This window comes from Mixophyes fleayi, chromosome 4, assembly GCF_038048845.1.
Source record: "Mixophyes fleayi isolate aMixFle1 chromosome 4, aMixFle1.hap1, whole genome shotgun sequence".
Taxonomy (NCBI): domain Eukaryota; kingdom Metazoa; phylum Chordata; class Amphibia; order Anura; family Limnodynastidae; genus Mixophyes; species Mixophyes fleayi.
This window is the reverse complement of record NC_134405.1, coordinates 290,024,986-290,097,074: the sequence shown is the minus strand read 5'-3', so window position 1 is coordinate 290,097,074 and position 72,089 is coordinate 290,024,986. Positions and strand designations below refer to the sequence as shown.

Here is a 72,089-nt window from a genome sequence, read left to right as displayed (position 1 = left end):
CAGGGTAGTTCCCCCCTCCCTATAGATATGCAGGGTAGTTCCCCCCCCTTCCTATAGATATGCAGGGCAGTTCCCCCTCCCTATAGATATGCAGGGCAGTTCTCCTCCTCCTTATAGATATGCAGGGCAGTTCCCCCCCCCTCCCTATAGATATGAAGGGCAGTTCCCCCCCTCCCTATAAATATGCAGGGCAGTTCCCCCCTTCACTTACCTGTAGTTGTGCCAGCGTCGCTCCTCTCCTCAGATCAGCAGATAGGAAGTAAAGACGTCCTGCTTCCTGCCTGCTGCACAGCAACAGGCAGCCTGGCGATTGGCTGTGTGTTGCTAACCACTGACCACCAATGCTTTTGATCGTCGAGCCTTCCACCCCCCCACGGCGACCCCCAGCGGCGACCCCCCCTCCCCCACCCCGAAAAAAAAAATGAATGAAGAAAAAAAAAAAAGTAAAAAAAAAAATACCCGCAGAACCGCGCCCCCCGGGACCCAGCGCCCCAGGCTGCAGCCTGGTCAGCCTAGTGGTTGATCAGGCCCTGTCTGCAAAACACATGCTACTCTTACAGTAACATGTCTGTGTCCAGGTGTAAAGGACCGCAAGTCTAAGATATGCTCAAATCTATATGCAGATGCATTTTGTTATACATGCACAGTACGGAAATACATGTATTTATAAAGGGACGTACCTTTAACTCTAAATGAGACTTTATGTTTGCCTATTTAAATTTTCATTTTATTTGATCTTTTTGGCTACTTTTGTTAAGAGTGATGAAACATTGTGTGTACAAAGTAAATAATATTTTAAAATTGTGTGTACGAAGTTAAATTTGCAGGAAATTTTTAACTTTCATGTCTGTTTGCATCTACAGATAAAAATTGTATATGTGATATAATATTTAATATATTTTGGCTTCCTGTCAGCAGCACATTTTATTTATGACTGAACAAAGTCCTGGTACTTGTCAAAATGTTGTTTCATTGTTGTACACTAAATATAGACAGATAGAGCCTGATCCATCAATGCATGCATTCTGAGCGCAGCCTGGGTTTTTGTAATTAAATGCACATATTTTGGCTTTGCACACTGCTAAATTCATCAACTGACGGATCTCAAGAAAAGTTGGTAGATGAATTCAGTTGCAACGACTTTTACGTGCCGTTAAATCTGGTGTGGCGTTCTACTATATCTGTAAGTGTAAGTATTTGATCTGCCTGGTGCTTCACGGACACACATACGTTTGAGACCGCTATGCATTTGTATTGCCAGCCTGTTATAAATAGGACCATTGATGCTTGAGTTCACTTTGCAGTGGAGCTCTTAGGAGCTGGTTTTACATTGTCTACCAGGGTCTTGTTTTTCATAGACTCCTGGAAGTTGAAAGACCCTTAATGTACATGAGAAATACAAATGGTAAATGTGGGTTGTGTAGGGGTGTATTTATTTGTATAAAAATAATGTTACCTTGAGTCTGTGTTATATTTATATTTTTCTTTAGTGCACATAATTAAAAACAAGCAACCCACCCTCCATCTTTGAGCAACAAAATCTATATTATTTGTGAATACAAATTCTGTTAGTATTGACTGTTTTTTTTTACTCTTCTCTTACAAGAAACAGCCAGGCCTAAATCACACCTTTGGCTAGATTCAGCCTCGAAGCATAGGCAGCCCAATTTTAAAGCAACAGAGGTGGAGGTGTTGGTGCAGCTAGAGGCGGAGAAGCTGCACTCCACCACACTGCAGCTCTCCGCTCCAGCCAGAGGCCGGATATGGGAGGAAATAACTACACAGGACAATACCGTGGCACCAATTTGTTTCACTGTGACTGAAGTTAAAAAATGGCAATGTATTCAGTGGGGATAGCTATTTTATGTATTGCACTCTCTATATCCCTAAGAACGGTCATGTTAGGTTTCAAATGACTGAATGACTGAACATCATTATAAACTCTAAACATAAGCTTTTTTCACTTAAAAAACTTGCATACTCTCATTATACAAGTTCCACTTTTCGGTGAAATTTGTTAACATAAGCTGGCTAGCTATCTGTGATTTTTCTTTCTGCCCTAGGGCAAATACATTGATATTTATATATAGATATAGAGTATATCTAGACATTTATCACTCCACAAGTATTCTCAAGTCCTTGGGGACTGTATACATTGTAACATCCTTATCTTTGAACATTTCACACACGTGGCAAGACTTTAAGCGGCTGCTAAAAGACCACCGCAATCATGCTCAGGTAACAGGCGTATTCACTCTGACAAATCAGACCTCAGTATTTTTAAAACCATAGCATTCGTCAGCATTGATGAACAGATGGTGCAAGTGATGTGCTAGATTGATACTGGATGCAACCCACTGCTATTAGAAATTCTGTCACCCAGAATTACATGGTAAAGACTAATGCATTGATTACAAATATAACATAATTTAGCTAGACCCAACTAACCCCACTCCTCACCCAACATTAGCTGTCTTATTGGTAAATTTTGAGTCTTCATTTACTTATCAACTGCCAATTATACAGATAACAAATCCTTGCCACTTATTCAGCAACATAGTCATCCTAGTGTACAAACAGACCATGGTGTTCAAGATGAAGGATTATTTCCTGGCAAAATCATAGTTCAAGTTACAAATGATGCATGGTTAACAGTTCACCCAACACACACTATAAATGCTGGTTGATACAGTGATGTTTAGTTTTGTTAAAAAAAATTGGAGGTAATATCTCACCATAGATACATGCCAAATTGGGTTGCAAAAAATGATCTAGCATTTTAGTGACATTGATAACGCAAATAGTTTTATGTTGGTGATTAACTTTAATTTTGTTTTTTTTTACACATTTTAAAGGTGAGAAGGCAGATCCAGAGGACATTCAGGAGGAACTGGTGAAGGAGGCCCGTCAAGTGGATGAACCTCAGATGGAAGAGGAAGCAGGGATCATTCCAGTGCAGAAGGCACTCCTTAAATTCCATCACAACCTTCACCAATCAAATTGAAGGCTTGAAATGCCTAACTTGAAGATGAGCAATACCCTCACCCGTATTGAGCACAAGTTGGACACTTCACTCACAACAATGGATAACACTTTAGCAGACATCCAAAATATCCTACCCCATCTCACAGACCTTGTTTCCCTTTATGCTTTCAACCCTCCTGCTCAGATGTCACATATTATCTCTCCTTACCCATTAGCACAATACCTCACTACTGTCAATCATCCAAGCTCACCCACACAAGACCCTCTGCCACATCATCAAGCTCCATTTTACCATATTATAATCCCCAGTTTTCAATCCTGCTCCCCTACCCTCTCCAACCTAAATTCAATCTTTTGCCCAAAACCAATTTTTGCAACGACATAATCTCCAACTACCAGCCTCTCTTTTTCAAATCACGTCTGCCCACTGCCATACAACCTTTTCCCCCAAGTCATCTCTTTCTCCCAAGCCCCCTCTGAAACTGAAGCCCATCCCCATGAAACTGCTTTCACCCAAATTCCCTATGCCCATTGCATGCAATCACTTTCTCCCAAGCACCTTCTGCCCACCACCCAGCCACTTCTACACACCCCCCAGCCACTTCAGCTATGTCTTCTGTTGCACCATCACTCTTTGCCCCCAATGTCCCTTGTTTCTTCTACACTGTTGCCTTCCACATCACAGGTATCCAGAAACCAGGTCCAAAAATCCAACCACATGACCAAAGGCAAAAGGAGCCGTAAATGATTTATGTTCTTTATTAGGTTCTTTTTTGATCATGTGTGGTTTTGATTGTTTGATTAATACACATATTTGAGATTTCTACTACTTAAGTCTGTTTATTTTTATCATGGTACACATTACTATGGTACAAATGTAGGAATACACATTATAAAGAAAAACATTTGTATTAGTATGCAGCACATGATAACACAATAAAAAAAGCATTTTTATTCCATAAAAAGAACATTAATTAGGATGTTGTTAATGTTCTCTGACCATAAAATACATTTTCAGAGTTGCTCCTGATTGCAGACATATGTTAGAGCATGCATATGATATGGAGTTAAACTAGCCCTATAGCTGGTGCAAGAGATATGGTGGGAAAACAAGTAAGTTTGAGATGCCCAAAGCTGATTTCCGACGTGGCTGTGTGCACTTGAGTTTGGCACGCCCTTACTGTACAGTGACTATGGCAAAATGCCCCTTCCCCATCCTGTTCACTCCTCAAAATCATAGCCTGCAGTAAGTGTCCTTTGTGCACCAAGGCGGCAGACAGGGCTGCACTTATTGGTGTATGGTCTGATCCCAGGCATGCGCTGTTTAATTTTCTATACAATGCATTCAAAATTGGCATATGCATGCCTTGATGAATCAGGCCCTTAAAAAATAAATATAAACTGATTCTTCTGCATTCCAGATTTGATGTGCTATTGCTCATTCCTGTTACTTACTATTGTTGTAATCATGATGTAGCAGCATGTATACCGCTGGCATACAAATATAGCAAGCATTAAAGGGAAATTTGGAGCATCGCAATTTTTTCACATTATGTAATTCACGTGCTGCAATAATGTAGCTGCCAAAATCAATAATATTCTGTTTGTAGTACCAGTACTCTTTCTGTACGTTGCGAAAGTCATGCATTTATAAGATTCAATGAACCACTATTCTCTGAAAACGTATAAATAAAATTAAAAAAATGGACAGCGTCCACCCTAAAATCCACGAACATAGGATACTTGCTCAGATTTCATAGAATAGGGATGGTTGTTAATTTGATTTGAAAGCATCTGAAATCTGAAGGGATTATCCCTTCATAATTATATATGAAAAAAATTTGATTCAGCGCTAATCCTTAATGGTATGTGACTATTTTTTGTAGTGTTACTACCTTATTGGCTATCCTCATCTAATGGGTTTGCTGAATCTTCTTTGTAGCCCCTCTCCTGGTATATGTGGAAATAAGAAATAAAAAATGACCTAGGATGGAAAAATACTAAGAAATATTATTTTTGTTACACATGATATTTAAATACATGGCATGTTAAACTTGGGTTGGATATATTATACCGGTGCTTGGAATGTCGACAACTGGTATAACGACCAAATAATTCCGATTGCAGGAATTCTGTTAGATAAAAAAAGCTACTTACTATAAAGAAGACAGAGTAGATTACCGCTAACACTCCTGCACAGCTGTTATACATCCCGATAGAAGAAAATGGTGGCGGTTCAAATTGACGTCACTTGTAATGCAGACAGTGGTTTTTTTTTGTTTTAAAGCGGCAATGGCAGAATTCTAACCCTAACCCTAATCCTAACCCTAACCCTATCTGTAACTCTAACCCTAATCCTAACCCTAATCCTAACCCTAACCTTAACCGTAACTCTAAACCTAACCCTAACCCCAACACTAATCCTAACCCTTGGATTAGTTTCTCGAGGCAGTAGTCTGTTTGATTCTTCAGTTCATTGAAAGTTCATAGAAACAAGGCCATCCCCACATTATGCATGTCAATGTTTTCACAATATAAGGCCATATTAGTTAGCATATTCAAACCTTCTTTCTGCAGATTGAATTGTGGAATCTAAAATAATAATTTTCAAGCACAAAACGTAGTAACTGTGTAAAAGATTGTCAAGTCTCATTGATACATTTTCACTTAGTAATGGTTTTATAGCACAGTCAGCTCCCTCTTCATGAGGTATTAATGTCTACAAACCTTGTATGTCATTACAACAAACAACTCATGTCCATCAAACTGCTCAGTGTTCATCAACTTTACCAGAAAATCGTGTGATCATTAAAACAAGTAGGGATTTTCAAAACAATGATCTCTAGATACCAGTCAATAAATTGAGCCAAAGGATGAAGGAGTAAATTAGCTCCTGACACAAAGGGTCACCCTGAGAATGATACATTTAATCATATTTTTATTACCCATTGTTAAGAGATAGGAATTAATAGAGGATCATTGATTAGAAAATCCCTTTGCAATTTTGTAATTATTCCCTCAACCAAAGCAAGCTCAATGTACTCACCAATTATTATTTTTTTTAAAAAAACTTGCAGTTGGATCTTATGGCAATGTATAATACTGTACAAACATCTGTTTGCCTCAGCTATATATTTACTCTTATCCAAGGCTATTGCAATGCTATCTTTAGCCACTGTTTTTAGTACTGATAAACTGTAATACTGTTTCTGCTTAATTTTTAAACATTTGAAATATATTTTTTTTACTTCATGCAACCTTTTCACATCTTTTAACACCATGTTTGACAAATTTTAAGTGAATGGTGTAAAATTGGATGTATAAAGTCACTATTAGTCCTCAACATATTTAAACCACTCACATCATCTTGTATATTTTGAACCATTCAGTGAAAAATTAAGTCAATTTAATAAAATAGGAATTATATATGAATAACTCGCAAGAACTTTTTGTGAAGCCAGATTTTAGAATATGCTACTTTTTTCTGTGTGCTGCATGACGTTTGGTGAATTCAATGTTGTTCCACCTGAATAGCTAAGCACCATGGGCGGACGTGACGCCAATGTGGTCCCAAATTCTGGGTGACAGCATTGTGGTTTGATTCTATATACACTTCATAGTGCTATTTGGCACCATCAGTTACTAGTTACTATGTCCTTTATAGACAAGAGAGGACAGACAATGATGAAAGCAGAGATTATGTCATTCACTGAGGCAGACTATGAAGGAATCCTCTCCAGGTAAAAGATTTTGGACTTTGTACTTTTAAAGAAAAGATAACAGAGAGTTGGGCAGAAGTACCTAATCGGCATTTAATGAAAGATCTTATAGAAAATGTGCAGAATGCATATATCACATACAAACAACCACAATAAATGTGGCATAACATATATACCTGTATATAAACTTGTCCTTTTAAAACAAGAGTAAAAAACTCCAGTATAATCTCAATAAAAAACAGACCACATAGCCTCAGCAACATACATATGCATGCATATAGATAAATATAACCCAATGAACCTATGTATCACCAGCTGGTAAAGGTAATTGGGATGTTCGTGGAATTTGGATCTTGCAAGATATGGGAGAAAAAACAACTCTCTCTTCAGATGATTGATAAACATGGATAGTTACATGTACATACAAAACTGTTGCTTCATAAGGTTGAATCCTCAAAAACATCCTAAATAGGATCAAATATTGGTGATAACCGAGATATAGGCATAAGGTCACCAAATAAAATAAATAGGAGTCATTTTCATCAAGATAAAATCTCTTACCGCAACCGCGGCTGAAGAAAGTAGAAATCCCGTATAGAGAACCACTGTCACGGTTCAAATACAAAGTGCAGCTCAGGAGCCAAGAATGAGTTGAAAACACACAAAGTTTATTGCTGGAATAACAATCTGATGGTGTAATACTGAATATACAGGAAAATGCAGGAATAAATACCGGGTAGATGGCTGATGTAGGTAAGTGGTAATATGGAGAGATCCCAGATAGCAGGTAAGCAGTGATATGGAGAGATCCAGGCAGCATGAAACCACAAGTACAGCAGAGGGAAGGAACAACAGAATGCAACAACAGGATGGGACAACAATAACCAGCAAAGACTGCTGTGAGAGACAGGTTTAAGAATAAACACACCCAGGTGCAAGAAATAATTACAGGGCAGGTTAACCCCTGATACAACCAAGTAAGGCACAATAGCAGCACCTCTGGTGATCAGAGGTACTGCTGCAACATATAAAATGGAATACAAATAATAAAGACCAAAAGTCCAGGAGGCAGGTCGTTACAACCACAATATATATGTTAAACATCCAACGGAGGCATAGCTTCTTACCGCTTCAGCGGCTGTCTGAAATAAAAAGAACACGTACCTCCGGGAGTTGAAGCGGATCTGTAATTAAAGTCAGCAGATGGCAAATGCCTGTCAGCAGTAACAAAGGTAAGAACTTCTTACCATATGAGCGGGTCCAGGTGAAAAACAATTTCTTCGGTGCGGGGGAAAGAAGAACTATGTTAATATAAATATATATATATATATATATATATATATATATATATAAAATATAAAAATAATAAAAATAAAAAAACATAATAAAAAATATAATAATTTTAAAATAAAACACAACATGTACACCCCGAAGAATAATAATTTTTGATATTATTTGCCACATACATTTGAGTTTAGGAATCCCAATCATTAAATTCCATGGTTTCATTCAAACCTTCTGGACATAAGGTTTGGAGTTTGAAGATCCATGACACTTCACTTTTACATAATTTTTTTACTTTTAAACAATTGCATACATTATCAAAGACAGAGCTGTAAAGGTCACTGTATAGCTTTGGTAGAATATTTAAAGTTTCAAAGGACACCAAAGGGATTCTGGTCACTGCTATACCCCATGTTATGTTGGGTATAATGAGTTTGCTATCAAGTGAAGAAAAATAAATGCAACATTAATGTAATGTTCTGCATTGTAGAATATCAGCAACAAGTTTTAAAGAAGGAATATATTATACAAATATTATTATTATTATTATTATTATTATTATTATTATTATTATACAGAGATATTTGTGGGGTCTAGGTTCATATGAAGTAAGGAAAATGATGGAAAACTTATCCTATTACTTAGGGCCTTAAGCTATAATCAGAAATGAAGGGCATTGAGCTAATCAGAAATAAAGCTTTGATCTATTATCAAATATAGTGCTTTGTATGCTTCAATACACATAATGTTTTTGTTAAATCAATTTAAGATGTTTTATTTCTTTAAATCTAATTCAGATATTTTGTGTTAATATCCTGTCTGGAATCAAGCAGCCAACTGCAAAGGAACAAAGGAAGTTATCAGAATCAAGAAGTTATGCCAGCCTCAAGGATCCTGATTCAAGAATTAATAAGGAACTTGATGATATTTAGCATTCTTTTGAAATTACTAAGCTTGACCACTACCGTGTTCCATACTTATTTTTATGTTATAGAAACTTTCCATGTTATCAACTACAGTGTTCCATACTTATTTTTATGTTATAGAAACTTTCCATGTTATCAACTACTGTGTTCCATACCTATTTTTAGGATATAGAAAATTTTAATTTCCTTATTAATATTTCCACTGACGTGATTGATATGACGTGATAAATGTTTATGAAATATGAGCTATTTCAATTAGTAAAGCCAGTTCAATTTGGACACCAGACATTCTGTGTGGTATCTTATTTCTGAGCTCTGATCGATCAATAGATCAACACTGCTGCTACTACATCTAATCGCATACCCATATTAACTGGGATATTACCTGAAGAAGCACACACTGGAATATACTGGGGATTAAATTGAAACCCCTGCGAAAATTTGACAATTATGGTGGAAACTCACGTTGTAGATTTTGATTATTTACACCATGTTCTAGGAATAACTTTAGAACATTTATTGGAAAATACACCAGAAACACAGAGGGGGAAGGAAACACTGTAAATCCTATTGTGTGTCCCCGCAGTAATTTAAGACAGACTCTGGGTCAGATTGTGGAAAGAAGATTTTTGGGGATTTTTTATGAATCAAGTTTCTGGTAAATTAGGCCCTTGAGACATTGTCAAGATACTAAAAGTACTGTGACTAGTAACCCAGCCTGTAATAAAAGGTATTGATGTCTAGCATTTGTCACCCATTCAGAGAAAATTGGGTCGTGAACAGTGTACAAGTGTTATCATATGACATTGCACATCATTTGCTCCTGATTGTATTACGGTTGCTTGGGTGAATTATTGTCAATTAAAGTTAGGTCTCACAAAAGGGATAAATCATAAGCCTCAAGAAGGAATTTGGCAGACAGTTTGTGCAACTGGATTTCACGGTACTACCTGTAAAGTAAGCACAGGACAAACATATTCTGAAGTAGTTAAGATCTTTCGTTCAGGACCAAAAGAAGAGAGTCCATGTTGCCCTAGTTCAGATCTTCATTGTATGTTACCCTCTATGGTATTGACTGGAGGATTCCAGTAAAAGACTATTAAGGTATTTGAAACAATACAGTTTTAACCCATTATCCACATATGGAGTCAGTGGAACAGAAGCTTCTAATGTAAGGGGACCCAGCACACCCCCATTGAAATAGTGAAGAAGCAAGAGGGTAACCACGCAATAAAAGGGATGGACAAAGTTTTTAAGAGGGCTGGATCCCTCCAGAAGGTCTGTTGGATTCACAAAAATGGAAAGACTTTAGAAAAAAGAATAAGATTGGATTGAAAGGAAAAAAATTGGAGATAAAGTATATATATGGTTAGCTGCTAGTGAAGTATTGGAAGAGCAAAGCAAAAGGGAGAGATGTCTGGAGGATGGTGATAAAAGGGGTTATGTTGCATCTGCTCCACCACATCCACATCCACCTCCTCCATACCATGGTGAAGATACAATACAGGACAATAACACACATGAAACCCTGACAGGGGCACAAGGGACAGTAGCAGCTGCTCCATACAGAGCAACCCATGAAGCATTACAGACTATGACAGAATACCCAGGAGAGAGAAGTGACAGCAAGCACATAATAACTCAGTCACCAATGGGGGCTATGTACCTTAAGCCCACATCCCAGATAAAGCCTGAATCATATGAAGAACCTGGAGGCAGTTTTCCCCCAGAGAGAGGTTGTACATATTGTCATAAATGTGTAACACGAGGATGTTGGTATTGTTGGGATTGTCAGAATTTGGTGGATGAGAATGAAATGGTTTGTGAGAAGATAGTATTGGAATCATATGAGCCGGGAACAATTCGATACAGAAATATGAAAAGAATGTTGAGAGAAATTCAGGATTATAACCCACCAGGTAAAAAGGAACAGCAAACTCCACCAACCAGAAGAAAAGGCATTTTATCTGACATTTCTGAGTTAAGCACATACCCTGCAATAATAGCACTAGTGAGAACACATCAATATCCAAACCCTACATTAAACCCAGCATATGCAGCATCAGAAGCCAACCCTCACATGCTGACAGCAACACAGTATGTGCCTTGGTCCAATTATGAAATACAGGGAATAATTAAGGATGCTCCTGGTCCATACAAGACTCCAATGGGATTTGCTGCATATATGAACACAGTATTGGTGGTATGGACCCCATCAAGGCTAGATATGGATTTGATTATTAAATCAAAGATGAGAGCTGGAGACAGAGCAGCAATAAATGCCTATAATGAAGAGAAGGAGATAGGACAAGGATGTTTGCCAGTTGAAGCAGTCCCAGTAGTGGATCAACAGAAAACTGCTGCAAGTGGAACTGCACATTGAGAAGAATCCAGAAATGGTGTTATGAACAGCAAAAGAAATCCCAGGATCCAGAAACAGTGGTACAGAGACAGGACCCATTCAGAGTGTATCTGGACAGAGTGACCAGTTCCCTTGAAAATTATGGCATAGACATCACCACGGATGCAGGGATAAAGCTTTTGATAAAATGTTTCCTTGAAGGATTGGACCCCAGAATCAGGACACTGTTATATGAATGTGAACCAGCATGCAGATCATTGCCAATGGTGCATATAATTGAAACGTGTGAAGGCATTGAAGACGGAGAAAGGGAAAAGAATGAAAGACAAAGAGGCAAACCAATCACTGTCCATCTGGTACAAGAACAAGGGCAATGGAATGTGAAAGGACAAGCTAACCAAGGGATGAAACCCAAATTTTTCCAATCCCCAAGCACAGGTAAATGCTTATTTTGTAATCAACCAGGACACATGAAGAGGGATTGCCTGAAATACAAGAGTTGGTTGAAGAAAAAGGAGGAGAACAAATCCCCTCCCTCTCCCGAGATGGCCTGAAGGTTTGGCACCCCCTTATACACACTCCAAGACACCCCTGGTGATTTGGATTCAAATTTGGTCTAAATAAAATTACCCAATGGCAACCAGGTGGAATGTCTTATAGATACGGGGGCTAGCCAAACAGTTTTGAGGGAACAAGATGTACCAGCAAACCTGATAACAAAAGAAGTACAAGCAAGTCGTCTAACAGGAACAAAGGTAAAATTGAAGAAAAGCAAGAAAATTATCCTACAAGTTAATGACATAACAACTCCTATACCAGTTGAATTATTGATATCACCCACCTGTCCAGTAAACTTATTGGGAGCAGACTTTCTACAGCTGCTACAGGCAGTAATAGAATACCGAGGAGATAAGGTAATATTTACAAGCCGGCTTCCAGAAAATAAAGAACAGAAAGTTGATGGTGCGGTGCAAGTTTTTCTATCAATGGACGAAATTGACGGACCTGATTACCTATATCCAGATGAAGACCCAACCAGCAATATTCCTTCCAAGCTATGGTCAAAAGGCAAAAATGATGTGGGATTATTTAGGGTAACTCCTGTAACTATTACCCTCAAACCTGGAAAAACCCCAGTATCAGTCAAGCAATAACCGCTCAGTAATGACCAAAGGACAGCATTGAAGGAACAGATTTCAGAATATGAGGACAATCAAATCATATGGAAGTGCAAGTCGCCATATAATACGCCCTTTTTCCCCGCTAAGAAGCGATTAATGATAGATGGAGTCGTTACGTACCGGATGATTCATGATCTCAGAGAAATTAACAAAAGAATTCCAACGCCTATAGTACCAAATCCACACACTCTACTGAACTCCATCAGACCAGAAGCAAATTGGTTTACAGTCATAGATTTGGCTAATGCTTTTTTCTCAGTTCCAATTGCACCAGAGTCACAACTGTATCTGGCATTTACACATGATGGACAACAGTACTGCTGGACAAGATTTTCACAAGGGGGAGCCACAAGTCCCTCTGAATTCACTGAGGCAATGGCAACAATTTTAAAGAAATGGACCCCATTTTACCCGGAAAAGACACAACTATTGCAATATGTGGATGACTTACTCCTTGCAGTAGAAGGCATGGAAGAATGCCAGCAGGAGACTGAACACCTGTTAATTTTCTTGGCAGAAGAAGATTGTAGGGTCTCTAAAAAGAAAATACATGAGGTTCGCGAGACAGTGACATTTTTGGAACATTGCATCTCTTAAGGGATAAAACTCCTCACACCAGAAAGATTAAAGGTGATAATGGAAGCAAAAGTACCTGAAACACAAAGACAAATCAGAGGGTTGTTGGGAATAGTGAGTTACGTCAGAGAGTGGCTACCAGGAGCCTCATTACTCATGCAACCCTTAGACGACTTGATTAAAAAAGGAGAAACCTGTAATGATGCCAATTATCAAGAAAGAAAAAAAGGACTCCAATCTATTAAATAGACTATATGCTCTGCACCAGCGTTAGGACTACCCAATTATGACAAACACTTCTTGTTATTTTGCCATGAACACAAAGGGCATGCTTTGGGAGTCCTTGCGCAAGAACACAGAAGAAAACAGAGACCTTTAGCCTACTATTCAACAATGCTTGACCTCATTGTATTGGCATTACCAAACTGCATCAAGTCAGTTGCGGCAGCCGCCATATTGAAGGACAAATGTGCGGATATTGTTTTGGATCACCCACTCACAATCCAAGTTCCACATGCAGTCATGGAAATACTACATCAAGCAGCCACAAGACATATCTCCAGTGCCAGATTGACAAAATATGAAGTAGCGCTTCTCAGCTCCTCAAACATCACCATAAAACGGTGTACAGTCTTAAATACGGCAACACTTCTACCATTATTGCATGAACCTTACGGTTCAAGAGAAGGGAGACTGGAGCAGGAAGACTGGGAACGAAGCGGACAGTGGACATATTTGAGTGCCATGAATGATGAGGACAACAGGGAACATCAAGAGCATGAGCATGTGTCACACGCTGCTCATTTTGCTTCCACAGACAAAGACTGAGACACTCACAGGTGTCTCATTAACAGACTTCAAACCTCCAAGTTCTGATCTGCACAGGTGCAGACTGATTACCTGTCTACTTCTAATTAGATTCCTATTGGTTCCTGCGTTGGCTCCAGACTTGAAAAGGCACTTCCTTTCTTTCCTCTGGGCCTGTTGATCATGTTACCAGTCTGATTAGGTTCCTACCTACTCTGTGAGCTCTCACCTGGATCGTCAGTGCCTTGCTGTGTTGCTGTTAAAGACCATACAGATCAAACTGCAACTGTCTCTGCTGTGTACTACTCCACAGACTATTCAGCTCATGCTGCAACTATCTCTGCTGTATGACACTCCACAGGTCGTATCATCAAGCTGATTGTGTTGCTGTTAAAGACCATACAGATCAAACTGCAACTGTCTCTGCTGTGTACTATTCCACAGACTATTCAGCTCATGCTGCAACTATCTCAGCTGTATGACACTCCACAGAACGTATCATCAAGCTGCTTGTTGTTCTTTTCTCTGGCTGAACTGTTCATGTATTATTGAAAGCATTAAGGCATTATTTGGTTCCTGATTACTGCCGCATCTATTGTGCATATACTGCTACCTGGACAGTTAATCTCTCCTCTGATGTGGGCTGCTCAACTGTGATACCATTTACCTGCTGCCTTATTCTTTCCACCTTATTGCTGGGCTGTGCATTCAAAACCATATCTAACTATATGCTGATTGTTCATATTGCATGTGATATTGCCGGTGGCTCCGCCCACCTTGTACTACGCTCCTAGTGTGTATATATATATACATATATCAAGACTTTCCTGTATATTCATCCAGTCATCATTAAACCTCTGATTGTACTTTTATCCTGCATCTGGCATCTATTTGAACCTCAGGCTATCATTACCACTTACCAGTGTATTACCATATTCTCACTCCCCGAGGATCTGTTCCCACAACATCTATGAACAGATCCAGAGTCCAAAATACCAAACCGTGACAGTATCAACAGGCCACAATGGACTCCCCTGGGGAACCGCCGGCTAAACAGACTCTGCGGCTGTTACTCCATAGGATAGAACAACAGGATGAAATTCAACACCAACTCCTTCAATGTTTCCAGACATTGGCCTCTAGAGTGGATTCTATTCAATCTGCTATATCCTCACTTCTTCCACTGGCTCCTCCATCGGAACCACCTGCACCAGAGCTACCCAGTAATTCTCATTCTACTCTCCGGATTCCGTCTCCTGCTAAGTTTGATGGCGACCCTAAAGCCTGTAGAGGTTTCCTCAATCAGTGTTCGATTCAATTCGAATTACAACCTCAGAACTTTCCTACTCAAAGAATAAGAGTTGCTTACATAATATCATTATTGTCTGGCCAGGCTTTGGCCTGGGCCTCCCCCCTCTGGGAGCGTGATGATCCTCTCCTGTCCGACAGCTCTGCCTTTATAGTCACATTCCGTAAAATTTTTGATGAACCTGGTCGTGTTACCTCTGCAGCTTCAAGTATTCTCAGGCTTCGTCAAGGGTCACGATCAGTGGCGCAATATGTGATCTCCTTCCACACTTTATCATCAGAACTACGTTGGAATAATGATGCTCTAGTGGCTACTTTCTGGCACGGCTTATCTGATAAGATCAAGGATGCTCTTGCCCCCCAGGAACTACCTGCTACTTTGGATGCTCTAATTTCTTTGTGTAACAGAGTGGATCTACATTTCAGAGAAAGAGCCGCTGAAAAGGATAACTCCCGTCGTTCTGTATCCAGAACATTAACTCGCTATCTCTCTCCAGCTTCTGGAGAGGAATCAATGCAATCGGAACGATCGCGCTTGACTCCGGAGGAGCGCGATCGAAGATTTAAAAATAAATTATGTATTTACTGTGCCGATCCAGGGCATATCTTTAATAAGTGTCCCAAGAAATCGGGAAACACCAAAGCCTAATTTGTTCCGGAGAAGTCAAATTAGGCAATGTCAAATCGTCTCCTCAATCATCGTTACCCACTGTGTGCTCGTTTCCAATTATATTATATGGCCCTTCTGGCCCTGTTCACTCCTATGCCTTGCTGGATTCAGGAGCTGCTGGGAACTTTATTTCTTCTTCTCTCGTGTCCCAAGGGTCCTTACCCGTATCCTTCCTAGAGCATCCTGTATCTATTTCTGCAATTGATGGATTTCGTATCTCCAATGGTCTCGTCAAAAAATGCACTCCGCCTATTCTTCTACAAATAGGAGCATTACATAAAGAGATGATATCCTTCCATGTTTTGCCATCTTCTACTAGTCCTGTCATTCTGGGATTACCCTGGCTCCAACAACACTCTCCTCAGATGGATTGGACCACTTCACAAGTGTTATCCTGGAGTTCTAATTGCTTTAAAAATTGTCTTTCACGTGTTCATCCACTGGCCTCTACTAGCTTCTCGTCTGAATCTCAATCCAACTGCCTTCCAAGTCAGTATCTGTCTTTTCGGGATGTGTTCGACAAGGCCAGATCTGAACAGCTTCCTCCTCACCGAACATGGGATTGTCCTATTGATCTGTTGCCTGATCAAATCCCTCCGCGAGGTCGTGTGTATCCTTTATCCTTGCCAGAGACTCAAGCCATGTCCGAATACGTCCAAGAAAATCTTCTTCGTGGATTCATTAGACCTTCATCTTCTCCTGCTGGGGCCGGTTTCTTTTTTGTTAAAAAGAAGGATGGGTCCCTTCGCCCATGTATTGACTACAGAGGTCTTAATGCCATCACCATTAAGAACCGGTACCCCATTCCTCTCGTCACCGAACTATTCGACCGTATAAAGGGGGCGAAGATTTTCACAAAACTAGATCTCAGGGGAGCTTATAACCTCATCCGAATTAAAGCCGGCGATGAATGGAAAACAGCGTTCAACACTCGCGATGGCCACTACGAATACCTAGTAATGCCTTTCGGTTTGTGCAATGCCCCTGCGGAGTTTCAAGGTTTTGTGAACGAAATCTTCAGAGACCTCCTCTATGATTGTGTCGTTGTATATTTGGATGACATTTTGATCTTCTCCCAGGACATTCATTCTCACCGCCTTCAAGTGGCAGAGGTTCTTTCACGTCTTCGTAAGAATCAACTTTTTTGCAAGCTAGAGAAATGCTTATTTGAAAAGTCCCAAATGTCATTCCTTGGCTACATTGTCTCAGGCTCAAGATTAGAGATGGACCCAGAGAAGGTTCGAGCTATACTCGAGTGGCCTCTTCCCTTAGGATTGAAGCCTGTGCAACGCTTCTTGGGGTTCTCTAATTATTATAGACGTTTTATCAAGGGATACTCAACTATAGTGGCACCCATTGTGTCTCTCACCCGGAAGGGTGCCAATCCCAAATCCTGGCCGCCAGAGGCCTTAAAGGCTTTCAAATTTCTAAAAGAAGCATTCTCCTCGGCACCTATACTTCAACAACCTAACATGTCTTTGCCATTCTTCCTCGAGATTGATGCTTCAAGTGTGGGAGTAGGGGCTGTGTTATCTCAGAAGTCTCATCTTAACCAGTTCCATCCCTGTGCATTCTTCTCCAGAAGATTTTTACCTGCAGAGAAGAATTACGCCATCGGCGATAAAGAATTACTGGCCATAAAAATAGCATTGGAGGAATGGCGTTATCTCCTAGAGGGAGCTAAATTCCCGGTTACCATCTTTACGGATCATAAAAACCTATTATATCTGCAATCCGCTCAATGCTTAAATCCTAGACAAGCTAGGTGGTCTCTCTTTTTCTCTCGCTTCAATATTCGAATTACATTCAAACCTGGTGAGAAGAATAAACGTGCAGATGCTCTTTCCCGAGCCTTTTCCTGTGATTCCAAGACCGAAGAGGTGAAACCTTATCCTATACTAGATCCCAAGTGTATATTTACTTCTACTTTGTCTCCTGCCTGTACACCACCACCTGGGAAGACTTTTGTACCACCGGATTTACGAAAGAAACTGTTGACTTGGTTCCACTCTACTCGTTTTGCTGGCCATACTGGTATACGTAAAACCATTGAGTTGGTCTCCCGTAATTATTGGTGGCCAAAATTTCATAGTGATGTTAAGGACTTTGTTGCTTCCTGTGAAATTTGCAGTCAACACAAGTCATCTCGCCAATCTCCTGCTGGACAATTAATCCCACTTCCTATTCCGGACAGACCATGGACCCATTTGAGCATGGACTTTATCACCGACCTACCCCCTAGCAAAAAATATAATACCATCTGGGTTGTGGTAGATCGGTTCTCAAAAATGGCTCATTTTATTCCACTTATTGGCCTACCATCCTCATCTGTTCTTGCCACATATTTCGTTAAAGAGATATTCCGGTTGCATGGCTGTCCCGCAGAAATTGTGTCAGATCGTGGAGTTCAGTTCGTGTCTAAGTTTTGGCGAGCCTTGTGTAAAATTCTTGGTATCCAATTAAACTTCTCATCATCCTACCATCCCCAGTCTAATGGACAGACTGAACGTGTAAACCAAGATTTAGAGACTTTTATTAGAATGTTCTCTGCTGCCAATCAGGACGATTGGGTGGATCTTCTACCTTGGGCAGAGTTTGTGCATAATAATGCCCTTCATGAGTCAACTTCTGCATCACCATTTTCCATTGTGTTTGGGATTCATCCATCCTTTCCCAGGTTTACTTCCCTCCCGCCCACCCAGGTTCCTGCTGTTAATCTCGTTCAACGGAGATTTGTTTCTATCTGGAATCAAGTGAGGAGCTGTCTTAAGAAATCTTCCAAACGTTACAAGTTTGCGGCGGATAGAAAACGTCGGGCCGCACCTGCCTTCAAGATAGGTGATAGAGTATGGCTCTCTACAAAGAATATCCGTCTCAAGACTCCTTGTATGAAGTTTGCTCCTCGCTTTATTGGTCCTTATACTATTTCAAAAATTATTAATCCAGCTTCTGTGAAATTATCTTTACCAGCTGCTCTTCGGATCTCCAATTCGTTTCATGTCTCCTTGTTGAAACCATTGATCATTAACCGTTTTTCGTCTACCCATACTTCTTCTACAGCACCTAAAGTTCACTTGGATCAAGAATTCGAGGTCAAACAAATATTGGATTCAAAAATCTCTAAAGGAAGTTTGAAGTATTTAGTAGACTGGAAAGGGTTTGGTCCTGAGGAACGTTCCTGGATCCGTGCTGCGGATGTTCATGCTCCAGTTTTGGTTAAGAACTTTCACAAGAACTTTCCTTCTAAGCCGAATCCTAGGTGTGCGGTGCCCACCTTTAAAAGGGGGGGTACTGTCACACGCTGCTCATTTGGCTTCCACAGACAAAGACTGAGACACTCACAGGTGTCTCATTAACAGACTTCAAACCTCCAAGTTCTGATCTGCACAGGTGCAGACTGATTACCTGTCTACTTCTAATTAGATTCCTATTGGTTCCTGCGTTGGCTCCAGACTTGAAAAGGCACTTCCTTTCTTTCCTCTGGGCCTGTTGATCATGTTACCAGTCTGATTAGGTTCCTACCTACTCTGTGAGCTCTCACCTGGATCGTCAGTGCCTTGCTGTGTTGCTGTTAAAGACCATACAGATCAAACTGCAACTGTCTCTGCTGTGTACTACTCCACAGACTATTCAGCTCATGCTGCAACTATCTCTGCTGTATGACACTCCACAGGTCGTATCATCAAGCTGATTGTGTTGCTGTTAAAGACCATACAGATCAAACTGCAACTGTCTCTGCTGTGTACTATTCCACAGACTATTCAGCTCATGCTGCAACTATCTCAGCTGTATGACACTCCACAGAACGTATCATCAAGCTGCTTGTTGTTCTTTTCTCTGGCTGAACTGTTCATGTATTATTGAAAGCATTAAGGCATTATTTGGTTCCTGATTACTGCCGCATCTATTGTGCATATACTGCTACCTGGACAGTTAATCTCTCCTCTGATGTGGGCTGCTCAACTGTGATACCATTTACCTGCTGCCTTATTCTTTCCACCTTATTGCTGGGCTGTGCATTCAAAACCATATCTAACTATATGCTGATTGTTCATATTGCATGTGATATTGCCGGTGGCTCCGCCCACCTTGTACTACGCTCCTAGTGTGTATATATATATACATATATCAAGACTTTCCTGTATATTCATCCAGTCATCATTAAACCTCTGATTGTACTTTTATCCTGCATCTGGCATCTATTTGAACCTCAGGCTATCATTACCACTTACCAGTGTATTACCATATTCTCACTCCCCGAGGATCTGTTCCCACAACATCTATGAACAGATCCAGAGTCCAAAATACCAAACCGTGACAGCATGATTGTGTGGCATTGATGGATCTGGAAAGGGCGTATCCAACGCACTTGACCGATCAACCAATAAGTAATCCAAATTTTTCTTTTTTCACTGATAGCTCTAGCTACTATGTTGATGGAATAAAAAAAGCAAGATATGCAATCGTTACGCTGTATGATATCATGGAAGCAGAACCACTTCCCCTGGGTACCTCAGCACAAGCTGTGGAGTTAATGGCAGTATTGAGAGCACTGGAAATTGCAGAAGGTGAAACAGTGAATATATATACTGACTCAAGATATGCATGGGGAACAGCCCTGGATTATGCTAACATCTGGAAGAGCAGGGACTTCAGGACAGCAACAGGCAAGACTATTCAAAATGCTGCCTTAATAGAAAGACTGACAAGAGCATTGGAACTACCAATCAAATCAGGCATCATAAAAGTTGCTGTCCACACCAAAGAACAGATGCAAGAAGGAAAAGGAAATGCCTTTGCAGACAAGATGGCCAAAGAAGCAGCACTAAAACCCATTGTGCAATCATTTTATGTCTTAAACATAGAATCCTCTGTACAAGAAGAAGAAGTCACGACAAAAGACCTGGCAAAGATGCAGAAACAAGCAGGACCACTGGAACATGCCAGCTGGGAAAAACATGGAGCTAAGGAATCCAGCACAGGACTCTGGACCAAGAAAAATCTTGTTTGCCTGCCATGAGCCTTATATGCTCCCATGATACAAATAGCACATGGTCTAGACCATAAAGGAAAGGGTCAGAAAGCAGCACAAATACTCCAACATTGGATAGCAGCAGGCATTCATACAGCAGCCAAAGGATTTGTGAAACAGTGTTTGATCTGTGCAGAAAACAATCCAGGACAAAGGGTAAAAACACCAACCGGAAATACTCCAAGAGCTGCATACCCCTTCCAAAGACTACAGATTGATTATATTCAGTTACCCAGATGTGGCACATATGAATATGTCTTAGTATGTACAGATTTATTCAGTAAGTGGGCCGAAGCTTGGGCGGTCAGCAAAGCCACAGCAAAAAACGCTGCAAAAAGGTGATAGCAGAAGTAGTCTGCAGATATGGGGTTCCTGAAGTGATTGAGTCAGACAGAGGAGCTCATTTTATGGGAGAAGTCATGCAAAATATAATGTCAGATCTAAAGATCACACACAGGCATTTCATACTCCGTACTGGCCACAGGCCAGTGGAAGAGTAGAGAGGATAAATGGTACATTTAAATTGATAATCCAGAAAGCAATGAGAGAAACAGGGAAAACATGGGTTGAATGTTTACCTATAGCCTTATTCGTTGTTAGAACCACACCATTGAAAAAAATGAAGCTGAGCCCCTATGAAATATTGTTTGGGTCAGTACCTAAAACAGGTTGTTATTTTCCCCAAGAGTTACAGCATAAACATGGGGATTTAACAGGGTATATGTTGTGGCTCACTAAACAACTTACTAATCTGCATGCACAAGTTTTCTCCTCTCTTCCTGATTCAGGTTCCCTAATTAACCCTCACCAACTGAAAATTGGAAATTGGGTGTATCTCAAGAAGCATGTAAGGGGAGCCCTTGAACCTAGATATAAGGGACCGTATCAAGTTGTGTTAACAACCCCCACATCAGTCAAGGTTCTGGGAAGAGACACCTGGATACACGCATCCCATTGCAAAAAGACCAAAATAACGATTGAACCTCCGGCAGAAAAATGAGATGTTATATCCTTTTTTGCATTGCAATAATGTACATAAGTCCTACAGGTGAACAGGAAAATTGGCCAATACAGTTGTAATCAGAGAGATATGAAACACTCAAAAGAGTGAAGATATGTTGGTTATACATGTGTCCCCTCATAAAAGAACTGAGAAATCAATGCATGAAAGATTGTTGAAGAAATCTATCCATAGTCCCAGCATCAACACCCGAGGCCACCCATAGAGTTAAAAAACAATTGGTAAACAGGAATTGTAAACACCTGCCCCCTATTCCCAGATGCATCTGCGAGTATTGTAGAGTGTCTCCAGATGAGAGATGCATCAGGTGCTGTAGCTCTCCAAAATGGCATCTAGAAAACTTATTTTTATACATACATTAGTCAATCAGCATGATGACAAATCGGTCAGATTGTTGGGTATGTTCCCATTCCCCTGTTTCAGCAAAAACAATGGCCTGGATGTTTCTCCCTATAACATGGAAAGAATGGGTCACGTATGATTTCAATGACACTTTCAACCTGGAAGCTGCAAACAAATATGTTTTCCAGGACTCTCCTGGAATAAAAGTTAAATTACTCAATCAGAACATATCCTTTTGTATTACCCCCCCCCCAACATGGTGAAAGCATGGGGTATGGAGACCAAGCTATAACTCCTATAAAAATATATTTAGGAGGAGCACAGTGTAGAGAAGCTATGATCAGGGTTTGTGGTTGGACACGCCCTGGAAGAAACAATTACACAAATCCACAGTACAGGGTACATTTGAATAATACAATGTTGATCCTAGTAGGGCTCTGGGTAGAATGAGAATTGCCCCACTGGATGAACATGACAGGGAACAACAACACAATACTTTATGTAAATGCCACTATAGCAAGACAGGGAATACAGAACATTAAAAAGATATGGATGGGAACACCCCCTTTGCTGCCAGATGGGCTTTATTTCCTATGTGGTAGCTACGCCTACAAGTGGCTTCCCTATGGTGGGTACCATACCGGTGCCAGCAGCATATATAATATCACATCAAGAGTTAATACAAGGATTTAAACACACTAAAAGTGGCCCTTGCATACATCACTCTATCCAAAAAAGAGAAGTCAAAACAATAAGACAGAAACATGCACCATTATTGGAAAAATCAAAAGGACATAAAGTAACAATCGGTCTTGATAATATCATAACCTTTGGAACATGGGGAACTATGTCCAACTTTAATATGATAATAAAGTTAGCAAACTTGTTGGACAATATCAGTGAGATCTATGATGAAACGTTGAGATATGTGGGTAAAGAACTGCAAGCTTTAAAAACGCAGCTTGCACAACAACCAACTGGTCTTAGACTATCTGACAGCACAGTCAGGAGGGTATTGTTTTACATTAGAGACAGAGTTTGGAACACGCTGCTGTAATTTCATCCCCAATATCACTGATGAAAATCCTGAGACACTATATCACACTATATAGACCAGATTGAAATGTTGAAGGAAGAATTTAGAAAAACTAATTATGACCCTGATGTTGTAAATGATGCATGGTGGGACAAAGCATTTGGATGGATGAATCCAGCCAATTGGTTTTCTGGTCTGGGTGGTTGGATTGCTGCAATTCTCACTTTTCTGGCAAAAGCAATGGGTGTTCTACTGATTTCTTATTTACTTTTTAAACTAGGGGTCTGCTGTGTAGCCAGCTGTGTGAAAATGAGCAACAAAAGGATGTTGAGGTGATGGGAACAGACAAGAAGGAGGACAGTGGATAACATTTATGAGAGATGAAGACTATCCAGAGATGGAAGGAGAATACCTGAGGATAACATTTATGAAACATATGGAGAGAAACCCACTTGACAATAGAATCATAGAAGGTTGTGATTAGGTTACGGCAGCCGGAGTGCCGAATGGTTATTACCTTTGCTCTGACTAAAGGACAAGCCTTGTGTCATTGTGAAAAGTTGTCACTAACAAAGTCGCTTTAACCTTTTCGCTTGATACCTGTTAGGAAGGAAATTTTAGCCCTAATTAATATGATAATGAATAGCGACTGTGGGGTTCTAGGTTCATATGAAGTAAGGAAAATGATGGAAAACTTATCCTATTACTTAGGGCCTTAAGCTATAATCAGAAATGAAGGGCCTTAAGCTAATCAGAAATAAAGCTTTGAGCTATTATCAAATATAGTGCTTTGTATGCTTCAATACACATAATGTTTTTGTTAAATCAATTTAAGATGTTTTATTTCTTTAAATCTAATTCAGATACTTTGTGTTAATATCCTGTCTGGAATCAAGCAGCCAACCGCAAAGGAACAAAGGAAGTTGCCAGAGCATCTGCTAAAGCGAAACTTTGCAGAATCAAGAAGTTATGCCAGCCTCAAGGATCCTCATTCAAGAATTAATAAGGAACTTGATGATATTTAGCATTCTTTTGAAATTACTAAGCTTGACCACTACTGTAGTCCATACTTATTTTATGTTATAGAAACTTTCCATGTTATCAACTACCGTGTTCCATACCTATTTTTAGGATTTAGAAACTTTTAATTTCCTTATTAATATTTCCACTGATGTGATTAATATTTTCCATTGACGTGATTAATGTTTATAAAATATGAGCTATTTCAATTAGTAAAGCCAGTTTAATTTAGATACCAGACACTCTGTGTGGTATCTTATTGCTGAGCTCTGATCAATCAATACATCAACACTGCTGCTACTACATCTGATATATACTAACATTGACTTGTCAATTGCAGGTAATTATACATCTGTATAGCAATACAGAAGGTCACCCCAACATATTTGTACCAAAAACCCACAGATAAGAACAATAGGCTTCATTTTGATAGCTGTCACCCACTAGGGATTGCAAAAGGGTTGCCAAAAAGTGTTAGTAGAGTCCTTAGGATTACATCAGATGCTGAAAAATTTGAGAGGAGGGCAATGCTAGATAAACTTGTTCTCAAAGGTATAATACATTTATTAGTTAATTATTTAAATTAAAAGAGTTTAGTATATCACCTAGAGAATCTGTATTTATGCAGAATAAAGTGTTAAAATCTGGCAGCAGTATACAATTTGTATATAATTATAAGTAAACGTATTAAAACTGTCATACATGAATACTGGCCAATTTTAAAGAAGGATACATTATATGGTAAATTATTTTCAGAGACACCCTTATTCTCATATAAAAGAGGTCCAAATATTGTGGATATGCTGATTAAGGGAGATATTCGTGAGTCAATTGTACATACTAGATTCTTATGTACCCTACACAATAGGAGGTTTCCATGTAGAAACTGTGAACACCACAGCAGTATAATAATATGTTTATTTGTCTCATCAGTATTACAATGTAAACTAATACCAATAAAAATGTATGCCACGTATGACAGTAAATAGGTCATATATTGTTTTAATGCCCTTGTGGGTTTGGCTATGTTGGAGAAACTTTAAGGGCTATAAAATTAGATTACAAAACATAAATCTGATATTTCAAGTAATTTTATTAGTATAACAATGTTTGATACATGTGTTCAGACACTCTGCAATTACTTTTGTATACTGGATAATGGATTATTTGATTAAATGTATTTTCCATCTATATAAGAGATATAATTTCACTTTTATATTTATCAATATTTTAATACACTATAGCGTTGAGATTTAAATAAATGTAATAAAATAGGGATTATATATAAACAACTAGCAAGGTGAAAATTTATGTTGTTTGTCTATAGCTGCAGAATAATAAAATAATGAGCACATGGTACTCATGAGATATTATGATTGGTGAAATAGTTTATAAAAATTGCACTATTTTAAAAACTTTGTCAATATTGTCCTAAAATATTATATATTACCCCAATAATTTCTGCAATTAATTAAAAAAGGAAGAACATTTTGTGAAGCCAGATTCTTGAGTGTGGTGCTATTTTCTGTGAGTTTGATAATGTATTGCCTCAAGGAATCATATACTATATTAATATTTCCTATGCATTTGTGCGGGAGATCATAAGCAGCTTAATGAACCCATTATTTTTCTTTGTTAGGTTTTAAAAGAGATAACATATGTCTAGAACTTAATATTAGAAAAATTTGAACAAAAAAGCATAGTTATGAAATAGATTAGCATACCAACACTTCCTTCAGTAATGTCATAGTAACGGGGGGTTTAGATCGAAAAGAAAATGGTTTTAAAAGTGCTATAATGATTTTAGAAATGGTGAGTTCTTGGGACTTAATCTTCTGCTGATGAATTGTCCAAACTTTCTAGACTCACAGGTAGCACAATTACACAAAAAGAAAAACAATACTTGAATAAGCTTATTAAGTGAAGATTGTGACTTTTGTCATACTAAATTCCATTTAATAATTTTCTGTCTTTGTGCTCTTAAAGAATTTAGGCAAGGAACTGTTTAGTTTGCAATATCTCAGATTAATTTAGGTAGTGATTGTATTTTGAGATAAATCAGAGAATCACTGAAGAGTTTCTAAGAGCACTTGATCTAAATATTACTAGTGATGGAATGGGTTATTTAATAGTAAGAGATAAACTGTTGGAGGATTTCAGACATTCTTTGATAGAACAGGTGATTAGATTTTGATTAATCCTTTCACATCCACATGTTACACATGCCCAGCTGGGTTTAGTCATGACAAAATATACTAAAGAATCCTGTTAATTGGATGGCAATAGTAAGTTGTTTTCCGAAGAGGGACTCTTTTTGCTACTATATTAATATGAAATCATGCTGCAATTGTGAATAGACCTATAAAGGTTAATTACATTTATACTGTCAACTAAAGTGTTTTATCTGCTAAAGCTTTGTTTTTAGACCAAGAGATTGGCTAATCTTGTACCTACCTTGTAGTGATTATTGGCTTATTTCCATCCAAAGGAACAAATTATTTTACGCAATACCAACATGACATTTGGGATTGAATAAGGGATATGTCTATATTTTTGGACTTACCCATCCCCCACATAGTGGATTTTCTAAGATTTTTTGTTACTTCTAACATAATTGGGAGATATTATGCTAACGAGATTCTATCACTAACTCTTTCCTATTAGATATAAAATATGTCATTAATAGAGATAATATTGGTGATTGGTTGATTATCAGACACCTCTTTTTCTCTCACTCAGTGCTTATTTAATCAAGGACTATATAAGCACTTCATTCTTCATTTCTACTAGTCTACAAAAAGAAAACTGATGGCGTAGGCGTTTTCTATTCCTTCCCTATCCTTGTTGATAACCTGAAGTGAGTTTATACTGCATCTTCTCTATATGTTCTTACTGATTTTAATCTCTATGACTGTTTTACTTAATTGGTATTTTTGGAATAAAAATCTTGGATTGCACTATGGAATGACCCCTTTCCTTCTTATTCCTGAGTGCATAAGGATATGCCTCTATGACTGTAAAAGTGTGTCTACACACAAATTAGAAAAAAGGAACTCTCAGGTCTTTTGTTAGTACATCAGCATTTCGGTCTAATTATGGACTTTTATCAAGAAAACAACAACGGGGTTCATGGAGTGTTCGGAACATTTATAAGCAGGAAAGAAGCATATATAAAAAAACATATATATGCTTATATATTCAGTCAGACACATCTCACAATATGTCCTACTGCTCATCAGTGACATATGCACCAGTTTTACGTCAGGAGTAATAAGTGGAAGTGTGCAGTGATGTGTCTTCATGGTGCTAGCAGTAAATGCTATTTGCAGTATCCTATTTTTTTTACAAAATATAATAATGTAGTGTCATATACATAAGTAAAAATAGTGTCTTAATAAATAGATGTGAACTATAAAATATATTTAAATACAAACACAATATCAAAATGCAAATTGAATTAAATATTAACATCTGTTGTTTTCCCATTGAAAAATGAAATAAGAATTTTCTTTCCCGCTAAAGTCCAAATGGAAATATCAATTAACTATTTCAAATAGGTGGCTGTGCCCTCATGTAATTTTGCAGACACACTAATGAAGTAAATACTATCACTGGCAGGGCTCACAATGCAATCAGTCAATTAGAAGCAGTTAGCAAGTATTGACAATCATCATCATCATCATTATTGTACACTAAGAACTTTGTGGCTAATCCCGTTATACTGTTCCGGTAGATGGTTATTCGCGATTTGATCAAATTCTGCACTAAAATCCCTAGATTTTAAATTATGTAAAAATATTGCAGAGTTTACAGCGTATTAGAGAAAGGTTTTCCTATTGAGACTAGTATTTCTTTAGTGTTCCTTTAGGGCTTGAGTCATTAAGGAAAGTAAGGCAAAAAAAGGAGTAAATGTTGTCTGGAACAAACCAAGTTACAATGCAAGGGGTGAAAATAAGTTCACTATTTTGCACATAAGTTAAATACTGGCTGTTTTTTCATCTAGCACAAAAATACTTGATAGCTTTATTTTTAAACTGACATTTAAAGCTGATCTAGGACATGCCCTGCCCCAACTATAAAGCTGTCCCCATATTTTAAATGTACCTTCCCCTCCAATGCAACTTGATTTTGCCCAGATGCAAATTTACTCCTTTTTTATGCTTTGCTCTCCTTAATGACTCACGCCGTTAGTCTTCAAAGTGCATTTTTGTATACAGTATATAAGTTTGAAAGAGTAGTGTCTGTTGGGGCATGTTTGGCAGCACACTAGTGATCAAAATAGCTCAATTTGGTAATGTTTCATGAGCAATGTTGTCAAAAGTGATGTCAGCATAGTTCACATTAAAAAACAGCAAATGTCAGCAAAGGGCAATAGGGAACAGATTTTGAATTGGTATCTAGAATGGTGTTAAAAGAAAGTGGGTGCTACTATTACTTTCTTAGTAGATAGCACAGAGAGTCTAATAGTGTGGCAAGTATCATAGAGAAATGTAATAACTTATTTATAACTAATATCATCAACAAACCCCACAAAAAGGTAATTTCTGGTTCAACCCAAGGAATACAATTCCTTTCTGCTCTAAATCAGCTGAACGAAAATTTATATAATAAACGTATGCTTAATTAACATTCTAAATGTATCAATCGTATACATAATATAAAACAGTGTAGTGTAGTATACAACATCTAGTAGACACAATCTGCCCTCCATGCAGCCTCACACTCCACCAATCATTATATAACAATAATAACATTTTACAAAGGGCCATAGTAATGGAGAAAGGGAAGGTGGATACTGAATGATAGAGCAAAAATAATTGCATGTCCTTGGGCTCCAATGTGTATGAGATAATTATGAGCCTTGTAAAATGATATTTAAAACCTGGCATATGGGTGAAGCAAGCCCTCTTAGAGGCAGGGGTTTTTGTGTGATGTGACACACAACATTTTACACACATTTGACACACAGCATTTTACAAAGGCTGCCAAAAAGCTGGTTTATCTATTTATGCATACCCTAAAGGCAAAATGACTGATTCTGAAACAGAGACCAATGTGTCAAAAACTGGAAATTCCTTATAAGCGTGGAGATGGTAGGCAAGTAAGAAGAGTGGGTTACATATATACTTGAATAAACTTATATAAACTGAGCCATTTAGGGACCAGTTGGTCATACTATCTCTTTCTGGGTCACCACAACTTATTCAATATGCTTAAATATCCACCATTACAATCGGAGCTGCTTAGTCAGAAATTGTTTTTTTTGCTGACCAACTGGCTCTGGTGTTAATTCCCTTTCTGGTATCCATAAGCACTGGGTCCACGATTTAAATCAGTTATTAGCTTACAGGAAGTTGTAACCTTTTCAACCAAGTTTCTGTTTTCAAGGTGAATATATTTTTTTCTATTATATCAGGAGAAACATATTCATCTTGGAAATATAAACCTGGGACCCAGTGTTTATGGATACCAGAGAGTGGTCTAACCCTAGAGTCACCATGAGTTTTTGGTTCCTAAGAACTTCAACTCTAATAAAAAGTAAATAAATTTCCCTTAAGACTCTATAATTTACACCAACATATGAAAGCAGCTGTAACCAAATGGTCGCTCCAACAGGAACATCATTAAGTGTGGTAAAAAGACTTAAATAATAAAATTAAAATGGCTGACTTCACATACAAATAGAATTGGCTTATAACATAATAATATTATATTATGATAAAATAAATGTTGTAACATTATAGTTCAATCTACATATAAATTAACAAATAATAATAGAGATAGACTGATACAGAAATTGCAAAATAATTGTAATAGTTTTACCAGCAATTAATACACGAATATTAATAATAAATTATATACATAAAGAGACTTCCTTATTAGCAGTGCTAACCTGTAAGCCACCCTGTTTTCTCTAATATCTGCATGGTATTAATGGAATCTTAATAGATCAAACTAATAATCATTTTCAGTATAGTATTTCATTAATTAGACTAGAAACGCATTAGCTGAATAATTAAATTATCAGACTAGCGCATAAAAAATACAGTTTTTTGAAAAAGAATGTGTATAAATAAAAGACAAGATAATTCTTTTGCCTTATCAGGAAAAAGTTTAGCAAACTTAACTCAATAAAGCAGAGCCCTTCAAAGATGAGAACAACAAAATATGTATACGTTATGTCTAGTTAGGGGCTGAAATAATAATCAAAAAGTAAAAAAGGAAGCTTTTTTGTATTTGTTGCTAGTACCAATATTCTAGTGTCAGGATTTGAACCCAGGGCTTCTGCCTCTGTGGACGCTGCTCTACTGACAGAGCTATTCTGGCTGCTGGACATATCCTTGTCTTTATCCTGTGTTCCAGATCTGTTCTAGTTATCTCCTGATGTTTCAGCATGCCTTAGCTCCACCCCTTGGCTTCCTATAACAGCCTGGCCAGTTCCTGTCTCCAGTGCCTGATTATTGTGCTCCTTGTCTGTGATCTAGTTCCTGTTCCTGTTGCTTCTCTTACCTACAGACATCTATTACTCTTGTACCGACCTCGGCTTGCCCTCGACTTTGCTTCTTCCCTAACCATTGGACCTCATTGCCTCTCTGTGTACCGTACCCGGCTACGTTTGACTATTCATATATTATAATCTCCTGTTGGCCAACGGTTCTCCCTGCCACTGGGCTCCTATTCAGTTTCCGGACCATGACATCTAGTGTCTTGTCGAAGCCTTCTGGATGCAGTGTGTAGCCTAAACATCGAAAAGCCTCCTAGAGGCACAATCTTTTCAATTGATCTCCACATTGCATAGTTTGCTTGATATGAGTTACTCCTATAATATTTATGCTTGTTGGATCAGAATTATGTACTTGCTTAAAGTGTTTGATACACAATGTGTATTTATCTTGTTAATAATGTTCTTGTATGCTCAACTTTGAGAGATTGTTGATTCTTCCAATATACTGTAACATATAAGAGCATTAAAGTATTTAGATTATGTAGCTGGTCTGATAATTTATTAAAATCCACGAATTTGAATTTTGTCACATTAGAGGTACTATTTGTTACACTATTTTGAGTAAATCTGTATGTCATGAATATAGACCTGCTGCATATATATCACCCTGTAGTAACCCCATTGCTATATCCGGTATATCTTTCAAAGCACATTTTAGGAATGAGGGCCTAATATATTTCTTAGATTATTATCCTTTTTAAAGGTAAGTGTAGGATTATCAATGATCAGATGTTTTAGTTTAAAATACTTTTGTAGAATATATTTTGGATTAAATTTTTAATCTTATAAAATGTAATATTATATTTTGAGACAAATCATATCATTGACTTATGAAAATGTTTATATTTGGCCTTCTTTTTTAACCCTAAGAGTTCATTTCTATCTTATGTTTTAATTTGTTTATACAAAGTCATCACACAATATTGAAGGAAGAATATCTTTCCATAAATGTGTTTTTCATTAGAGATGCTCAAATGTCTCATCTTGAAATCAATTATGCTTAAGCCTATAAAACTTACCTTTTGGGGTGTTTTTTATCCAATGTCTGTGATGGTTGCCTTGAAAGTGTAGATAATTGCTATCTACCATTTTTTGAAAATCTGAAGAGATGACTGTTTTGCCCGTGAATCAAAAGTAAAATTAGTGGTAGTCCAGGAAGTGAGGTAATACAGGAAGTTGTTGATAATATTGTGAAAGTTATGAGTACATTTCAAATTATAAATGTTACAATTATGAAAGTAAAAAAAATCAGAAACAGTGTCAGGTGTCCTGTCCTAAATAATTAATAAATCATCAACATAGCACTTATAGAACACCAACTTCACTATGAATAGACCATCTCAAATAGTTTGGTTAATGTACCAGTTTTACTTTTTAAAATCCTATTTGAAGGGAATTTAAATGCATCACAATTTTATGTATGAATTTTTATGTATGAAAATAACTCTCCACATTTCATTTTGCTGCTTAAGATGATGTCAAACTGTATTTTCTTAATATACAATATATGATACAATGTTGCATGTTTGTTAGTGGCTTGTTTGGTACCACAAGGTAAATGTTAGTGGCTATTATTATTTAATGTTTTTTTTTATTAAGATTCCATTACTACCACATAGATATTAGAAAAGCCTGTTGGCTTAGGTGTTAAATTGCTTTATATTTCTGGAGTCACAAGTTCATATCCTATTAGAGTAATTTCTCAAATATAATTTAAATGCACCTGATTTCTGGTTGATGATGGTAGTAAAATATTGTGTCTGGTCCAGGATATCCCATAAATGCTCAATTAGTTTCAGATCTAATGCCTGTGAAAACCATGACATATGGATAACATCAGAGTGATGTTTATGAAATAAATGGGTGGCTACGCAAGTTTTTTGGATGGGGTAATTGATATGCTTGAAGATAACCCTCCAGACAGGAAAGAAATGCTGTAGCATGGAGCGAGCATAATAAGCTACTCAGTACCATTAAGCAACAATTTGCATTGACCTTGCCTTCTAAGGAAATTAATACACCCAAACTATGTCAGGAAAACATCTCACAATATTAGGGAGCCACCTGAATCCTTTACTGTAGAGTTCTTTATTTTGGATTCATATGGGAACTTGTATGTTTATCAAGAACATGGTGAGGGATGATTTTCCTGACCATATCATTGTCCTCCACATCTCTGAAGTCCATCATCATATTCTCTTTGCACCATAGAACTTGCAAATGTGCAATGCCTGTTGTAAGGGGGAGTTTGCATACTGCAACCCAACTCTGTGAAGTTCTTAACAGATTAAAACTTTACGTTAATTGATATGGAGTTGATCAAGTGTTTTGTCTTGCACTTAAAACTAATACATTGCACAGATATCACAACCATAGAAGATGGGATTCTCTCTACTATTCCTCTTTGCCGATGATGTTTTATGTTTGTGTTCTGTGCAGATATCAGTGCAGCTGTTGACTGGTGAAATTGACTGTGTATATATTTTTATTACTTTTCTGGAAATGTCATTTCTTGTTATTTCAGTATTTGTTTTGGTTATAATATTTAGCATCTGAATTAATGTTTCATTCTGTTATTTCTATAGGAACAAACTATCTGAAGTACCCTGCAGTCCCTAAGAATTCTGACTTCATTCTCTGGGATGTGGGTTAGGTCCAGTCACAGATTACCTACTCTGATGCCAGTCTAATACCCAAGACCCTCCCCACCCCCCCCCCCCCCCACACACACACACACAAGCCATAGTTACAGTATTTTGGACGTTCTCATCTGATATTTGTCTGAGAAGTGTTTTAGTCCTACCTCTCCAATCCTTCCTCACAACTGCTTTATCTGTTGCATTTGATCATCCCAATTCTTAACAAAGAGGGCTATGCCTGGATAATTTCTTCAGAATACCTTGGAAGGTGAAAGGTACATTCTTACTTCCAAATAGCAAGACCCTTAATTAGTACAAGCTGTATAGAGTATTGAATGCCAACTGTTCTTAAGCTTCCAGGATCAGTGCAAACTGTCAATATCCCATACTCAAGTCAAAGGCTGAAATGTATCATGCTCCTGCTGACTCATCAAATATTGTGTCAATAACGGGCAAGGAGTAGGCATTAAACACTGTTATATTTTTAATGCTGCAGCTTGTTTTGACCATTTGGGGAACAGCAGAGACTACCCGTAAGGTGTGAGATGCCCGGATAACACCTAACTCCAGCATCTTATAAAGCTCCAGTTGTATAGTCTACCCAAAAACTGGTGAGACTCGGTAAGTGTACTGTCTCATTGGCTTATGCTCACTACATAGTACTATACCAAGGAAGCTCTGCCAGGTTTTCTACTGGCCAGCTTTTTAAAAGACTGCAGCATCGACTATATCTGCTCCAGTGTAGTGACACTAAGGAGTTTTTTTCAGCAAACATTTTTAATACCATCATAACCCTTAACATCCACAAGGTAAAGCATTGGAACATTACTTTTTTCTCCATTGGTAAGCAATAAGATGCTTCTACTAATTCTACAGGATCTTGCAATTCTTTTAGTCTGTTTATATGATAAGTGAGCCTCCAACTATTTCTATCCAATGATAATACATAGTGTTTAGCAAATGCTTTGGGACAGTCTGGATTTCGTTCTGACCTGTGGACATCAGAACCAAACCTAATGTATTTCCTAAAAAAATATTTTTCTAGTGTGCTCTGGTGTCTAGCCCCATGATCTGCTAACTAGTCTCTATGCTATACTACACACTTCACCATGGAAGAATAATGTCTAGATAACCCCCTTCCAAAAATCATAGAACAGGTTGAGTGATTATGAAGCCATATAACAACTTAAAGGACGAGGGACAAGTAGATACCGATAAGCAATCAGGAGTTGTGCTGCAGAAATGTACCAGTCTTCCTGTCTGAAATCATGAATGCTTATAACAAATATAGCTTATAGCTTATAGAGTCCCATTGAATCACTCACCCAATAGTCTTATGGTTATTAGACTTATCTATCGGTGTTAGGGGGTGGAACAGAACTAGCACAGCCTATATTTTACCTAGGGATACTGTACCTCTTTCCTTATCTACTGGGAACAGGCAGGGGGACTACTAAGTACAAAATGTTCCCCAACTACTTGCAAGGACTAGAGGAGAGCAAAATGATTGTGATGCCCAAGTCACTGACAAACATCATATGATGTTATCTGACAATCCAGGCCAAAAAAAGAACTTGGTGGTCATAGCTGTCCAGTTTTGTCTTCCAAGTTCTCATCACTAAAACTGACTCCTTACTAGAGGCATCTGAACAAGACTGGGACAGGTGGAAGCATTGAGGAGATTGGTGACAATGTCTCTCCAGATGTAAAGATCTGACTTGGCATGCTTAATGATATGGTAGCTTGTTTGGTTCCTTGCACCTGGTTAAGGTGGTGCGATTCCTCTAGAGGACAGTAATCTGGCCACTTGACTCCTGTGATGTGTGTACAGTAATAGACCTATGTGTATACCTTAGCCAAGATATTTTATCAGGACTACATTTGTTTGACATGGTGGGGATCACCTAAAGATTGAGACCCCAGAGTCTCTCAGTCCTTCTCTTCATATGAGTCCCACTTGGACTTGCTTCAAGTGACTCCATATATTTGGTGGTGACCTTTTCCAATAAAAGTGACCCTTCCCCCAATAATGTAATAGTACAGTAGTTCTGCAACCCTGAAGCTGTAGTCTTCAGAGAGCAACATTATTTTATCCCTTTACTGATACAAGCTAAGAATATGATGGTGTAGGCTTAATAGATCACCCTTTTCTACCATGTTTTTTAAAGATTTTGCTGGTTTTTAGCATTTAGTCATTACTGACTATTACTACTGAAACTGCTTGGCCAAGGCAGCCATTTACTAACTGTGACTGTCAACTAAGGTGTACCAAGTTGTAATAGGGTAATTACTGCCAACAATAGGCTAATTCATTAGTATTTGTGGTTAAAACTCATTCTTCTGAAATTCGAAATGTGAACCTTGATACGTAGGGCAAATTTACATGTTTGCTCATTTCAGACAAAATTAATTTTTGCAAGCTCTTGTTAACTAATTTGTTATAACAAGCTCCTCTTGGTCATGTGTGTATGTAGTTGGTATATTTTATCTGGTTAGCTTAAGTGGTTGCCATTTAAAAACAAAGTTCTTCTGAAAAATGGATTAAGAAAATATTTTTTATGCATTAAATTTCCCATAAAAATTGTAAGCTGAAAATGGAGTGACCCCAAATCTGGATCTTTCTAGTCATAGGAATTGCAGCAAAGCTTTTAGAATATTTGGACTGATTCTTCATTTGTGGCATCAAGGGGTAAATTTGCTAAGCAGTCATTTTTCTGGCGGTATAGAAACCGACGCACATAGCTGGCAATTTTCTCCGCCAAGCAGCAGGATTTATTATCCAGCACTTTTGGAAGGTTAAACCTCACATTTTCTTAACCCCAAAACTGATGGGTGCTTTACACAAATTTGATAGTTGTTTCATACGAACGCATTCGTTTTGATTTGCCGTTTTATTGGTGGATTTCTAAGATATAAGATGACATTGGAGTAGAGAGTAGTAGTCAGTGATTGGCAGTATGTTCAATAACAATTGTGTCTCTTATTTGTTTGCTATTATCCTTACTGTATTCTGTGTTTTTTTGTTACATTTCAGACTTTGTTATTTGTGTAAGAGTGTGGTGTGAGTGTCATAGTTGTTGGTCTAGTTTTTTATTTACTCTGTGTTTTTTTTTATATATTTTCTATAGTCTATGGAGACAGATAGCAAAGGGTTTGATATTTTGGAAAGTGTGGAAGAGATAGATCCCCATTTAGGACAGGAAGTGACAGTGGAGGGCGTTGAAGAGTCAAGATTAAGATTGGAAAAAATATTAGGATTTCACAAATGCCAGCTATGGACAGAGTCTTCTAGTACAGTCAATGCAGTTTTGCCCTTAATTAATACTGTGGACCATTGCAGGGAATGTTTTTCTGACATTAAAGGCCATCATGGAGAAAATTTTGGAGGATAGTTGCTGCAGCCACAGGTGGTGGCCTATCTCTTGTAATTAAATACAAAAGCTACAAAGAACAAATCCAAACATGGAAGATAATTGAGGCACTTATGTGCAGGAGACTGGCAGGCCCCTGTCACAGCAACAGACTGGTGAGTATAGCTATGCTATTGCCCATAAAAGTTTTTATATTTATATATTGTTTTTATTTGAAAAAGCATGAAGAATGGGTAAAAGTAAATGTAAAGAGGTTGACACACATAATAATTTGAATATGTCATGTGTATGATATGTTATTTTTTTTCCCCATAAACATAGAAATAAAGCTTTAGAAAATAACCCAATTCTTATCCTGTGATTGAATCAGCATCAACCCAGCAAACCTTAAATGAGGAGGTAGCAGGTGAGTCCACTTTAAAATACTGTTATATTATTGAGCTTGATTACTCAAAAAGGGGAAAAATGTGTGGAAAACAAACAAATGTTACATATATTGTGGTCCAAACATTTGTGCTAATGAACATATTTTAATCTATAGGAACGTCACAGTGACATTCCAACTACACTGTACAGCAGCAACCTGTTCATGATGTTGATGCACCTGCAATGACAGAGAAAGACCCTCTCATAATTCTACAATTTGTTGAAGAGTTCTCTGCCCCATCTGCACCAGCAGAAACACAACCATGTCAGCAGCCTGACCAGGAAGCCATTACTCCATCACTCAAGAACCATGTAATAAACATGTCAGCAGCTATTGATGAAGTTAGGGGCATACAAATAATATTTATGGAGCCCCAAAGACAACATATGAGCCAAATCCCTCATCACATGAAAATAAAGGTTTAAGATACCTGTCCATTCAAAACAATGCTTAAAATTTTCTGGAAAATATAATGAAACACATAGATAATAAATTGTTGAAAATTACAGCAGCATTAAATGCCCTGGCAGGGGATTTCATTCATTTAAAATTTTTTATCAATAATTGCTAGGTTAGTTAGCCCATTAAACTTCTGAAAGTAGACAATAAGCACACCAGCACCTTCTGCCACCACAACCTCACAAATCACAGCGTGTACACTAGGTGGGAGTGGGCTAAAGGGTCAGTGTATGGATCTTCAAGAAGAGCCATGAGAGAAGAAAACAAAAAGTAGATGCTCATGTTAGTAAACACAATATATTGCTAAATTATGTTGATATACAGCATGGTTAATAGTAAAAAAAAAAAATGTGAACCTTGCAAATACATATTTGTTGTTTTTGGTTAATGTTCACTATTTGATTGTCCATCTCCTTTAACATGGATTTACTCAATGTTATTGTGGTTTTGGGTCAAAAGAAAATTAAAGAGTCCAAATGAAAAAACTTTGGGGTTTTCATATGTTAATATTGCATCAAGATAAGCTGTAGCTGTGTATGATGTCAGAAGTTTAGATTGTCTGTTCTAATGAGCCAGCTACTTTACACTAAACATCGAAGTGGTTGGATCACTTACAAATAATTTATTGTATAAACATATTTAAATTATTAATGCGGTGCACCTATTTTTTATCATTGCAAATGTACTGATTTTAATACTGTGTTTCATTTGTGTATTGGGAATGTATTGTAGCCATGGTGGAGGAAATGTGTTTGTGTAAGAAAGAAGGAAAGGAAATATTAAATTAAGTTATCATTTCAAAAGTGACAAACACGTGCTTTGGCCTGAAGGCACAGTAGAGGGTTGTTAAAAGAAATGTGAAGGCTCGGTTCCTGAGAACCGAACACATCCAAACTTAGCAGATTCGAGTACTGAGCCGGGCCGGCTCGGTACTTTTGCGCGCCCTCGGAATTGAAAGCGAGGCAAAATGACATTATTGTGTCATCGGATCTCACAAGTTTTGGACTCTATAAGTACTATCCAGTGCCATTTCACATAGGGACACAGAAGGGGTAGCACAGTTCTTGGCAGTCTCTAGTGCAGTTGGGCAGCATCATAGGTAGAAAAGAAAGGGGAGGGGTAGCAGTGTTCTTTAAAGTGACATTCAGGAGATCTCCATTGCTTCATTGCTAATTGCCATTGCTGAAATAGAAATAATAGACCTGGCACTCTTGGTCTAAATCTGCAGTCAAATTGTACGGAGTTATATAGGTAACACACAAAGAGGAGAGGTCCATTGTTCCATTGCTAATTGTCATTGCTGAAATAGAAATAATAGGGCTGGCATGCTTGGTCTTCTAAACCTGCAGTCATATTGTACTGTGTTATATAGGTAATACACAAAAAGGAGAGATACATTGCTCCATTGCTAATTGACATTGCTGAAATACAAATAATAGGACTGGCAGTGTTGTTCTTTATCTGCAGTTACATTGTACTGTGTTATCAAAATGGATTCACAGCAGTGCACAGAAGACCAGGAGCACCAAGCAGCTGCTGGCACCAGTCATGATGATAGTAATCCCTCTACGTCATCTGCTAAAGCCTATCTTAAAGTGCATAGTGTTTTTAAGTCAGTGAAACAAAAATGTAAAAATTATTATTTTATTATTATTATTATTAATTTTTATTTATAAGGCGCCACTTAGTGTCCGTAGCGCCATACAGAGACAAACAAGTACAATACAAGGTGGGGCGGCACGGTACAGTAAACAATAAGCACAGTAACTCAGTAAGCTCAAAGCACAACTAGAGAGAGGGGGGAGGGAAGACCAGCAGGTGCCGGAGCCCAAGAGGAAGGGCGCGGATGACGGGGAGACCCCCAGGGGGTGGGGGGAAAGGTAGCTGGAGAGCAGAGTTAAAGGTGCAGGAAACAGGAGGAGAGATGGCCCTGCTCAAGGCAGCGTACAATCTAAGGGGAGGGGTAGACAGACAGAGAGACACAGGGGTGAGAGGGAGAGAAGGGGGGTTGGAGGCAGATTCAGGGGAGGGGGAAGAGGGGAGGGAGGCAGAAAAAGGTAGGAAGTTAAGTGGGAGAAAAATACACCTTTTACCTTGGTCAAGAAAAAATACATGTAATCCAGGCAAAGTTATCTGCAGAATAAAGTATAATTGACAACATGATATTCTACACACGCAGTGGCATGGAAAACAATGAAGCCTTCGCCTTTCTCTATGACTGCTAGTTCTGCAACTGTCACTGAGGCATCTTCTCATAAGGTCAGTCTTGACCAAGCAAGACTTTGTCATTCGGACTCCAAAAGTGCTGTCTAAATATTTTTACGTGTTAAAGCAGAGCTGGAAGAAAATAGTAAGGCATTAGAGGAAAATGTATGTTCAGATTCAGGAATGACACAAATACCTGAAGAGAGTCTATCCACGAGTGCTATGTGTAATCCTGACTTTTCCGATTGTTTACCTATAAAATAGACCCCTTTCAGCAGATCTTCAAATGTGTGCATGAAGAGCCCAAGTGTAGCTGGTGATACACAAATTGAGGATGCCACTTTGGAATTACAACAGGATGGGGGGATTTTTGTGTAGCTGACTGGGGCACTAATGAGCATGTTGATGAGGATGATGTTGTTTGTGTAAGTCCTGCACCAGTGGAAGCAGTTCTTGCAGGTGATAAGAAGAAAGCCATTGTAAAGACCAAAAAATCCACCTCTTATTTGTGGAATTATTTTTACCCAAATTCTGACAACAGTTGTCTAGTCATTTGTCGCATTTGTAAAGCCACACTCAGAAGAGTTGGGGACCTTAACCATCTAGGCACCTAATCCATTTTACTCCATTTGAAGCAAGTTCATGGCAAGCTGTTCGGAAAATCATATACTTATGCTAGAAAAATAACAACAAGCAGTCCATCATCAGCTAGGTCCCTTCTCTCAGCTAGATCCCGACACCTGCAATCTACACCCACAACACCTTCCTCATCAATATATTCAGTAGTGATCGAAGTTTGTACTGCATCCAATTTGCTAAGACTAGATAACTCTTCCACTGTCCTGGATTCCTCAGAAGATTTCTTGAGCATTAGTCATAATGCTGCTGCTGCTGCTGGGAGTGAATCTTCATCCCAGAAGCATACCAAGAGGAAGACTACTAGGAGTTTACAACAATTGACTGTTAAACAAACCTTTGCAAGAGGAAGCAAGTATAAAAGCTGTCACAAAGTGTATCACAGACGCCATGGCGACTATGCTAGTATTAGATCTGCATCCAATATCCCCTAATGCAGCTGGTTTTAGACAGTTACTTGAGGACTTGTTTCCCCGTTACCAAATTCCATCACAACACCATTTTACTAGAAAAGCTATTCCTTACCTCTACCAGAAAGTTTGAAAAATGTAGTTATTGGGATACAAAATGCCATTCTACCCACTGTACACTTAACCACAGATATGTGGACAAGCGGAACTTGGCAAACTAAAGATTATATTACTGTGACAGCCCACTGGGTTGGTGATTCGCCTTCACCAGCATGAACAACAGCAGCATTTACCCAAGTATGTCACATTTCTCAGAGGCAGGCTACTCTGTGTATCACCGGCATCACTAAGAGGCATACAGCTGACAATCTGTTACATAAACTAAGGGATGTCATTGCAACATAGCTTATCCCGCTTGAACTCTCCTCAGGATATGTCATTTCTGATAATGCCACCAATATTGTGAGAGCATTACAGCTGGGTGAATTCCATCACATTCCCTGTTTTGCTCACACAATAAACTTGGTGTTGCAGAGCTTTTTTAAAAATGACAGGGACGTGCAGGAGATGCTGTTTGTGGCCCGTAAAATATCTGGACATTTGCAGCATTCGGCAACAGCATGTAAGAGATTGCAGCAGCTACAAGAGCAATTTAATTTGCCCTGCCACCAACTGAAGCAAGAGGTGGTGACAAGATGGATTTCCACCCTGTATATGCTTCTGCGGAAGGAGAAACAGCGAAAAAGTCATCCACGCATACTCCACAAGCCATGACATTGGGAATGGAGGGGGGATGTATTTTACTCAAGCACAGTGGAGAATACTTTCCGTGTTGTGCAAGGTGCAGAAACCATTTGAAGTAGTCACCTGTGAAATGACTTCAGACACTGCTAGCTTGAGTCAAATGATTCCCTTAATTAAACTTTTGGAAAAGCAGCTTGAGAAACTGAAGGAGGAGTTGAAACAAAGCAATTACACTAAGTACATCGGACTTGTAGATTAAGTACTTTATTCGCTTCGCCAGGATCCAAGAGTTATCAAAATCTTGAAATTGGATCACTACATTTTGGCAACTGTTCCTGATCCTAGGTTTAAGAGCTATGTCTCCTCTTTGTTTCCTACTGACCCACATCTCAAGAGATGCAAGGAGCTCCTGGTGAGCAAGATGACAGCTCAAGTGTTATGTGATAGGACGGCGTCTCCACCTTCAGTTTTTCACTCAACTGTTGCTAGGAAAAAGATTAGCTTTCCCAAGAGACCCAGGGATGATGCAGATGACTCAGTACAACATTTTAGTCATCTGGTCTGGTCTAAAAGAATTGACCAAAAAACGGGACACCTCTGCCGTAACTCCACCTGATCCTACTATCAACATCCAAAGGATGGTAGAGGATTATTTTAACAACAGCATAGAAATAGACACATCAGACAGTCCCTTTACATACTGGGAGAAAAAAAGGGAATTTGGAGACCCATGTGCCAACTCACTTTCCACTGTCTAAGCTGCCCACCCTCCAGTCTGTACTTGGAAAGAGTTTTCAGCACAGCCGGGAACCTTGTCAGTGATCGGCGTAGGAGGCTATTTCCTCAAAATGTGATGTTCACAAAAATTAACTTCAATTTCCACGAGGAAGGCCTTTCCCACCAATTACATCAAAATACTGAGACTTCTATAATGGTGGATTCCAGTGGTGATGAATTAATAACGTGTGAAGATGATGTACAAACTGATGAGGGTGAGGATGAGGCTGAGGATGGTGACAACAACACCTTGTCACAGTAGAGTTCATTAACAGCACTGTTACCTTAGGTGCCTTAGCCTATTGTTAGCTTGTTTTGTGGGGGCCCAAATAAACCAAGCACATCAGCCTCAAAATTGGCACTCCTTGTCCCTGAAGTGCTTGATTTGTTAAAGTGTGCATGTCCTTTTTAAGATCCAACATAAGTTTGCACCTCTTTTCCTTTCAGCTACTGCTGTATGCCAATGTTACCTACATGTGCTATATACTGTCGTGTGCTTTGCAAAAATCTTAGACACCCATTGATGATGCAGATGACTCAGCACCACATTTTTCACATCTGGTCTTGTCTTCCTTTAAAAGAATTGACCAGAATTATTGACACTTCTGCTGTAACTCCACCTGACCCTACTATCAACTATCAACATCCAAAGAATGGTGGAGGATTATTTTTTCTTTTTTTGAATGGTATAAAGACAACAGTTTTATTAACAAAGGATAACGTTGCTTGCAGAAGTAATGTAAGCATGGATGTCTAAATAGACATGTATATGTATTACCTTCCACTTTGCTGCTGTTTCATCAGTATTACACAAAGCTCAGTGATGAACTTGATTTTTGCTGTGAATTACAATGGCTCTTTTTAGTGCATTGTCTGGCACCCTAGACTGGTCTGGGTCTGATAAAAGCACAGATCCCGGGGAGGGGTGGGGGCAGGGCTCGTCGGCATGTATTAGCTGCAGAATTACAACAGTTATCCAAGGAACGGGTGGAGCGATTGACTGAACCATAGCTGATTTCATGATTCAAGGACAATTCCATTTTGCACCACTTTTCTTTTCTGCCAATGCTGTGTGCCAATGTTTCCTAGATGTGCTATGAACTGCCGCGTGTTTGAGTCATTGCTCTGTCACTTAGCATCCAGCCAGGTCACTGCAGTGTTTATTTGAACGTGTATGAAAATCATATTGTGACCTGTGAGGTAGTCAAAATTGACTGCAAATGACTGGAAATTAGTGTTATTGAGGTTAATAATAAAGTAAGGGGAAATAAAAGCAAAAATATGTGATTCTATAAAAAAAAAAGGTATTTTAGAAAAAAAATGGGATCCAAAACCCAGCATTCCAGTACCAGTTGCTAGTCCCTTAGACATCAATGGCAACACCCAGCCAAATTCTTGGCAATCGTCTTAACTTTTCTAGTTCCGAATGATCAGCCAAATCTACCAAGGTAGTAGGGACCTGCATCCGAGTGACCCTTCACCAGTAGGCACACCAGGTGAACAAGGAGCTCCCAATTGAGCAGAGTTTTTCCATTGTAAATTTTTCCAATGAAGATGTGCTAATCAAGCTGATAGAACACAGGACTCCAATATCAGACTCATTAGAACATCCACCACTCCTTTGGACCCCTTGTAGGACCTTCTTAAAATGCTGATCCTTAGGGGATGAAGATGGACTGGGAGAGCTTCACCCCCTGGTTTCCTTCCTTCTGTTTTGGTGCCTAGGAGTATTGTGCAGTCTCAGCACAATAGCTGTTCATACCTTAATCCTGGTTGAGAAAGAGAGCTCCACTTTTTTACTTCTTTCCATGATTTTGTGACTTAAAAATGGCATTCGATGGTCCAGACTCTTATGTGAAGATTTAGATGAATATGTGTAACTCATATGGCTTTATTTAAGAAAAAGGTGTGCAACAAATATCAAAGATATTATCATTTCAGATCATGCCCCAATAATCATGACTTTCAAATTAGACATACGTAAATACTACACAAGAAATGGAAGGTTTCCAAGGTACCTGTACCAGTCTTAAATCTTTAACCACTTTCTCCAGTCTGCACAACTCTGTTGAAGACAACACTGATGACATAGAAGACACAACATTGTTCTGGGAGAACTTGAAATGAAAAGGCATTTGATAAATTGCATGGCTCCACGTCATCTGCCTGAGGAAATTTCATTACTTTGGACTGATCTTTACAAACATTTGAAACACCATATACCCGTCTGCGTTCATGAAAGTCAATAACGTAAACTAAAACACATTATCTTTGCACAGAGGTACCAAACAAGAATGTTCCCTTTCCCCACTTCTTTTTAACCTAGCTATAGATCCCCTTATTAGGCATTTGCTGCCACAAAAACACTTAATAATATTTTTGGTGAAAAAAAAGAGAAATGGAAATCACTGCATTTGCAGATAATTTATTCCTTTTTACACCTAATCCTAAACAGTCCATATCACAAATAATAGATATAATTGATAACTTTAGCACATTTTCTGTGTTTTCAGTTAATCATGACAAATCCAAAAAATTAGCAATGTATGGACAGGTGAAACAAGGTTGACACGACACTTCTTGGTCCAATGGCCCTAAAAATATCTCACTTATTTGGGGATAAATCTGCCATCACACACCAATCAGTTATACACCAACAATGTTTAATCAGTCATGCAAAAAAATCAAAATGGAATTAAGTTTTAGGCAGGATCTTGGTATCAACTTCCTGGGTCAGTACAATGTAATTAAAATGTCCAAATTTTCTGAAATCCTAGATATTACGTAGATAACCCCACATTTGATTAAAAAATCAGATCTACAAAGACTTAACAAAACCAACAGAGAATATATTTTGCAGACAAAAAGGATAGAATTAGCATGTTTGGATTAAACAATTGCCCCAAAAGGGAGGAATTTTTCTGCCAAATCTCCAGTTCTATAATGTGGCCAACTTCATTTCGACACAGAATGGATTAAGAACAAAAATATCTTTCTGGGCACTCAATTCTGCACCCCTCTTTCTCTCAATTATACTCTTCACATTCCCCTAAACAAAAACTCAATATAGAAAGAGCTCAAGATAGACATCCTCATTAATGACACTTGCAGAACCTGGAAGACGGATAAAACTCATAAAGTTCACCATGCTCTCTCTATTTTCTCCCACTTCTGGGTAACCTAGAATTTCAAGATGGAAAGTAGCTCAGCCAATCACCAGATGAGTACAAACACACTTATCCACTTGAGGGCTCTCCTTAATATATCTAAACAATTATTCATGTACTCAGAAGCTACAGAAAAATTTGATCCAAGTCTCGCGTCGGATCTCGCGAGACTCGGATGTAATAAATACTCATCTTGCGGGCGCCATCTTCATTCTGGCTGTGATCACTCATGAGGGATGTTGTAGTTAGGGAGCTCCTGATCAGTTTAGTGGTTCGTTGTGCTTTGTACAGTGCTCTGTCCTGCTGAGTCAAGTGGTGCTTTGTCCAGTGCTCTGTCCTGCTGAGTCCAGTGGTGCTTTTGTCCTGTGCTCTGTCCTGCTGAATCCAGTGGTGCTGTGTCCTGTGCTCTGTCCTGCTGAGTCCAGTGGTGCAGCCTGTGTCCTGTGCTCTGTTCTGCTAAGGGCATTGTTATTTCAAAATTATTAAAAAAGTTATAAAAAATAAAAAAAAAATTAATAAAAAACCTATACAAAAATAATTAAAAAAAATATATAAAAATTAAAAAAAAAATTATACAAAAATAATTGAAAAAATATATAAAAAAATTAGTTAAAAAATACTAGGTACTGATATTTCAAAGTCAAACTATGTTCACTGTTGCTGCTGTACCAAAAAATACTAGGTACTGCTATTTAAAAGTCAAACTACGTTCTCTGTTGCTGCTGTACCAAAAAAAAAACAGGTACTGCTATTTAAAAGTCAAACTACGTTCTCTGTTGCTGCTGTACCCAAAAATACTAGGTACTGCTATTTAAAAGTCAAACTACGTTCACTGTTGCTGCTGTACCAAAAAATACTAGGTACTGATATTTCAAAGTCAAACTACGTTCACTGTTGCTGCTGTACCCAAAAATACTAGGTACTGCTATTTAAAATTCAAACTACATTCTCTGTTGCTGCTGTACCAAAAAAAACCAGGTACTGCTATTTAAAAGTCAAACTACGTTCTCTGTTGCTGCTGTACCCAAAAATACTAGGTACTGCTATTTAAAAGTCAAACTACGTTCTCTGTTGCTGCTGTACCCAAAAATACTAGGTACTGCTATTTCAAAGTCAAACTACGTTCACTGTTGCTGCTGTACCAAAAAAACTAGGTACTGCTATTTAAAAGTCAAACTACGTTCTCTGTTGCTGCTGTACCCAAAAATAACTGCGGCCTTAACAGCTATGTTGGTGTTAGATGTGCATCCGGTGTCTGCCATCTGTGCAGTGGAATTCAGACCAGTTGGAGGATGTAGGAGCAGCCATCTGTACAGTGGAATTCAGACCAGTTGGAGGAGGTATTGTGGTCCCGGTACCAAATTGGGTACCGGGGCCACTCCACTACGCAGTCCAGATAGATGCGTATCAGATATTAAAATACGTTGACTGTTGCTGCCAAATCAAAAATTAATGAAAATAACCGGTCATCGTCGAAAACAAGAGGTAGTGACGCACTCGAACTACACCCTCTATATGCTGCAGAGGATGTAGGAGCAGCCATCTGTGCAGTGGAATTCAGACCAGTTGGAGGAGGTATTGTGGCCCCGGTACCAAATTGGGTACCGGGGCCACTCCACTACGCAGTCCAGATAGCTGTGAGGTGTTCAGAATAGACTGGAAATTAGTGGAAATGATTCTTATGGAATGTTATTGAGGTTAATAATAGCGTAGGAGTGAAAAAAAAACAAAAACCGGGATTTTAGCACTTTTTATGCTTTTTTAAAAATAAATCAGAACCCAAAACCCTAAATCAGAACCAAAACCTTTCGTCGGGTGTTTTGGCAAAACAAATCAGAACCCAAAACCTCAAGCTAATCAGAACCCAAAACACAAAACACAAAACACTAAAAGTGACTGGTGCACACCCCTATCTAAAATGCCTTCAGATTTTAGGATGGATCATGTCAACAATTATATATAATTTTCCTAATTATCCTCCTTAAGCTATAAACATGTCATTAAGTATTGTACTAGACTACCCCACACAAAATGTAATACTATGATAATTATTTGTTAGATTTATAAAAGTGATTTGAGATGTGCAAATATTAAAAATATTAATTAAATATATTTAAATTGTATAAAAATGAGACATCAGCAACAAATTCGCCAGACTAGTGTTAAAAAAAAGTGCAGATAATGATAACAAATGTTGCATATAAATTTCATCAACTGACTTCAACCTTCATGGATTTAAAGCACTGCTTCTCTGGCAACCTCCTACTCTCATGACCAGAAGAACAGGTTTATCTGTTTTAAGGCTGCAACATTTCTCTGTGCACAATGTAAATTTTGCAGGTATGTTCTTGCAGGTCTATGATGTCAGAATTTGAACATTTGTTCAAGGGGGCGTATCAAGAGATTGAAAATTGTCACAAAATTTTTTGTAAATACGGTGCAAATGTACACTTTTAAAAGTGTACAATTGTGTTTCATACACATATAGAGCTGTCAACTGCCTGTGGTAGGGCATCTCACAAAATAGGCAAAGTGATACAAAAAAAACAATTCATGACAATTTTAGCTGTGAGAAAAATCCCAAATGAAAATTTTAAATTGTAGTGGCCTAAATCAGGTAAAGTATTTTTGTATTACTTGTTATTGCAAATTCAGCACTTATCTTTTTATTAAATAAACACATACTACATACAATACCAGAAACAAGGTATTTTCACTTAAAGGTAATATAATATAAGTCACATCATTTTATGATAAGCAAACAATAAAACAGTATTTCTTGGGCACATAATGACCAATGAACACAAAATTAATTATTATTTATTGTTATTATTATTATTAGTATTATTATTATTAGTAGTAGCAGTAGTAGTAGTAATAGTAGTAGTAGTAGTAGTAGTATACTGAGCTGTGTCAGATAAGGATAGGCATGCTTGTCACCCAAACCACACTCAATCTTGTCATATTCTATAGCGGCGGTTCCCAAAGTGTGCGCCACGGCTCCCAGGGGTGCCGCAGCACTGTCACAGGGGTGCCGCGGGAAAGCCAGAAAAAACAAAAACAAAACTTAAACTTACCAATCCGTGCGGCGCCGGGACCCAGCATCTGCTCCTCCTCTGTCACGCAGCTATATTGACAAGCTGCATGAGAGAGAGAAAGAATGCTGGGTACCGGCGCCGCGCGGATTGGTAAGTTTATGTTTTGTTTGGTTTTTTTCTGGCTGGCCGCGGCAGAGGGGACAGAGTGATAGGGAGCGTGACAGAGGCCAGAGGAGGGGACAGCGTGAAAAGGGGGCAGAGGAGAGGGGACAGCATGACCAGAGGAGGGGGACAGAGGCCAGAGGAGGGGACAGCGTGACAAGAGGGCAGAGGAGAGTGGACAGCGTGACAGAGGCCAGAGGAGGGGACAGCGTGACAAGAGGGCAGAGGAGAGGGGACAGCATGACCAGAGGAGGGGGACAGAGGCCAGAGGAGGGGACAGCGTGACAAGAGGGCGGAGGAGAGGGGACAGCGTGATAAAGGTCAGAGGAGGGGGACAGAGGCCAGAGGAGGGGACAGCGTGACAAGAGGGCAGAGGAGAGTGGACAGCGTGACATAGGCCAGACGAGGGGACAGCGTGACAAGAGGGCAGAGGAGAGGGGAGAGAAGGACAGAGGCCAGAGGAGAGGGACAGAGGCCAGAGGAGGGGACAGCATGACAAGAGGGCAGAGGAGAGGGGACAGAGTGACAGAGGCCAGAGGAGGGGGACAGAGGCCAGAGGATGGGACAGCGTGACAAGAGTGTGGAGGAGAGGGGGCAGCGTGACAGAGGCCAGAGGAGGGGGACAGGGGCCAGAGGAGGAGGGGACAGCATGACAGAGGCCTGAGGAGGGGCACAGAGGCCAGAGGAAAGGACAGTGTGACAAGAGGGCGGAGGAGAGGGAACAGCGTGACAGAGGCCAGAGGAGGGGGACAGAGGCCAGAGGAGAGGGGACAGCATGACAAAGGCCAGAGGAGGGGGACAGAGGCCAGAGGAGGGGACAGCGTGACAAGAGGGCAGAGGAGAGGGTACAGCATGACAGAGGCCAGAGGAGGGGGACAGAGGCCAGAGGAGGAGACAGCGTGACAAGTGGGCAGAGGAGAGGGGACAGCGTGACAGAGGCCAGAAGAGTGGGCAGCATGAGAGGGGGCAGCGTGAGAGGGGGCATCGTGAGAGGGCAGAGAGGGCAGCATGAGATAGGGCAGAGGGGGTAGCATGAGAGGGGGCAGAGTGACTGGATGCAGAGGGGGCAGTGTGTCTGGATGCAGAGGGGGCATTTTTGCATACAACTAAATAAGTATTTCTGTCCTGACCTAAACATTTATTAAATTTTTTTGACCCAACTACTTCTAAAACAGGACTGCTCAGTAATTATTTTGGAGGGGTAGTCTAAGGGTGCCGCGAACTGCAAAAGTTTGGGATCCACTGTTCTATAGCATCTGTTTTCTTTTCAGGAGCACTCCTAGGGTACTTATATGCCCTAAGGTCCAACAATACAAGTTGTCACTGGAACTCCATTACTGCAGACATGGGTAAAATAAAGATACACAAAGATAACCAGAAGGAGAAGACAACAGACACAGAACAAGATACCATAGACAGCTGACAGAGATATAGAATGTAAAACAAAGGCAGCATAAAGCTTTGTACACACTATAGATAATTATTTCAGATGTGATTTCTGTACAGATTTTACCAAGCACTGAGAGTCCCAAAGAGCATGCCAATTCAATTGTACACACCTATACAATTTACTGTCAGAGCTGTGATTTTCATCTCTCATACCTATCTGATGAAGCAATTGTGAGTCCATACACACTCTACAGAAACCTGCTGTCCCTGCAGCAATATGCAAACCCAATTTAAATAATGGGCTGCATCTCAGTGAACACAAACGCACACACACACAGATATCCAGGAAATAGCATCACTGAAATTCATAGCTTTGTTTTGCTTTGTGTATAGTGTACTTTTAGTTAACTCCATTCAGAACTGTACACAAGGTATGATTTATTGTTATATAATGAGCCTGGAAATTAAAGAATCTCATGCGTGTTTACTTGTTGCCATGGCGACAACTATGTAAGCAATAAATCAGATAGGAAGGAGAAGACAAATTTGCCGTTGTTGGTCCAAGAACTGGTTGCTGAGGAGAGAGTGCTTTTCACATATGACACTGCTATTCCTGATATGGGGAGGGCTGCCAAGAGAATTCAAGGTCCCGGTACAACGACTTCATGGGGCCCCCCCTTTTAGTTGAGCATTGCAAAAAATTTGTGCGGTGGCGCAAAAGTGGGAGTAGGTGTGGTCATATAGTTAGGGGCTTGGCTTTGCATCATTGGGGTTTGGCTAACTGCAGAAAAAAAACCTGCATTTTTATTATTATTATTAATATTTATTTATAAGGCGCCACAAGGCATCCACAGCGCCGTACAGAGACAAACAAAATCACAATACAATGGGAGACAGCACAGTACAGTAAACACAGCAACTCAGTACGCTCAATGCACAGCTAGAGAGGGCGGGGAAGGGGGAGGGAGGATCCGCAAACGACGGGGCCCAAGAAGGAGGGCGCGGAAGACAGGGAGACCCCCAGGGGGGAGGAGGGAGCGAGAGTGGACGTGGGGTGGAGGACCCTCGAGGAGGAGGGCTAAGTAGCTGGAGAGCAGAGTTAGAAGTGGTGGAAACAGGAGGAGAGATGGCCCTGCTCAGAGGAGCGTACAATCTAAGGGGAGGGGTGGACAGACAGAGAGACGCAGGGGAGAAAGGGAGAGTAGGGGGACAGAGGCAGAAGATAAGGTAGGAAGTTAAGTGGGAGACAGAAAGGCTTTAAGAAAAAGGTGGGTTTTTAGGGCCCGTTTGAAGCTGGACAGATTAGGGGAAGTTCTGATGGAGGGAGGGAGCTTGTTCCAGTGGAGGGGGGCAGCGCGGGCGAAGTTTTGGATACGCGCGTGGGAGGAGGTTATAAGGGGGGAAGAGAGGCGACGGTCAGAGGCAGAACGGAGAGGGCGGGATGGAGCATGAATAGAGAGGAGGGTGGAGATGTAGGGCGCAGTGGAGTTGGCGAGGGCCTTGTAGGTGAGTGTGAGGAGCTTAAAGAGGATTCTGAAGGGGAATGGGAGCCAGTGAAGGGCTAGGTAAAGGGGGGAGACAAAAGAGGAGCGGCGAGAGAGGAAAATAAGCCTAGCTGCAGCGTTAAGGACGGATCGAAGGGGATCGAGATGAGAGTGGGGGAGGCCAGTGAGGAGGAGGTTGCAGTAGTCCAGGCGGGAGATGATCAGAGAGTGGATAAGGCATTTGGTGGCATCTTGGGAGAGGAAGGGCCGGATGCGAGCAATGTTGCGCAGCTGGAAGCGGCAGGATTTAGCAAGAGAGAGGATGTGGGGGCCAAAGGAGAGAGAGGAGTCGAGGGTGACACCAAGGCAGCGAAGTTGGGGGACAGGGGAGATAGAGGTGTTGTCGACAGTGATGGAGAGGTCAGAAGGGGATGGGGTATGAGAGGGAGGAAAAACTATGAGCTCAGTTTTGGCAAGGTTAAGTTTGAGGAATCGAGAGGACATCCAGGAGGAGATGGCAGAGAGGCAGGCGGACACCCTAGAGAGGAGGGAGGGAGAGAGATCAGGAGAGGAGAGGTATAGTTGAGTGTCGTCAGCGTAAAGGTGGTAGCTGAAGCCGAAGGAGCTGATGAGTTCACCCAGGGAGGAGGTGTATAGAGAGAAAAGTAAGGGTCCCAGAACAGAGCCCTGAGGGACCCCGACTGGAAGGGTGGATGGGGGGAGAGAGACCCAGAGGTGGTGACAGAGAAGGAACGGTGAGTAAGGTAAGAGGTGAACCAGGACAGGACTGGGCCGGAGAGGCCGAAAGACTGGAGGGTGTGAAGGAGGAGGGGGTGGTCAACGGTGTCAAAGGCTGCAGAGAAGTCAAGGAGGATGAGAAGGGAGAAGTGGCCCCTGGCTTTTGCAGAGAGGAGGTCATTGGTGACTTTAGCCAGGGCAGTTTCAGTGGAGTGGAGGGGGCGGAAACCAGACTGGAGAGGATCAAGGAGGGAGTATTCAGAAAAGTAGGAGGTGAGACGGCTGCAGACGAGCCTCTCGAGAATTTTGGAGGCAAAAGGGAGAAGAGATATGGAGCGATAGTTCGAGAGAGAAGTGGGGTCGAGATTAGGTTTCTTAAGAATGGGGGATACGAGAGCATGTTTGAAGGAGGAGGGGAAGATGCCAGTGGAGAGGGAGAGATTAAAGAGGTGAGCGAGGTGGGAGCAGGTGGTGGGGGAAAGGGAGCGAAGAAAATGGGAGGGGATGGGATCCAGGGGGCAGGTAGTGGGGGGGGAGGATACATTGTTGCATTGCTGTGTACACCATTGGAAGAAGGGTGAAGTACCCGCTAGCCGGAGCGTGACATATGTCCCAACACTCCTGACTTTTAGGACATCTAGCACCGTAGTGTAGTATAAAAAGAATGCAGTGTGTACAGAATGAGTTCACAGTGTGTCTCATTATGATCACACTGTGCCCCTTCAACATCACCCTGTGCCCCTTCATCACAACCACACTGTGCCCCCTTATGATCACACTGCACCCGCAATGTTGCTTTTCCCACCTTCACCTGGCCCCCCTTCATCACACTGTGCCATGCTGTTCTCCCCCTTCATCACACTGTGCCATACTGCTTCTCCGCTCTTTTATCACTCTGTGCTATGCTGCCCTCCTCTCCTTCATTACTCTCTGTTCTATGCTACTTCCCTCCCTCCTTCATCACTCTGTGCCATGCTGCTTCCCCCACTTCATCACTTTGTGCCATGCTACCCCCACTCTTTTATCACACTGTGCCTCGCTGCTCCCTTCTCTCCTTCATCACTTTGTGCCATGCTGCTCCCCCCTTCATCACTGTGCCATGCTGTTCCCCCTTCTTCATCACTCGGTGCCTTTCTCCTCCCCATCCCCCCCTTCTTCATCACTCGGGGCCTTTCTGCTTCTCTCCCCCTTGCCTCCGTTCCTTTACCTTCCTTTTCATTGGCTTCTTCCATCTCTTTCATCTCTTTTTATCTCTTTTCTTCTCTTCTTTTCTCCTGTCCTCTGTCTTCTTGCGTGGCTCCTCTCTTCTGATGCGCCTCACTGAATGTTGGGTATGTGCAAAGGAAGAGGGCGGAGCCAACACTACAATCCCCCCACTCCAGACAAAAAGAAAGCTGGCAGCAAGGGCCTGAGCCAGGCCCACTGGCGTGTCTGGGCCCGGGTAATTAGTAGCCGCCACTCTCTCGGCGCTCCTAGATATGGGGCAAGATTTCTGATGACTTCAGGAATTTCCTGCAAGTGTATGATATTACATTCCAGGAGCTGTTCAACTTGTTACCCAACTCATGCATAAAGAGGACATCCATTTGAGGAGACTCATATTTGCAGAACAGAGATTGGTTTCTACCATTTGATATTTAGGTACTAGAAGGACACTGTCTGATCTCAAGTACAGCACAGCTATTTCACCACAAGCATACCTGAAAACCTGTGACTCCATCATCGTTCTGCAGGGACAATATATGAAGTTTGGTGAAAGAAATACTCCAATTTTAAACAATTTATTTATATATAACACCTATATAAAAACAAAACAAACTCAAAATCTAGATATAAATGTCACAAGTGCTCTTACTGATATTGGTCTCTATTTTTCAAGGAAAAAGGAATTCTACTCTATTGCAGAATACATTGCTTCTTGATGTGGAAGTCCTAAAAACAGTATGGGTACTGGACTATCTTTTCAGGAGCTGATTTTACCTGTGGGGAGGGAGCAACAAATGAGGGGATGGCCAGACCTGTAAAAGTCTTGGGCATGGCTCATGGGAAATGCTGTCAACTCAATGTACTGTGTGAGTTCCCCTCTGTGTGCCCTAGAGGCCCTATAGAGTACCTCCATAATCACATGTTCTGTCTTTGTCCTGTGATCACCATCCAAATGTTTTTATTTTTTCACTATAGCTGCATCCATGAGGTCACACACATTGTCTTCTTTTTCCATCAGCCTGTTTGCTAGGTCTAGTATCCATCGAGCCATGACATCGGTGTTGTCTGTTTCCCATGGCATTTTTCTCTCCTCCTGTTAGGTTGTTGACCGTGTTGCTGAGGCCTGATGGTTATGTAATAAATATAAAAATTCAAATAGTTGATATGATAACAATAGATATATGTATTTCTTTAACATTACAACAATCTTTTTTTCTTTCAGTTCCCATCAGTAGTTGAGGAATGGCAAGTTATCGCAGAAGAATTTGAAAATTGTGGAGTTTCCCAAACTGGGCTCAGGCCATAGATGACAAACATGTCAGAATTTTGCCACCCTCTAAATCTGGTTCCTATTTAAACAATTACAAGGGATTCTTCAGTATTGTCCTGATGTCCAAATGTCATGGACATTGGAAGAAATGGTGTCATATTGTGTGGCAATATGACACCATTTGCAGCTAATAAAGTATTTGCACTGCAAGATAATATTCTAGAACCTTACCCTCAAAAAGCACTTACCGCTGAAAGGAGTATATTTAATTAGCAACGTCTTAATTTAGATACCATTGTCAATTCAGACGGAAGTTCGGAAGGAGAGAAGGAGGGGTCAATCATCAATAGTTCTCAGGCTTCCAGTGATGCAACAGGTATGGCAGAAAAGATGTCAAAGCTGCAAGAATATTTCAACACAATGAGGGAAAACATTAAAAATGTTGAAAAAAAAAATTGTTCAACTTGAAACAAAATATTTTTATTTGTGTCACATGTATTATAAAATATTGCTGTGCTAGCCGGCTCAAAGGTTAAATCATCAAATACAGTTAATTTATAGTGAAATAATATACAGCACTCAATCGTAATAAAAGTATTTATAGATTTCAATAAATAGTCAAATCATATATATCATTCAATCATAGTGTAATGATATAAAGCATTCAATCATAACTAAATCATTGAATTCAAGTATGTGTATTTATAGACTCTTCTGTGTTTGATTACAGTTTAGTAATTTAGATTCCAGTTGCCCACAACCCCCCACCTGCAATCAAATCACCACTTCCTAGTAGCAACTGCGCAATATGCTGATGCAGATCATCAAGAGGTAATCCTCCTCTTTCTTTCAAAGTTGTGAAGACAAGGGTCATGCATCCTCTCACCAGGGGCGGATCTAGAAAAATGCTGTACCCGAGGCGAGATAGGGGGGGGGGGCGATTTAGGCCCCGCCCCTTTCTAACATCTTAGGCTGCTGACGGCTGCACACTATGTGCAGGTCTGTCCAGCCGTGACAGGCAGGGACAGTGCGCTGCCCGGCTGCTCTGATTGTGTTTTAAACACAGTCAGAGCAGCCGGGCAGCACACTGTCCCTGCCTGTCACGGCTGGACGGACCTGCACATACTGTGCAGCCGTCGGCAGCAAGTGTCTGCTAGGCGGGGCGATCAGGGCGATCGCCCCCCCCCCTGGATCCGCCACTGCCTCTCACCTTCTTGCAAGTCTCTGCAGGACATACCTTCCTGTCCAGACACTGCCTATTGCTGCTCTTAGACATTTATTATGCAGAATGCAGACCCCATTCCCACTGAACAGAGCTCAGATAAACAGCTTCAGTACATTTCTCCTCCTTCACTGCTTCCTCTATTTCTCTCCCCCTGACTCCTCCAGCCCATGTTTGTGTCCAATGAATCCTGATTTTTTTTTATTATATAAAAAGAGAGAATGAGGAACACTACATAAAAATCTGACTCGATTATTTATATAAATAAAGTGCATTTTAAGAATAAAATTAATGAATTATTTAAAAAAGTACAATACATATAATCAAATACACTGAAGTTAATAGTTAGCACTGCTTATTCATAGACCAACAAATGCAGAACTAATTAATATATAGAACTATACATCAGTCCCGACATCAAATCACGCAATTTGAAGTTTATCTTCTTATATGATCTGTTACACGGCATCAGGTATTGCCACTTTTGCAATGGGAAGCGATAACTTGAAGCTTAGTTTCACTGAGAATAGCCCAAGCATTGAAAGCCTACCCCTGACCCCTTTCACTCCCCCCAATGTGGAAATAAATTAAAACTTGAAAAAATAGATTAAATGGTGATAACAGTACAGCTATGGCTGGATACACACTATAGTGTTTTCAGCAGATTATCAGGCCAATCAGACGATAAATGACTGAAAAATTAATTCAAATTTATTTGCTCCTTTTTCCCCTTTATATTTATTTATAGTTTGTGAAAATATTGATATTACCATTAGAAAATGCTGGTTGGCCTCATAGTCACTTTATATAATGTGAAAAAGGAAGAATTTGAACAAGATACCAACATCTCTATATGAGAAGTCCCAAAATTACCATATTTTATTGATTTTAGCAATCACCCAGCTTAATTTAAAATTTCCAACCTTACAAAACCATAATATAATCAACCATTCTATGCTATAAGCAGGCCTGTTGTTTCTCCCCAAATTGCTTTTTTTTCTCAAAACTTATTATTTATGGGTTTTCCTCACCAGTCTTCCTTACTACGTCAATACCCTCCTAGAAACTTTATCCACAGTCTTGACCTCTGTCCAGGCTGTCACTAATCCTAAATACTGTTTGCACTTGTTTGCTAAAGTTTTAAGACCTGCACAAAGTCTAATTCATCACTAAATCCTATTTCATTTGAGTAGATCTCTATCATGTGTACAGCATTATATAAAATACAGCTATATATATATTTCGGAGACTATTGTTGCTTCTCTTATTCTTTTTTGCATTCCGTTATAGAAATAAGTAATGATTTTCATGAATTGCTGTTTAATTGAGCTCTTAGTTACTTGGAAACACTCAATGCAATGATACATTCTGACTTTGTAACAGATTGACCTTCAACCAGCACCTACAGACAAAAGAGCTTATTTTCATATAATTTGCATGTGATCATTTTCTTTTGAATTGAAAATAATTGCAGCACTGCATGTGTGCTGCAGTTGTCATGATGAGTCTGCCTTTTCTCAGATTAAGAGCCCAGACAAGAGGGTGAATAATGACTGAATTTCCAACTCATAATTATGTATTCAGTTTTTAGATTTCAATGAACAAATTATGATAGAATGAATTTTTCTGTTAGTGCATTCTACAATGATTTCATTATTGAAGATGCTCTCTGAAACAATGTTTTATATTATTTATTCCATTTGGATTGTAAAACCATGTATTTGCCACTTGTGTTTGTTCTATAAAATGACTACTACATGTTGTACGTTCTGGCTATGTTACTGAAATATATATTGTTATATATTTTTTTTTATCTTCCTATCTAGACAAATGAGCTTAAGTATTCTGATTTAGTAGTAGCTGTTATTCTGCAGTGAATTATATTAACCATAAAAAATAATTACAAAGACAGAGAACTTGTCACATATTGTGAACATGTGCTGAAGTTGAGCTTTATGAAAATAATCTAATGCTTTTTATCGGTGTGTTGCGATCTTCAAGTCTATCACACGATAGTCATAAGAATACTTTTAGTGACTTTGCTGGTAAAAGATTAAATTCACTAATGGATATCACTGTCAGGATTCGACAGTGTATAATATGCTTATTCAGAGACAGGAATTAACATAAAAAATGAATACATTTGCCAGTGTGGGGAAGTTGTTTTCAATATATTCTATGCCAATCATGAGTAACTCTAATGAAAATCCGAGCCTATGAATGGCTAATGTAATCCCCTGCCAAATTATCTGGGAGAAAACTTCCAGGCTATGATTTAAAGACGACTATTTGTCTTTTGTTGAAACACTACATGAAATTTTAGAAGATGTATTAATGAATCATATGGAGTGTGGCCTGTATTTTAAGAAGATGTTGAAAACAGTGTTCTGTCATATTGTAAGTCAGAATGAATATAAATTATAAATACTTCATCTGAACATTTAAAGACATGTTAAGAGCATTGAGTTAATGTTTGACAGAAATCCTTACATTATCAATACATTATTTTGTGACTGAAAGCCTTAATAGTTATAAAGCCTTTATATTCATATCCTTGTATTTGGATCCAAGCACTTTCCCTTTGCTTCATCTCTCAGTATGTCTTTGACATTGATTCTGTTAACTTGTAATCCAAGACCATCATCTGAGTGCAATATCTGTTTGATTTCCATGTGTGTATCTTGTATGTTTCTGCAGCTATTACTTGTGTCAAACTCTTGATCAGTGATGCAAATATTTTGACTCTGTGATAGCATTATTGCTATCAACAGTACCTCTCTGCACGCGCAGGCCTTTGATCAAGTGACCAATTTCGCTCATATGGGCTCACTTATGTAATTAAGTCTCATTATAACTTGAAAGTCAGTACATGATACTCTTGCTGCTACATCGAGAAATAACTTTCAGCATCTTAATGCCCTTAACATTGTAACTTTGGTGATTTTATTTTCCACTACTTGCTATGTCCTTTGCCAATCGTTCACAAACTCCTATCAAATTCCACATGGTTAACAAGTTGTTTCTCATACTATCCTTCTATGGCATTATCCACACCCTTCCTGTGCTGACGTCGGTGAAGATTGCAATTGTCTATCCATTTGGCTGCTACCTTATACTGGCTGCTTGCTACTATACACAATTTTCCACATTTAGAAAAAAAAACTTGATTGAATTTGATGCAAATGACGTAACAGGGAGGAGGTGCCTAGATGATCAACGCCCCTACCTCTACTTATTTTGGACTGACAAAGGCTACAGATACCTTGACAAATGTTGTTTGGGTTTGGATATCTCACATTCATTTACAGATCTAAAATTATTCCCCTCATAATCTTGCAAGTTCCAAAGCAGCGTCCTCAATTTCTAGGTATATATCCTCATAATTACTACTACTCATTTTCACATTTCCAAATAGTTGATACATTTTTGAAAGAGGTTGTTCTGCAATTACTGTGTCAGAATCTGAAACGTCATTCTCACATATAGCACTCATGGATACCCTAAAACTCTCCTCAAGATTCTATGAGTGCCCAAGTTGTTGAGGCACTTATTTGGCTGATTTGGAGGTGACAGACCAACATTCTGAGCGAGAAGGTGGTGCTTGGGAATTTTGGGAAGTTAAGGAAGAGGCATGACCGTGTTGGGCACTCTGTTTTGACAATGGAAATTCTAGTACATGTTCCAGTACTAGCAGTAGCAGGACCCCAACTAACAAATAGGGTGGTGTATGGCATGTTAGCTATATTCCCTTTTGGGACAAATTACTACATTCATTGGAACATTCTCTCTTAATCCTCCTTACATCAAGAGCTGATGTTTTCTTTGACATTTACAAAAAGTGTTTGCATTTTAAGAATGCAATCTTACACATTGTTCCCGCGTGACCTTTACTAATAGAGTTCGAAAATGTACTACTATTGCCAGTACTGGTACAGGAATGCACCTGATGCTTAGAATGATTAATGGTTGACATTAACAAGAGGAGTAATGCTACTTGAATTTAGAGCTTATTGTAGCTGTCACCACAACAGGTGACTGCCCAATAAGATAATGAATGGAGGGAATTACCTTAGAATTTATTTGACACTGCTGCACAATTATATCATTGACATTTTGACAATTCATTCTTAAATGCAAAATAAACTCATTTGCACCCCTTGCATTGCAGCAATGGGGGAGCCACTGCTCAGATTCTACCAACTCTGTGGTTTTCACCCTTAAAAAAGAAGATGTCACTGACTGCACCTCGCAAAAAAAAAAAAAATAGCTTTTACTAGAAAAGAGAACATAGATTTTAAAATAAAAAAAAATTTTTTGGGGGGGTGCTACACTGTTCACACGCAAGCACAACACCTTCATTTTTGACTATATAGATGTCATTGACTGTTTCTCACAAAACTTGTTTTAACCAGAAAAGATAAAACAATTTAGATTTTAAAAGAAAAAAAATATATTGTTTTTTTTGGGGTGTGTTGCTGTACCGATGCTCACATGCAAACAAAACAGCCTGCTTTTTCACTGCTTAATAAAGATGTCACTTACTGGCCCTCACAAAATAGCTTACACTAGCAAACTCTTTAGATTTTTAGAATTTTGGGGGGGGGTGCTGCTGCAATAGCTGCTCACACGCAAGCAAAACATTCTCTTCTTTGGCTTAATAAAGATGTCATTGTCTGCCCCTCACAAAAATTGCTTTCACATGAAAAGAGATAACCCTTTAGATTTAAAAAAAATAAATATCTAAATTTTTTAGGAGGGTTGGTCACAGTCAAATAACACCCTGTTTTTTGCCAGCTTAATAAAGATGTCACTGCAGAATATTGCTTGCACTAGAAACACTTTAGATTTTCAAATAAATAAATTGCATTGTTTTTTGGGTTCTGCTGCTAAAAGGCTTACAGCAAAACCACCCTATTATTGTCCACTAAATACTAGTTCAGAATGATGTCTATAATGCTACATACACCAATCAGCCACAGCATTAAAACCAAAGACAAGTGACGTGAATAAGATTGATTATCTCAGTACAATGGCACCTGTCAAGGGGTGGGAAATATTAGACAGCAACTGAACAGTCAGTTCTTAAAGTTAATGTGTTGGAAGTTGGAAAAATGTGCATGTGTAAGGATCTAAGCAACTTTGACAAGGGCCAAATTGTGATGGCTAGACAACAGGGTCAGAGCATCTCCAAAATGGCAGGACTTGTGGGCTATTCCCAATATGCAGTGTTTAGTAGCTATCAAAAGTTATCCAAGGAAGGATATCCGGGGAACTGGTGTCAGGGTCATGGGTGCCCAAGGCTCATTAATGCACGTGGGGAGAAAAGGCTAGCCCATCTAGTCCAATCGTACAGAAGAGCTATTGTAGCACAAATTGATGAAAACTTTAATGCTGGCTTCCATAGAAAAGTGTCAGAAGATACAGTGCATCGCAGCTTTCAGAGTATGTAGCTCTGTAGCTGCAGACCAGTCACAGTGCCCATGCTGACCCCTGTCCACCACCAAAAGTGCTTACATTGTGCATGTGGGAGCCAGAACTGGCCCATGGAGCAATGGAAGAAGGTGGATTGGTCTCATGAATCACATTTTCTTTTACATCATAAAGCACTAGATAGCAATAGGATGCAATATGGAAGAAGGCAAGCTGGCAGAGCAAGTGTGATGCTTTGGGAAAAGTTCTGCTGAGAAAGCTTGAGTCCTGGCATTCATGTTGATGTTACTTTGAAATGTACCACCTACCTAAACATTGTTGCATACCAAGTACATCCCTTCATGGCAATAGTATTCCTTGATGGCAATGGCCTCTTTCAGCAGGATAATGCGCTCTGTCCAACTGCAAAAAATGTTCAGGAATGGTTTGAGGAACATGACAAACAGTTCAAGGTGTTGACTTGGTCTCCAAATTCCCCAGATCTCATTTCGATCAAGCATCTTTGAAATGTGTTGGAAATACAAGTCTTCGTCAAAGAGGCTCCACCACGGAACTTAATAGATATGCTGCTAATGTCATGGTTCTAGATACCACAGGACACCTTTTGAAGCCTTGTAAGGTCCATGCCTTGACAGTCAGAGCTGCTTTGGTGGCACGGGTGGCCATACACAATATTAGTCAGGAGGTTTTAATGTTGTGGCTGATTGGTGTATATGTATGCATTAATTATTGGCAGAACGCTTTAGTGTCTGTAAGGTATCAGCGGTGTTGGATAGAGATATTAGTCTATACAGAGTTAAATTTAACTAAGTTGTTGGTTTATTGAGAACAGGGACAACTGCAGTGATGCATGTACAGACAGGGATCATGGCTGCAGCTGTCGCAACAGTCATATAATGCAGTTAGGGTCATACAGCAAGGTCAATATCCAAGCATGATACATTCCATCTACTTGGGATCAAGATTCTGTCTCCTTTCTTTGGGTATATGTTCATACCACCTAAAGCCGAAGACATGGGGATGGCTCACACTTGGCTTTTCCCTGACCATGCTTCCAGCAATGTTTTTCCATTCACAGCTACTGTGGGCGCATGATTTTTTAGGTATACTACAGTGGACACTGCTTACACTCAAAACCTTTTTTCAGGCCTGTGTCACTTAAAACAGTCTGTGTTCTTCCAACAATTGTACGGTTTGCACACTCACTTCTACCATTTTGTTCTGGTGTGTAGGTGACCGTCAGTTGATGCTGTATGCCATATTTCTTCAGGAACGCAGCTCAAGTCCTGTTGTCATGCTCTCAACCTTTTTCAGATCTCAAGACTTTCAATTTCAGACCATTTTCAGTGTCCATCAGATTCTCGTATTTTTCAGCATTGCCATCGCAACTTCCTCATTGTCCTCCTGTGCTCTCACAGATGCCAATTACTGACAAGAGGGGGTGGGTGAGAAGGGGTGGCTGATGAGAAGGTGGGGCTGGAGAGAAGAGGGGGCTGGTTGGTGGAGAGAATGGGGGCTGATGAGAAGAGGGGGTTGATGAGAAGGGGGCTGGAGACAAAAAGGGGCTGATGAGAATGGGGGGCTGGAGACAAATGGGGGCTGATGAGAAGGGGAGTTGTTGAGAAGAGGGGGCTGGAGGCAAGAGGGGGCTAATGAGAAGAGGGGGCTGTTTGAGAAGAGGGAGCTGATGAGAAGAGAGGGCTGTAGAAAAGAGGGGGCTGATAAGAAGAGAGGGCTGGAGAAAGGAGGGGTCTGATTAGAAGGGGGGTTTATTAGAAGAGGGGCCTGGAGGCAAGAGGGGGCTCTAGACAAGAGGGGGCTGATTAGAAGAGGGAGGCTGATGAGAAGAGGGAGGCTGATGAGAAGAGGAGGCTGGTGAGAAGCAAGGGCTGTAGACAAGAGGGGGCTGATGAGAAGGGGGGCCTGGAGACAAGAGTGGGCTGATGAGAAGGGGGTGCTGATGAAAAGAGGGGGCTGGAGACAAGAGGGGGCTGTTGAGAAGAGAGGGCTGTTGAGAAGAGAGGGCTGAGACATGAGGGGGCTGATGAGAAGAGAGGGCTGGAGACAAAAGGAGGCTGATGAAAAGTGGGGGGTTGATGAGAAGAGGGGGCTGGAGACAAGAGGGGGCTGATGAGAAGGGGGGGCTGATGAGAAGTGGGAGGGTGATGAGAAGAAGGGGCTGATGAGAATGGGGGGCTGGAGACAAATGGGGGCTGATGAGAAGGGGAGTTGTTGAGAAGAGGGGGCTGGAGGCAAGAGGGGGCTAATGAGAAGAGGGGGCTGTTGAGAAGAGGGAGCTGATGAGAAGAGAGGGCTGTAGAAAAGAGGGGGCTGATAAGAAGAGAGGGCTGGAGAAAGGAGAGGCTGATTAGAAGGGGGGTTGATTAGAAGAGGGGCCTGGAGGCAAGAGGGGGCTGGAGACAAGAGGGGGCTGATAAGAAGAGGGAGGCTGATGAGAAGAGGAGGCTGGTGAGAAGCAAGGGCTGTAGACAAGAGGGGACTGATGAGAAGGGGGGCCTGGAGACAAGAGTGGGCTGATGAGAAGGGGGTGCTGATGAAAAGATGGGGCTGGAGACAAGAGGGGGCTGTTGAGAAGAGAGGGCTGTTGAGAAGAGAACGCTGAGACATGAGGGGGCTGATGAGAAGAGAGGGCTGGAGACAAAAGGAGGCTGATGAAAAGTGGGGGGTTGATGAGAAGAGGGGGCTGGAGACAAGAGGGGGCTGATGAGAATGGGGGGGCTGATGAGAAGTGGGAGGGTGATGAGAAGAAGAGGCTGGTGAGAAGGGGGCTGGAGACAAGAGGCAGCTAGTGAGATGGGGGGCTGATGAGAAAGGGAGGCTGGTGAGAAGAGGAGGCTGATGAGAAGAGGAGGCTGGTGAGTAGAGAAGGCTGGTAAGAAGGGGGCCTGGAGAGAAGAGTGGAGCTGGTGGGAAGGGTGGCTGGAGGGTGGAGAGAAGAGGGGATTTTTTATAGTATGTTACATACTATAAAAACATCAGTAATATAACAAATAAATCAGTAACATATACATTTGCAATAATAATCTCTATTAAATGTGAAAAAATTGTGGGGCTTGTGAGGATATAGACATTTGTATTACATGGGAATGTTATTAATTTAATGTCTGGGCTGATGGGGGGTTATGTTTGTTTATTAAATGGGAATGTTATTAGATGTTATTAATTTATTGAAGGGGATTGGTTGAAGAGAAGAAGAGGGAGCTGGAGAAAAGAGGGGGCTCTTGAGAAGGGAAGCTGAAGAGAAGAGGGGGCTGTAGACAAGAGGGGGCTGGTGAGAAGAGGGGGCTGGTGAGAAGAGGGGGCTGGTGAGAAGGTGGGGTTGGAGAGAAAAGGAGGCTGATGAGAAGGAGGTTGATAAGAAGAGGGGGCTGGAGACAAGAGGGGGCAGATGAGAAAAGAGGGCTGGAGACAAGAGGAGGCTGATGAGAAGGTGGGGGCTGGAGACAAGAGGGGGCTGATGAGAAAGGGGGGTTGATGAGAAGAGGGGGCTAAGGATAAGGGGGAGCTGATGAGAATAGAGGGATGAGACAGGAGGGGGCTGATGAGAAGAGTGGGTTGGAGACAAGAGGGGCTGATGAGAAGGGGGAGTCTGATGAGTAGGGGGAGGATGAAGATAAGAGGAGGCTGGTGAGAAGGGGGGCTGGAGACAAGAGAGGGCTGGTGAGAAGGGGAGGCTGATGTAAAGAAGAGTCTGGTAAGAATGGAGAGGCATGATTCATACTATAAAAACACAAGTAATGTAAACAATAAATCAGTAAAATATTAATTTGAAATAAAAATCCATATTAAATGTGAGGAACGTTGTAACCCATAATTTGATTGTGGGGCTGGTGGGGAAAAATACATTTGTATTACATGGGAATGTTAATAATTTAATGTTCGGGGATGGTGAGGGGTGAAATCGGTTTGTTAAATGTGGAGGTTATTCATTTAATGTCTGGGCTGATGGGGGGTTATGTTTGTTTATTAAATAGGAATGTTATTAAATATTATTAATTTATTGAAGGGGATTGGTTGTGGAGAAGAAGGCTTTTTATTTAATTTTGGGCTGATTATGCCTAATTATTAAAGATGATACTATTAATATGGTGTTGGGGCTATATGGAGGAAAATAGACATTACACTTAAATGCTATTAATTAAATTCTGGATCCGATTGGGTGGAAGTAGGCCTATTTATTAGACAGAAAAAGCTACTGATTTAAAATCCATCTAGTTGTGGGCAGGGAGGCCTAGATTCTTCACTCACTGTTCAACTTTTCAGAAGGTAAATAATAACTATCTTTTTTACGAACAGGACCCTAACATTCCAGGATCCAGCCAAGCAGCAACGAAGCATAAGACCAAAAAATACCAGTGATGTGTAACCACTGAGAGGAAGCATCTACTCCCACAAAGGTGCGTTGTGGAGGGAGGGAACTTGGCGGTCCAGTGGCAAATGCAGGGCAAGCACCCTATTTTGCCTGCACATAGTCAGCGGCATGGCATACTACTCGATATGACCGTGTCATCCATTGATAGAATAGACAGCTTGTAGTACAATATTCTATCAATGGATGACACAGCCAGATCCAGTAGTATGTGATGGCCACCTATGCACGGACTGTACCTCACATAGACTACAGGAGCCCTGTAGCAACAAATGACTGTGTGTGAGTGAAATCACCACAGCTGGCAAGGTGTCAGACTGTTTCCTCAGCGACTTCTGCACCCACAAAGAGATCAGAGTTAAATAAGAAATAACAGCAAAAGTGGTGCTGCTTTTGGCAACATTTGCACCAGGCCTGATGCTACAACTACCTAAGTTCCTCTACTTTTGTCCTGCTAACAGCAGATCTAATGGGGTAGACTAAGGGTGGAATAAATAACAACACTTATCCTGCCGACAAGAAAATGCTGACAGGGTAAATGCCAATATGTAAATTTTCCCAACACAGATAACAGTCACACTGTCGACATTAAAACTACAATGCAGCACTAGGGTTAATATGACTGTGGACGGGGGGCATGCGTTTTTTTTACATTTATTTATTTTTATCACTGTTTACTTCCAGCAAGTCCAGTGGCTGTGGACATTGTGACTGTCGGTATTTTCACTTCTGGCAATTGCAATGTTGGTATTTTATATGTGTTGTGGAAATGTACATACAGGCATTTAGCCTGTTGGCAGTTTCATGTTGGCAGGATACATGTTGGTATTTCTTCCGTCGGAATTTTGTACCCAACCCAGACAAGGTACATAATATTCAGTCTCATTCTACATGTTCCCTAACCAGTAGCTCCCTAAGACATGATACAGATGTCATGGGCGACTAAAGAACCTGACACAAACTAAAAGCTGCAGCAGAAAAAAAACCTCCCTTTCTCTCAATAAAAACTTGGAATAAGCTTGAACTTTATAATCAGAAACCTTTGATAGTCATATTTATTATTTTTAATTTTGTTGCCTTGAGAGATCAAAATCAAATCTTTACAAGTTATAATGGTAAAAAGGAAAATTATTTCAATTAAAAGTTGTATGATTGGTTCACCAAATATATGCTGAATCGTTATAGTTTAGATCATCTCTATTACTCATATGACTCTAAACCTTTAAGCATCAGATTACTTTATTAGCTTGTAGCATATACTAGGCCTGATTCATCTTTGGACATAAGTCCCAAAGCATGCCATTTCTTGCTTGAAATTGCTCTGTGCATGCACCAGAATGGACTTATACCAGTCAGTGGTGAATCCAGGGGCAGTGATCGGGGCCAGGGCCGGTGCTAGAGTCCACAGCGCCCTAGGCATTTTTAAAAAAGCGGTGCCCCCTCCGCAAAAATCGCCGCCCCCCGCAAAAATCACCGCCCTCCTCCCTCCTCCCTCCTCCCTCCTCCCCCCTCACCCCGTCTCTCCTTACCTTGTCTCACCACCGCCGCCTTCCTGCTCCGTGTCCTCCCCTCCACTCACTGACACTAGTAAGTGGAGGGGAGGAGACGGAGCAGAGAGGGGGCGGTGGTGACAAAATAGCCTCTTCCCCCCTCCCCGTGCATCTGAATGCTGTGCGGCGGCCATGACAGGTATGGTCAGCGGTCGCCGCACAGTTTTAAAGTCATTTAGTATTCTGTGGCGCCCTCCAGGCACCCTCCAGAGCCCGGCACCCTAGGCAAGTGCCTAACCTTGCCTAATGGGAGCGCCGGGCCTGATCAGGGCGATCGCGCCCCCTAGCAGGGGCTTGCTGCTGGCGGCTGCACACTGTGCAGGTCTGTTCGGCAGTGACAGTGTGCTGCCCGGCTGCTCTGATTTTGTTTTAAACACAAACAGAGCAGCGGGACAGCACATTATCACTGCCGAATGGACCTGCACATGGTGTGCAGCCGCCGGCAGCCTTAGAAGTTAGAAAGGGGACGGGGCCTAAATCGCCTCCCCCTATATCGCCCGGGGTAGAAAAAAATTCTAGATCTGCCCCTGATACCAGTGAGCATAATTGCATGCAATTCATGTCCAAATGTCAACTTCGAACTGCCTATGACTTTAAGAGTGGGATGGGGGTGGGAAGGGGCGGACGCACGTAGGCAATGTACAATAAGGGTGTGCTGAGATCGACCCCATGCATATACAAACAATTCAAGTTCAGGATATCTTTTAGGTTCGTGTTTTTTAACCGTATCACTTGCACCAGCTGCAGGGCAGGTGTAAGTGCTGGTTGATAAGATGACTATGTATGCATGTCAGAACATGTGTTTGCAATTGAGAGAAACGTTAAAAATGTATTTCATGTACAGTATGCATATATGGAACATCCTAATTTATGTATCTCATTTAAAAAAGGGGTTATTTTTAAACATATGTTTTTATTATTATTATAGTAGTTGCTAATTTATTTTATAAAGTAGGTTTTTAGCATGTGTACTGACAAGACTTTATATTGCACATATGCATGTGTCTATCCTGTACTTAGTTACCTATAGCCAGGGTATAATTGTACCCAATTTCAAATGGAAAAGTTTCTTGAGATCCCCTTGTGTTTGCATACAGGTGTATGTGCGTGCAAGTTGCCTGACAATTTTTATTTTAATGCAAATTGTGTTCACATTGAGTTTGAAAATGAATCAGTCTCATATATACATACATACAGCAGTAGAGGATCAAAGGAGGAAAAAATCCTGTACCTTTAATAAAAAGGTTCTAATATTTTTTTAAACTCTCTCTATTTTGGAATGCCTATGTCCATGAAATGACATTGACAGCACAACAAAGGATATGGAGATTATTTTCAATTGACTAACCAGATTTGCCTCAATAATTTCTCCATCTAAGAATGCATCAAGTCACATAGTTAAAAGGAGGAAAGATCATCAGTGGAATAAATTGCTCAATATTTTAAACACACAATTCCATTCTATTATTAGCATTCAAATTTAAATGGGATTTGATAGTGCAAAATCCCAAACAAATCTTCAAAAGAACAAATAAGGAAGCCGACACACAAATATTTTACTCCGCCACGCAATTAGATAAATTACTATACATTAGTTCTACTATAACTCATGTCATTGCTGACCGACAGTCATTTCCTCAAGACATCTATTTTCGTCACATTCAAAAGAATTGCTACCCCTTTTACAAAATACCTGGTTTTAGGTAAATCTTTAGTTGTAGAGATATATAAATGTTATATATTTTCATTTGAAAAATGGAAACTTATCAATGAAACATTCTCACAACAGTTAAAATCCATCAAAACCCATTGTGACTATTCAGTAGTTGCTTTCTCCAATCATACACTTTAGTTCTTTTTTTAAATAAAAAATATATACCAATAAATACGTTTTTAATAATGACAAACTGCAAAAAGCACAAATGCTTACTGCTTTTTTATTTATTCAAATGCCCCTTCGTCATATTGAGCAAGCAGTACCAATCAGCTGAAAAACCACTTTTGCCTATAAAGACAAACATCTGATGAGGCATACACTGAAGTGAGTTATTTTTCCTGACAAATGGGTGCTCTTTGTTCTATTTCAGCTTTAGGCATACATTACTGTGCCCTTCTTACTGTGCCCTTCTTGCAGTCTGATGACTTGGGGGAGGCACAGTGGCCACCATGATGCAGGTACCAAACCAGAACCACCCAGGCCACATGACATAGGGAACCATATTAAGTTTAAAGAAGGGAGCCCAGCTGTCCTGTTCCTGATTGGATGTGCTAAGCCTCCACGGACTTTGCTAGTTTGTGTGCCTGCCTTGTGGCAGAAGATTAAAAGCTGTGGCTTGGTGGCCAACAAAGTACTCCAGCGGAAAGGTGACTATAGTCGCTTTAGAATAGGATAGTCTAGCAAGCTTTCTGGCTGTTGATAACTGTACCCCTTCGTCTGTGAGATTTTGTAAATACATATGTCATAGTTCAGTAGAGGAAATGAAACAGAACTTCTATCACCAAATAATATCAATGGCTGATAGCAGATCAGAAAGCAAGTGTGGTCAAAAATAAGTTCACCTGGCCACCAAGGACTCGTCACTGTATTATACACCGACCATTAAGTAATGTGACCTGTATTATACGTTGGCCACTAAACAATTGGTTTGGTATTACAAACTAGGCAGTAGTAAATGTGCTCTTAGTCTCCAAGCATACAGCTCTGCATAGTATACATAGAGGTTTGTAACATATCACTGTGCATAATGTATTAGTGGTTATGGTACAAATGGTAAATGGGGTTGGTGCTCAGGAAAACGTAGGTCCATTTTGCCAAAAAACTTGTCCTATTTTGAATATGTTCTACTGTCATTTTATTTACCAGCGATAAGATGAATCTGTGAAACCTCTTGCTAAAGAGTATTTAAAATTCAAATGAAACCCAGGGGTAAATTTATCAAGCTGCGGGTTTGAAAAAGTGGAGATGTTGCTTAACGCAACCAATCAAATTCTAGCTGTCATTTTGTAATTTTGCAGAGTGTACTAGATAAATGATAACTAGAATATGATTGGTTGCTATAGGCAACATCTTCACTTTTTCAAATCCACAGCTGGATAAATTTACCCCCGAGTGTCCAGCTGAAATTGCATTTTGAATAAAAGCTTGCCGTGTGAGGCATCTAAAATCCTTTCTTACCAAACTACAGTGTCTACTGATGACCCTGATCTCTGGGAGACAGCAAACTAAATTCGCAAAAAAATGAAAACAAAGCAAGCCAGGCAAGTGGCCTTGTTGACATAAATGCAACAGTTTAAAAAGGAATGAAATAAGTTAAATTAGACAAATGGCCCACTAGTATCATCAATGCTGTTATTTTTAGCTACTGCTAAAGTATACAGGCCCGTTGATATTTTTCAAATGTTGTTACATTAACTGGATTATCTTTAGGCAATTAGTTTCTTTTTTGTAAGTGAATACTCTAATAAAATGTTTTAGTGACTGTATTACTTTTTGTCAGTATATATTTATAAAGTTTAAATATGATGCTTGCATGAGTATTCAGTATATTTGAGTGAATTGATCAGAAGCTGAAAATTATACAACTACTAGTATCATAAATTTTGACCCCCTAATAAATTTGCAAATTATAGTGCAGTTACTGTAACAGTAACATATCAAACATACATACATATATAGCACTATAGACGACTCTCCGAAGCAACTCCTCGGTTCCTGATCCGGGTCTGCATCAAAGCTGCTATGGCTTCTCTACTGACTTTGTCCACAAGGCAGTGTTCTTGATACATTGTCATTGTGCTTTAGGCAGACACACCAATCTACAAAACCCACAGAGACCCCGATGAAGGAAGAAGACTTACCAATCCTCACAGTCCTTCAGTATACCTATGATTCTCCAGTCAGTCCAGCGGGAGTTATAGGCCCTCATTAGTCCTGAATTCTAGCTCTACAACACCCAACAGTACACAACCCGTATACCAATATGTGCTCTTTATATATAATGGCTGGTACGACCCATACCACAGGCATTGGTAATCCATGAGACTATTAGGGTACCGAATTTGTCAATTTCAGTCACTGGGAGCTGATCTCAATCAGAACCATCAACACTCAGAAGAACCCAATCATTCTAGGCAACCCATAATTCTACTCCCGGTGATTGATGAAGGGCTAGAAAGCATATTCATGGGAGGAGTCATGCCAGACAAGTTGCCTACAACTAGTAAAAAATGGCAATGGCATGTGCTACTTACTACCCAAAGAAAGACTGGACCAGAAAGTCTGCATGAGAAGAGAACTTGGAGGGAGGGTCCATCATGGAGGCCAGATCCCTGACTGATGTATGGTTCTATTTGTGGCGAATAAATATGGTTCCAAAGTACCCTGCATTGATTACCAGGTGTTCAGTGAAATCGCTATCAAGACTCGATATCCCTTCCCATTGATCTCTGACCTGACTGGAGACGCTCTTTGCTTCATCTGATTGAACTGGATATTTAGATTTTATTTATGTGGAATATACAGTGACACCTGAATATAATTGATTGATTAGTAAACCCACACAGCTGAATCAACCATTCAGGCAGTTAGAAGGGATGTTGTC

At 40.0% G+C, this 72,089-nt stretch overlaps 1 long non-coding RNA gene across 1 annotated transcript; it reads left to right on the top strand.

Annotated features, from left to right (window-relative positions):
- Positions 1–24,519: 24,519 nt before the first annotated feature.
- On the top strand, positions 24,520–55,863 carry LOC142150156 (uncharacterized). The gene is made up of 3 exons (XR_012691052.1): positions 24,520–24,609; positions 37,106–37,190; positions 54,849–55,863. It is a non-coding gene; the product is annotated as an uncharacterized LOC142150156 (long non-coding RNA).
- Positions 55,864–72,089: the final 16,226 nt, after the last annotated feature.